The sequence below is a fragment of the Mauremys reevesii genome, linkage group 4, assembly GCF_016161935.1.
Source record: "Mauremys reevesii isolate NIE-2019 linkage group 4, ASM1616193v1, whole genome shotgun sequence".
NCBI lineage: Eukaryota > Metazoa > Chordata > Testudines > Geoemydidae > Mauremys > Mauremys reevesii.
The window spans coordinates 118,703,907-118,766,399 of record NC_052626.1 but is presented as its reverse complement, the minus strand read 5'-3'; the positions used below and the strand labels follow the sequence as shown (position 1 = coordinate 118,766,399).

The 62,493-nt window shown below is 48.1% G+C and overlaps 2 protein-coding genes and 1 pseudogene across 2 annotated transcripts; all 3 read right to left on the bottom strand.

Annotated features, from left to right (window-relative positions):
* Positions 1-3,285: 3,285 nt before the first annotated feature.
* LOC120403767 (pepsin A-like) lies at positions 3,286-17,806 on the bottom strand. The gene is made up of 9 exons (XM_039535377.1): positions 17,751-17,806; positions 13,759-13,915; positions 13,125-13,242; positions 8,231-8,349; positions 7,266-7,465; positions 5,319-5,435; positions 4,668-4,809; positions 4,442-4,534; positions 3,286-3,435 (listed from the first exon to the last, which is right to left on the bottom strand). The coding sequence occupies exons 1-9, from the start codon at positions 17,804-17,806 to the stop codon at positions 3,286-3,288; spliced, it is 1,152 nt and encodes a 383-aa protein (XP_039391311.1).
* Positions 17,807-28,024: 10,218 nt separating this feature from the next.
* LOC120404436 (pepsin A-like) lies at positions 28,025-35,943 on the bottom strand. The gene is made up of 9 exons (XM_039536984.1): positions 35,888-35,943; positions 33,642-33,798; positions 32,994-33,111; positions 31,543-31,661; positions 31,040-31,239; positions 30,108-30,224; positions 29,401-29,542; positions 29,176-29,268; positions 28,025-28,196 (listed from the first exon to the last, which is right to left on the bottom strand). The coding sequence occupies exons 1-9, from the start codon at positions 35,941-35,943 to the stop codon at positions 28,059-28,061; spliced, it is 1,140 nt and encodes a 379-aa protein (XP_039392918.1). The 3' UTR covers positions 28,025-28,058.
* Positions 35,944-49,031: 13,088 nt separating this feature from the next.
* Positions 49,032-56,681, bottom strand: LOC120404872 (annotated as a pseudogene).
* Positions 56,682-62,493: the final 5,812 nt, after the last annotated feature.

Below are 62,493 nucleotides of genomic sequence, written 5' to 3'. Positions count from 1 at the left end.
ATATAAACTGGACACTAGGAAGTTTAGACTTGAAATTAGATGAAGGTTTCTAACCATTAGAGGAGTGAAGTTCTGGAACAGCCTTCCAAAGGGAGTAGTGGAGGCAAAAGACATATCTGGCTTTAAGACTAAGCTTGATAAGTTTATGGAGGGGATGGTATGATGGGATAGCCTAATTTTGGCAATTAATTTGGCAATTGATCTTTGATTATCAGCAGGTAAGTATGCCCAGTGGTCTGTGATGGCATGTTAGATGGGGTGGGATCTGAGTTACTACAGAGAATTCTTTCCTGGGTGCTGGCTGGTCAGTCTTGCCCACATGCTCAGGGTTCAGCTGACCGCCATATTTGGGGTCGGGAAGGAATTTTCCTCCAGGGAAGATTGGCAGAGGCCCTGGAGGTTTTTTTGCCTTCCTCTACAGCATGGGGCATGGGTCACTTGCTGGAGGATTCTCTGCAGCTTGAGGTCTTCAAACCACAATTTGAGGACTTCAATAACTCAGACATAGGTTAGGGGTTTATTACAGGAGTGGGTGGGTGAGATTCTGTGGCCTGCATTGTGCAGGAGGTTAGACTAGATTATCATAATGGTCCCTTCTGACCTTAAAGTCTATGAGTCTATGAGTCTATTTAAGTGGTTCCAAGTAATAACAGACAGAACAACGTAAGTCACCAAGCAAAATAAAGCAAAAACGTGCAAGTCTAAGCCTAATACATTAAGAAACTGATTACAGGTAAAATCTCACCCTTAGAGATGTTCCAAAAAGCTTCTTTCACAGACTGGACTCCTTCCTAATCTGGGCCCAATCCTTTCCACTGGTACAATGTTCGTTAGTTCCAATAGCCATCTTAGGTGGAAACTAGGGGTTTTCTCATGACTGGAAGCCTCCTTTTTCTGTTCTGTTTATAGCTTTGGCAGAAGGCGGGAATCTTGTCTGTCTGGGTCCCCACCCCTCCTTCTAAATGGAAAAGCCCCAGGTTTAAGATGGATACCAGTACCAGGTGACATGGTCACATGTCTTGTGAGACCCTAAACCTTCATTCCTCCTGGCCTGACTCACAGGAAGGCTTGCAAGTAAACAGACTCATTTACAACCAATTGTCCTAGTTGATGGGAGCCATCATGATTCCAAACCACCATTAATGGCCCGCACGTTGCATAATTACAATGGGAGCTCAGAGTTATATTTCATATTTCTAGTTTCAAATACAATGATACATTTATACAAATAGGATGAACATACTCAGTAGATTATAAGCTTTATAATGATACCTTACAAGAGACCTTGTGCGACAAGCATATTCCAGTTACATTATATTCACACTCATAAGCATATTTTCATAAAAGATTATGGAGTGAAACATCACATCAAGCATTCCAGGAATACTGTGATTCATACAAATATGTCAACTGGGAAAGGTGCATTTTCTCTGCAAAGATCAAGGGGCCATCTGAGACCACTGACCATCATATAACACAAGGTCATGTGAACTTGGACAAATACCAGATGGACTAATCATAGACAGACTTATTTTTGGCATAGCCAATAACCAGGTCAGAGAAATGTTGTTGCAAGAAATGGACTTGACTTTGCAAAGAACAGCCTGATCCAAAGCCCACTGGAGACAATGGGAGTCTTTACTGGGCACTGGTTCAGACCTTAATTGGTCTGTCAGTCAGTGACAGTGAATCAGAGCAGGTGATACCAGAGAAATTCCCCAGACTACATTTTTTATTCGTGACCTACATTTTTGAATAAGCAAAAGTCACTCCACCATCGGAAGCTGTAGACCACATATGATTGGAAGCTTAGGGTCACATAATATGTCTCAGCAGCCAGTAACTCTGAAGTAAACAAGTGTCAGTGAGCATCAATGAATGTATAGTTAAAAAAAATAATGAATGAAGTTGTAAAGTTTAAAAAAAAGCATATAGAAAGTTCAGACAGGACAATATAAAATGATGACACAGCTGAGACAGATAGAACAGAGAAGATCAATTGGAAGAACCAGCTGTAAGAGAGAAAAGTTGGGAGGAGAGTGGAGAAAAGCAACCAGGCAAAAAAGTTGAAGCAGCCAAAGCAGCCACAGTGGCAGAGACAACACAGTTAAATCACCATAAGCCTGTTAGATTGTATAACATGGCATAAGCTAGTATAGTGACAGAGTAACGGTATTAGTATGTGGATGTATGAGTATGTTAATTGTGGTTTACATATGTAAAATTTAAAGTACATTTGAAGAACTACTGTCAGTGATCTATTGCAGACTGGCCATCTGCAATAGAGCGCATCACTTAGAATAATTTAAACTGCATGCTCTTGTGGTTTAAGTTATCTTTAACTTGCAGTAGGGGATTCATGTCTGATTTTTAATTTTAGATCATATTGCAATAGGGATTACTAGTTACATTAATCGGGTTTTGGGATAGAATACTGCCTGTGTCACTCATTTTATTGAAAGCTTGTATCCATGTCCTTTAAGTGTTACCTTAACTATCCCGGAAACCTTTACCTCAGGAAGAACAGATTAAGGGGGCGATAGGCTATTCTAGGAGTGCCCCAAAATCCAATTTTTGGGGTAAAACAGGGACTGCACAGCACCAACGGCTGGGCAACAGGGCAGCTCCCAGCCAGCGCCAAGGTGCTAGATGGCAGGATAGGCACATCCAATGAGTGGGTGTGAATCATTGCAGCCAATGAGCATCCTCTGGGCCCCTCGGATGGAGCACTACAGAGCAGATAACTCAGTAGGAAACTGCAGGGGAGGACAGAGCTCAGGTTATTAGGCTACAGAGCAAGACCTCACCACCCTCCAGGCCCATCTGGGGATAGATGGGGCCTGCTGTGATAAGCAATTAACAGTCCTGCCCTCCTTAAGGCATCAGGATTTGATTGCATGGCTCACACCCAGAAAGCCATTTCACAAGTTACTGTTGGAAGTAAACAAATCAAACAGATGAGGAGTGAGATGTGTTGGCACAGAAGGAGATGGGGAGGGGCAAGGCTGGAATAGCAATAGGGGCTCCCCGTCAGGAATGAGGGGTGCTGGCAGAAGGTACATCTCCCTCTTCACAGTGGTGGAATCTGAGTCATTCACTCCATCAAATAGAAACAATTCACTCGAATGCTCTTATATTCCTTTATTCTACTGTGGGTAAGATTACAGGACAGAGGGTGAGTGTGGGGTGGGGTTACTAGATCGATACGCGGAGTTGGGGCCCTAGAGAAACAGAGACTTTCCAGGGTCAGTGTTCCATGGCAGTGTCCCAGGGATGGAGCTGTGTTCATGCCACAGAGGCCAGGGCCACCTGGTTGTTGGCCCTGTCGAAGACAACGTAGTACTGGCTGATGAAGACATCTCCGAGGATCCAGAGCTCTCCAGAGGAGGTGGAGAGGTCGATGCTTTCAAAGCCAGAGCTACAAGAGCCAGACTCCTGCACCAGGGAAAATAGGACATAATTATTGGGTAGGAACTTCAATGATCCCTTGAGTTATCATCCTGTAGAGCTTGCACATGCCTGTGCCTGTGCCTGTACCTGTACCATCTTCATCTGGGCTTTCAAAGCTCCCAAGTTAAGGAGCATTAGGCTGGATCAGGGCTTTGATGGGAGACCTCTATGGGCCACAAGGAGTGGCACTGGTGACTTGGTCCCCAGTGTTTGGAGCTATTTAGATACTTTTTTTTTTTTTAATCCCAGTGGCCTACCTTTGTGGATATGAGCCTCAGAACAGCCCCAGTGCCTCAGCCTGAGCCTAAGAGGTGCAAACTTTCAACTGGGAAGCGAAGCAAGGTCCTGACCACTTCTGTTCATGACACATCCCTTGGGGAGGCAAAGCGTGCTCTCTCCAGGCCAGATTCCAAAGGGAGCAATTACATTCTGCCACCAGAAATCCTGCTGTGATTATAAGTGGATTTGGGCTTCCCCACTGCCTGCTACCAGCTGGTGTTGCTGTGTGCTGTTAAAGCAGCTTTCCTGTTCCTCCCCAGATGGGAGCAAACTTTTATCATGGGGGAGGAAAACTCCTTCCTGATGCTCAGATGCCCAGGCCCTGGAGCGCGAGGCAGTGATCTCTCTTGATCTAACCTCCTAGCTTGGGTAGTTGCTCATTTAATTCTCTCCTAGCCCAGTAAGGCCCCTGCCCCGGTGATCTCCTACAGTGGCCAGCTCTACCGGCTGCCTTGCTTCTCTTGCGGTATGTCACTTTCACTGTGGGCCTGCCTTGATTTTGACCTTCCCTCCCCTTGGATTCCTTTGGGGGAAGAGCTCTCTGCCTCCCCACTCTAATACTGGGGACAGAGTCTTAGCTGTGTCTCAGTGATGCTCCTGCAGGCTCATGCCAGCTGTGCAGGTGGCAGTTGCCAGCACACTCAGTGCAATGGCCTCAGGCACAAGCCCTGGCTAAGAGGCCCCAAGGTGGCTTTCTGAGCAGGACACTCACATCAAGAATGTAGGCACTGGGGGGCACAGGGAACTCGATGCCGTTGATGGTGAAGACGATGTTGGGCAGGCTGCTCATGGCACTGCAGCTGATCTGCAGGGAGGAAGGTCAACACATGGAGGAAAGGTTAGGCGTGTCTTGACCACTAGGGTCTCCAATGAGAGCGATGGAGCATCACATCCATGTGTAGGAGACACCTCTAGAAGTGTCGGTCCCCGATCCCTGCCCTTACCGTGCCATCGCTGGCGCCGATGTAGGACTCGATGTTGGAGATGCCAGTAGAGGGCCCAGCCAGCAGAGAAGTACCAGTGTCAATGATAGCCTGGCAGCCACTAGAGCAAGCTATGGTCTCTCCGTTCATGGTGATGCTGGAAGAGAGAGAGTCAGGGGGACCCTCTCTAGAAACACTCCCGATCTCATTCCCACTCAGCCCACAAGCCAGCAGTGAGAGGCCTGCAGGGTGGAGCTGCCTCACCGCCCCCTTCCTATGACTGCCAAGAACTTTCCCCTGATGTTTCAGCCTCAACCTTCATTGGCTATTGCCCATCGCTCCTCATCCTACAACCTTCTGGGATTGTGACCGATCTAGCCTGGGGGTCACAAACAGATGTCAAGGCATTGTGACCACCAAGCCCTTTCCTTTATTGCTAAGCCGAGCTGGCCAGATGAGGGTTCCTGGTGTGGACAAGATGGAGAACCACTGATCTCACCTCCTCGCGGGTGAGCCTCTTTCCTATAACTCCAAGGAAGGCATGATTCTGACTCCCGTGTCTCTCATCTTGTCTAGACTCTGTAATTTGAGCTTCCCCCACGTCTCCTTTTGCTTGTCTCCTCAAGGTGGCACAATGAAGGGGAAGGGCCAAGGGGTGGGTGATACCTGTCCATGGTGATTTCCCAGTAAGTCTCAGCAGAGAGAGGGATCCAGTTCAGGCTCCCAGAGTAGTAAGATGAGTCGATGCCGCCAAACATCACGAAGCTCCCACTCTGCTCATCACTGGAGAAGGGAGAGAGGAGAGTCAAGGAAGATCCATGAATGGTCGGCTAAGGAGACAATAGCAAATGCTCCAGCTGTTAGAGAAGGAGCACAGCTGGGGAGTGCTGGGGTAGAGTCAGAGCTGGGCACATCAGCATCTAGTAGCAAAGTAAGGACAGGATGGTTGGAAGAGAGCTGTGTCTCACCCCCTACTTCAATATCACTTTCCCCGGTCTCTTGCTAGATCTCAAAAGCTAATCATGATTGGACCTGCCCTAAAACTGGATAGGAGACCTTCAAGGAAAGGCCCAGGTGTTTGAGGCAGTAGTGTCAGTCACTCAGGAGGTGCTGCTCTTCCCTCTGAGTCAGTATCGAGCAGATGGTTCCATCTGGTGCTAGAAGATGCTAAGTGAGGGAACCATGTGGGTGACACGTTTGGGGGAACTTTTCCCCCATTGAGTCAGTGTAATACAGATGGCCTACTTCGGCACTGGGCAGTGCTTGATGTGGCCCTGATGTTTTAATGTAATCATTAGAGATAGTAGTATTCATTTCTGATCCCCAAAACTTACATCACCAGCACAGAATGTGTGAAGTTGCACTCCATATGATTTTATGAAAATATGCTAATGAGTGTGAATATAATGTAACTGAAATATGCTTGTCACACAAGGTCTCTCATAAGGTATCATTACAAAGCTTATAATCTACTGAGTATGTTCATCCTATTTGTATAAATGTATCATTCTTGTATCTGAAACTAGAAATATGAAATATAACTCTGAGCTCCCATTGCAATTATGCAACGTGTGGGCCATTAATGGTGGTTTGGAATCTTGATGGCTCCCATCAGCTAAGACAATCAGTTGTAAATGAGTCTGTTTACTTGCAAGCCTTCCTGTGAGTCAGGCCAGGAAAAATGAAGGCTTGGAGTCTCACAGGACATGTGACCATGTCACCTGGTACTGGAATCCATCTTAAACCTGGGGCTTTTCCATTTAGAAGGAGACGTAGGGACTCAGAGAGACAAAAGATTCCCGCCTTGTGCCAAAGCTATAAAAGGGGGTGGAACAGAACAAAGGAGGCTTCTAGTAATGAGAAATGCCTAGTTTCCTCCTAAGATGGCTGTTGGAACTAACAAAGATTGTACCAGTGGAAAAGATTGGGCCCAGACTAGGAAGGAGTCTAGTCTGTGAAAGAAGCTTTTTGGAACATCTCTGAGGGTGAGATTTTACCTGTAATCAGTTTCTTAATGTATTAGGCGTAGATTTGCATGTTTTTGCTTTATTTTGCTTGATGACTTACTTTGTTCTGTTATTACTTGGAACCACTTAAATCCTACTTTTTATACTTAATAAAATCACTCTTGTTTATTAGTAAACCCAGAGTAAGTGATCAATACCTGGGGGAGCAAACAGCTGTGCATATCTCTCTATCAGTGTTATTAGAGGGCAGACAATGTATGAGTTTACTCTGTATAAGCTTTGTACAGAGTAAAATGGATTTATTTTGGGTTTGGATCCCATTGGGAACTGAGTGTCTGGGTGTCTAGAAGATAGGTGACCTGCTGAATAGTTTTTGGTTAAAGTCTGCAGCTTCAGGAGCGTTGACCAGACCTGGGTCTGTGTTGCAGCAGGCTAGCATGTCTTGGGGTTCTATACTCCCAAGTTGGCAGGGAAAACAGGCTCAGCACTTCAGGTGACAGTCCCAAGGAGGTGTCTGTGACCAAACCTGTCACAGCTGCTTTTGGGGAATTCTGATGCAAACATTGCAGGGATCACTCAGTGTGAGAGGCGCTATAGGAATGTGAATCTCACTGCAACAGGTGGGCTGTTTCCAGCCCTGACTTACGAGCTCAGGTAGACAGAGAAGAGGTCCTGTGACACCAAACCCTCATTCATCATGTTGTCGAAGACGGGGGTAGCTCCAGAAGAGGCGATGCTTGGGAAGGCCAGACCCAGGATCCCATCAAATTCAGAGTACTCAAAGGCTGTGCCGGGCTCCGTTTCACTCAGGCCAAAGATCTGTTTGGTGTCCACAATGCCTCCAACCTTGGCGGAGGGATGGGGACAATCAGACACACCCTGCACCCTGGGAGAAGCTGCTAAGTCCTACCAGAGGGAATTTCGTGGGTGGGGAGTTCTCAGAGGCTGAAATCTCTTCTCCCCCCATTTGGGAACAGCCTATGAATGACTGGATTACATGCATAGGCGCTAATGGGTCTGACTTTGATTTCATTCTTTGTGGAGTCATTCAGCTGAAGTGGGCAGAATTACCAGCATGAGATCAGAATGAGGCCCCAGCATTGAGAATAGTTTCAATGGGTATTATATGTATTAACAATCCTAGGATTTAGCAGTTGTTCCTATTCTGGATGCCACACTTACTCCACACTTCATGCCAAATGCAGAGGGAAAACTGAGATCCTCCTGCTCTAAAAGCCTCCCTGCCATACAAAGGAGAAACTCCTATAGTCACTGACTCTATAGGACCTATGGCACACAGCAGAGCAGCTCTATTCCATACAGTAGGGAGCAGAGGTGCTGTACACCCTTCCCTCTTCAATATGAGTCAACCTATGAGATGCACTCTGCATGTAAGTGGGTAAAACAGAATCTAAATGAACATGATACAAAAATGCAGATGATCTCTGGCTTGCTCTGTGTTTCCCACCTCTTTCTCTGGTTTTATCTGCTCTCTTCTCTACCCTTTCTCTATCTCCCTCTCCCGGTTCACTCCACGTGGAATTCCTCTTTAGATTCCCAGATGCGTCTTGTCCTTATAACTCCTGATCTTGATCCTTTCTTGTGATTTACCTGGACGGTGTCGTAGGCCAGGAAGCCGGTCATGCTGCCACTGCCATACTGGATGGAGAGACTCTCATTAATGGCCTCATAGGTGGAGGAGTCTGATGGGTTGAATTGGTTGTGGTTTGCTGCAAGTACAGAAGAGTCAGATGGTCACAGAATGACACTTGTAACTCTCCCCAAGTGTTGTGTGGAGAGCCTGGGTGCCTAAACAGGCTATGAATTCCTTAGTGGGGGCAGGGTGCCTAAGAGTCAAGCATTGCAGCACTCAGCATTGCCACACCTAAGAGCCTTTGTGGATCTAGCTTCTGGTCTGACTAGGGCCTGTTTCCCCTCTAACACCATGCAGTACACAGAGGGACAATGGAGGGAGATCTACTGCTCATGGGTGCCGACTTATATGGGCTCCTGGGGCTTTAGCCCCAGGAATATTTACAGTCAGGGGCTCTGCTCCACCAATAGTTGGAGCTAGGTTTCGCCCCTTTTAAATCCCAGCCGCGGCTGGGAGTCAGAGGGCTCTGCGCTGCCCGCAGCCGCGGGGAGCCCAGAGCCTTTTAAATCCCAGCCGCGGCCAGGAATCAGAGGGCTCTGGGCTGCCTGCAAGCGCGGGGAGCCGAGAGCCCTTTAAATCCCAGCCGCGGCCGGGAGTCAGAGGGCTCTGGGCCCCCTGCAAGCGCGGGGAGCCCAGAGCCTTTTAAATACCAGCCGCGGCTGGGAGTCAGAGGGCTGTGCGCTGCCTGCAGCCGCGGGGAGCCCAGAGCCTTTTAAATCCCAGCCGCGGCCAGGAATCAGAGGGCTCTGGGCTGCCTGCAAGCGCGGGGAGCCGAGAGCCCTTTAAATCCCAGCTGCAGCCGGGAGTCAGAGGGCTCTGGGCCCCCTGCAAGCGCGGGGAGCCCAGAGCCTTTTAAATCCCAGCCGCGGCCGGGAGTCAGAGGGCTCTGGGCCGCCTGCAAGCGCGGGGAGCCCAGAGTCTTTTAAATCCCAGCCGTGGCCGGGAGTCAGAGGGCTCTGGGCCGCCTGCAAGAGCGGGGAGCCCAGAGCCTTTTAAATCTCAGCTGCGGCCGGGAGTCAGAGGGCTCTGCACTGCCCCAGGGGCAGGGAGCCCAGAGCCCTTTGAATCCCAGCCGGGGAGGCGGCTGGGATTTAAAGGGCTCAGGGCTCCCTGCAGCTGCCAGCAGCCCAGTGCCCTTTGAATCCCAGCCCCTGGCCGCTGATTGCCCCCTCCCCAGACCCTTGCCCCAACTGCCCCCCAGGACTCCCACCCCCTATCTAAACACCACTGGTCCTTGTCCCCCGATTACCCCCTCCCGAGACCCCTGCCCCTAACTGCCCCTTGGGACCCCAGCCCCTATCTAAGCCTCCCTTCTCCTTGTCCCCAACTGCCCCCTCCTGAGACCCCACCCAACTTCCCCACAGAACCCCTCTACCTGTCCCCTGATAAACCTCCTGGACTCCCATGCCTATCCAATTGCTGCCTGTCCCCTGACTGCCCCTCCGAACCTCTGCCCCATTCAACCCCCCCTGCTCCTTGTCCCTTGACTGCCCCCCGTAACTCCCTACCCCTCCTCCAACCCCCAAACCGCTTACTGTGCCACTCAGACCAGCGTATCTGGCTCCATGCAGCTCCAGACAGTTGCTGCCATGCTCCCCCATGGAGCCCACAGCCCTCTCCCACCCCCAGCACCTGCCTTCCAGATTTGAACACCTCAAAATTCAGGTGTGCTCAAGCTCGGTTTGGGCAGCTTTTACTTCATTTCTCCCAAATCAGTTTCCCCTGCAAGGTGCCAACTGAAGGTGTTGGAGAACAGAGAGATCGGGTGGCCTCCTAATGCCTGGAAAAGAGACAAAGGCCGGAGGAGGGAGTGTCAGTGCCTGTGCGGACTTCTGGGAAGTGCATGGTGTGGAAGGGAATGCTGTGATGCTTTGGAACAACTCCATACAAAGCCAGTCAGGACTCTGGGGGAGCCTCCTCTCTCAGAGTAGACTGTCTCCAGGGCAAGAAGCTTACACCTTTCTGGGTCTGACCTCGGCGCATTCAGCATGCCCTTCCACATCATGCACTTTCCACAGCGAGTCTGCCCAGGCTGGTCCTGGGGCAACCAGAGGTCCCTGCACCCCAACTCTGCAGTCAGATGTGACTCTCAGCCAGACAGTAAAACAGAAGGTTTATTAGATGACGGGAACACAGTTTAAACAGAGCTTGTAGGTACAGAAAACAGAACCCCTCTGTCAGGTCCATCTTGGGGGGTGGGGAGCCCAGAACCAAGTTCTGGGTCTCTCCCCATTTCCCCAGCCAGCTCCAAACTGACACTCCCTCCTCTGGCCTCTGTCTCTCTTCCGGACAAGGAGGCCACCTGATCTTTGTCCCCAACACCTTCAGTTGGCATCTTGCAGGGGAAACTGAGGCACCCATACACTATTCAGAGAAAATATTAAGGACATTCCCACTTCATCACAACAGGTGCAACAAAATATAATACTGTATATTGAAGTAGGCAAGTGCTGCTTCTGACTTTCCACTTTTAATTGACCTTTGTAATCTTGAGGCACTGGTGCATTGTAGCTTCATTTTATATCGGCTTACAGGGTGGGAGCCAGGGCCGGCTCCAGACCCCAGCGCGCCAAGCAGGCGCGTGGGGCGGCATTGTCCTGGCAGGGCGGCATTTGGCTCCGGCGGACCTTCCGCAGTCATGCCTGCGGGAGGTCCACAGGAGCCCCGGGAGGAGCGGACCTGCCGCAGGCATGACTGCGGCGGGTGCGCTGGTCCCGCGGCTCGGACGGAGCTCCCGCAGGCATGCCTGCGGATGCTCCACCTGAGCTGCGGGACCACAGGACCGTCCGCAGGCACTTCTGCCCCGGCCGCGGGACCGGGGAAGGGCGGCGCAAGCGGCGCGGCGGCGGCGGAATTTCTAGAGCCGCCCCTGGCGGGAGCAGGGGGGCACCACCATTTGGGGCCCCACCAAAAATTATACAAACCTGCCGCCTATGCTACTGCTCTCTGGCTTCTGAGGTGGATAAAAATAGATGATTAAAAAAAATCCTATTTAAAATTAACCTTGACATTAGGACAACATATGTTAAGGTCTAAACTTACTAAAATTCACTAAAATCATTTAAATTACATACAAAGGTTACTATTAAGCAGTGCATGTTTTCTGCCTTTAAAGAAAGTCAATGGAACTGGTGGAATTTAAACGCTCTCATAATCTGGAAACAGAATTTCTTCAAGCGCTAAACAAGCTTTTGACAGCAGTAGCCTCTTCTGCAAGTGCAGAGAGAATACTTTCTTAATATCTGCTTATTAACTAGTTCAGTTCACGGACTAGTTCATTCCAACTTAAGAAATTAATTAGAAATTGAAAAGTGGGAACACTTGTTTTCCTCTTCCAATCTCTGAGTAAAAACTAGGTGCGAGAGGATGAGATCTACAAGTTCTAAAATCTTGAACAACATGCTGATCAGAATCAGTTCAATTCACTAGCTACAGATAACACTTCCTTTTTTTCATAAATCCGTTATTTTTAAATGCAAAACATGTTTTGATAATTTTTTCTTTCTTATGCATCCAGCCTATTCAAAGGAGTTTTAACTTATTTTTTTAAAAGGCTGGATTTTGCATTTTAAAGTGAATTCCAATTTCCATCCAAATTGAGTTTGACACAAATCAAAAAGTAATTACATAGTAAATAAGAAATGCATCCCTCACCATTCTCTAACATAATCAAACGTACAAATTATTTTTCTGTATAATTGTATATTAAGCTATATAATTGCATAAATAAATGTGTACTGACATAGTGTATCTAGGGTTGCCAACCCTCCTGTTTCACTGGGAGTCTCCCGGAATCAGGCCCTATCTCCCAGAGGCTACTGAAGTCAATCCAGGAGATTTTAGTCTGCTAAAAGTCCAGTGGCGCCGCAGGGCTAAGGCAGGCTCCCTGACTTCCCTGGCCCTATGCTGCTCCCAGAAGCAGCCAACACGCCCCTGCGGCCCCTGATGGGAGGGCAGGGGGTCTCTGTGTGCTCCCCCAACCTCCAGTGCCAACTCCACAGCTCCCATTGGCCAGGAACTCCAGCCAATGGGAGCTGTGGGGTTGGTGCCTGCAGGCAAGGGCAGCGCGCGGAGCCCTCCTCCCCGGGGCCAGGCTGGCCACTTCCAGAAGTGGCGTGGGGCCAGAGCAGGCAGGGAGCCTGCCTTAGCCCTGCTGTGCCACCAACCCGGAGCCACTCGAGGTAAGCGCCTCCCAGACGAAGCCTGCACCTTTCACCCCAATCCCCTGCCCCAGTCCTGAGCCCCATCCCACCACCAAACTCCCTCCCAGAGCCCGCACTCCACACCTCCGCCTCCACCCCGATCCCTAGCCCTGAGCCCCCTCCCTCACCCAAACTCCATCCTGAAGCCTGTATCCTGTACCCCAACTCCTTCCCAGAGGCCACACCCCTCACCCCCTACTGCATCCCAACCCCCTGGCCCAGCCGGTGAAAATGAGTGAGGGCTGGGGAGAGTGAGCGACGGAGGGAGGTTGGATGGAGTGAGTGGGGTGAGTCCTCGAAGAAGGGATGGGACTGGGGAGGGGCCTTTGGGAAGGGGAAGGGGTGGGGCAAGGGTGTTTGGGTTTGTGTGATTAGACAGTTGGCAACCCTAAGTGTATCCCCTGATTAGCTAAAGAAAGTACCAAATATAATGTAAAGGCTATATTTGTTGCAAATCAACATGTTTGTAGTGGTAACAAACCGGTGAGAATCAACTTCCTTTAGAAAAATAACTAAAAAGTACAAATGCAAAGCAAGATTAAAATCAATTATTTCAATTAAGGTTCCTCCTTGCTAATGTAAATCTCTTTGATTTCAATCAACTCGCCCAGCTGGAATGCCAAGACAAGAGGTGTTACAGGTGACTTACTGCAGGCTGCGCTGGAGCAGTACACGGAGGGCACCCACAGGTTGGAGGAGCCGGTGTCAAAGAGGACGGAGAACTCCTGGGCTGGGGTGCCGATGGAGATGGTTCCATAATACTCGATCTGCCAAAGCAGGACAAAGAACGATGTAAAGACAGGGAACCATTGCCATCCAAGGGCTAGATCTGTAGCCGGTGTAAACCCTTATAGCTACACAAGCTGATTTACACCAGCTGAAGGTCTGGGCTATGGTGCCCTCACTAAAGGCTCAGCCTGACCTGGTGTTTCTCTGCCATCACTTTGCGAAGCATGGCTCCTAGCACCTACTCGCATCTGAGGCCCAGAGTCATTTAGCCCTCATCCCCATAAATATGAGGGTGTGGGGGTGGTGAGTAGCGGGGAGCCAGCAGACCCTGGGAGTGCTGTTCCCAGTGCTCTTCTTAATCCCATCCAATCAGGGCTGGGTGGCCCAGCACAGGTTCTTGGCAGCAGCAAGATGGAAGCTTGGTTGGAAGCACATGGGTAAGGGAGTGGGGTTGGGGCATTTTTGGGAGGAGGAGAGATCAGCTGTTGGCAGAGGAGTGGGAAGCTTTGATGAGGAGAGGGAGGCTACAAGACCTGCTTTCCTGCCATACTCACGTCCATGTAATTTGATAGGGGCTCACTGGCAGCCTCATTGGCCAGGCCAGGGAAATACTTGGAGGCCAGGTTGCGAGGGTGTTTCTTCAGGAAATCCTCCAGCAAGCCATGTTCCTTAAGGTTCTGCCTCAGGGATTTCCCCTTCTTCAGGGAGACCCTAATCAACAAACAGGGCCGGCTTTAGCAAGTGCGGGGCCCAATTCGAACTGTTTCAATGGGGCCCCGGCAGGGATGACTATATATATAAAAAAAAATGTAAAAAACACATGGGGCTTGTACTCACCGGACAGTGCTCGGAGTCTTCGGCGGCGGGTCCTTCATTCGCTCCAGGTCTTCGGTGGCACTGAAGGACCCGCCGCCAAAGTGCCGCTGAAGACCCAGAGCAAGCCAAGGATCCACTGCCAAAGTGTCGCCGAAGACCCGGAGCGCTGCCAGGTGAGTAAAAATTTAAAAGGTGCCTCTAGCCAAGGAAGAGATTCTCACTGGGTGCGGGGCCCTCTTAGGCGCGGGGCCCAATTTGGGGGAATTGGTGGAATTGGCCTAAAGCCGGCCCTGTCAACAAAGGTGGGGAGAGAGAACAATCAATAACAAATAAGCAGGAGGCAAACCTTGTGGTCAGGGAATACAGTGCAATCCAGCTTTTACATTGCACTGAGGCCCCTTAGTACACCTAGGATTATCAAAGGAGTGTAAAGGAGTTGGGGTCCCAGTGCACTGCAAGTCAATGGGAGTTGGGCACATCATTCCCATAGGACCCTTGGAAAATCCCAGCCCACGTGTACTAGAGATGACAGAGAGATGACCCAGCGGAAATAGACAAGATGGACAAAGAAAGTATTATCAGCTGCCTTGACTCCGTTGACCATGCTGTTCTGCTTGAAAGCACATTCTCCCTTGGCTTCCATGTCTCTCTACTCTCATGGTTCTCCCTGCTATATCTGTAATCACTCTTTGATGCCTTCAGTAGATCCACCCTTCAACTTTCTGTGGGGATCCTTCATCCCTTTCTGTTATCCTTCTACCCCTTATCTCTGTGCAATCTTATCCACAAACATAAATTCCACTACTGTATCTATACCAATAACTCACAAATCTACTGCCCTCCGCTAGACCTGTCTCTTCATGTCCAGACTGAAATCTTGGCCTTGTAGGCCAGGCTTGATGGGAGTAATTGAATACGGGGGAGGCCTCATTTTTTGGGAGACAGGATTAGGGAGATTAATAGATCAGCCAACTGAACACAGAATGTCTGTGCTAACCAGGACAGATAAGTGGGTGGTAAGCCAAGAGACAGAATGGCTGAACTAGCCAATATAAGGCAGGGAACATCAAGGGAATCATTTACAAAGGACAGGGTAACAATGGACAAGATAAGCTGGGAACATAAAGATGAGTAAATCGCACATGGCGTGGATAGAGCATGCTGTACAGGGATTGGTTCCTACAAAGTAACCAAGCCAATCCCAAAATGTGTGATACAACATATAGTAAATGCAATGAATGTGATGTATAAATGTATGTAAAGGAAACAGGGTTATTTGTGTAACTTTGGATCTGTGATGCACCCTGCATCCACCCCCTGCAGTTGAGTCTGATCAGCCCAGCGTAGCTTTACTGTATGCCAACTAAAGAAACCTGAGTGAGGAAATCTGGAGTCAAACTGAGTGCTTGGGAAGTCAAGTGGGAAGGGGTCTCAGAAGAAATTCCAACAGGCCTGTCTCCCTGACATTTCCCCATGGATGTCTCACTGTGAGCTCCACCTCAACATGACTAAAATAGAGCTCCTAATCATCCTCCTCCCATCAAGCCCTCCCCCGCTATCTCTTTCCTTGATCACTGTCGGCAACCACACCATCCTGCCTCTCACGCAGGCCATAACCTGGTGTCATCTTCAACATGGACTTTCCTCTAGCTCCTCACATCCGGGCTATGTCTAAATCTTGCCAAATCTTCTTGTATAAGCTCTCTGAGACGCAGCCTTCCCTTCACACAGCTATAGCTCTCATCCCAGCTCTCCTCATTTCATGTCTCAGTTGCTGCAACATTCTTTTCCCTGGCCTTGACAAATGCCATCTTGCCCTACTCATGTGCACTCAGAATGCTGCTGCAAAGATAATTTTCCTAGTGTATCACTTTGACCGTGTGTGATGGCGTGTCCTCCCAATACTCCCCCTGAAGGGGTTAAGGTAGGCCAGAGGGGCCAATGAACCTATTAGGCAGCAAGCTGGGGAAATTAAAGCTGAGAGAAAAGCCCTAATTAGGGTACATCTACACTACCCGCCAGATAGGCAGGTAGTGATCGATCTATCGGGGATCGATTTATCACGTGTAGTGTAGACGCAATAAATCAATCCCCTATCACTCTCCCATCGACTGCTGAACACCAGCTCAGCGAGAGGCAGAAACAAAGTTGACGGGGGAGCGGCAGCCGTCAATCCTGTGCCGCAAGGATGCGAAGTAAGTGATTCTAAGACGATCTAAGATACATCGACTTCAGCTACTCTATTCTCGTAGCTGAAGTTGCGTATCTTAGATCAATTTCCCCCCCCCCCCCACCCCGCCCCAGTGTAGACCATGCCTCAGAAGAAGCTCACCTGTGACAGGCAGGGCTTCCATAAAGCAGGGGGGCAGACAGCAGAAGGGGGCTGCAGGGAAATAGGCTGCAGTCACTCCCTGGGAGAGGGAGGCGTGTTTTGAGACTACAGAGGCAGGTAGCCTCCCCGGGAGGAGGAAGTTGGGAGGCTGGCCAACGCAGAGAAGGGAGGAAGCCAGATTGGTAGGAAAGGCTTAGGGAAAGTGGCAGCAAAGATCTTGGCTGCTGAGGGCCCTGAGCTGGAACCCAGATTAGAGGATGGGTCCGGGTTCCCCTAACAGCCACTGGGGAAGTGGCACCAGCTGTGCAGGGAATGGGAGGACTGAGCCTAAGAAGGGACTGTGAAGGGGAAGCCACACAGCGATCTGGACAAAGGGCCAAGTCACGCAGAGGCAGCAGCAGCAGTTCCTGGAGTGACAGAGGGTCTGCAGATCAAGAGGAAGCAACAAAGAGATGGAGTGCAACTGCAGAAAGGGGTGCTGGCCCCACAGAACTAATCCCCAGAGAGGCCAGGAAGAGTTACTATCCAGCAGTGAGTAGAGCATCCTGTGACACCTTGAAAGTCCTCTCTTTGCATCTCTCTGTCTCATCAGACATAAGCTGCTTGTCCTTACTTTCAAGCCCTTCACACTCAATCAACCCCACCCTACCTCTCATCCCTCATTTGCTATCAAGCCATTGATACTCACCTCCCATTGGCCCATGATGCCAACCTCCACTGCCCACTTGGGAAATTTCCAATCAAGCACCTTCATGCTTCCACCTGCCCTCTACAGTTGGAAGGTCCTCCCCATAAACATCTGCAAAGCTACCTCACTGTCCTCCTTTAAATCTCTCCTCTGTCATGATGCCTATAAAAAAAACCAACACTAATAAAAGTTTGGCTGCTGGTGTGCAGAGACCACTGTCCCTCATGTACTTGTACTCCCCCATTGGTCTGTCTGTATCCATCTGTTGTCTCTTATCTCATACTAAGGTTGTTATCTACTTAGGGAAGGGACAGTCTTCCAGTGCCTAGCACAATGGAGTTCTGGTCCATGACTTGTGGGTCCTAGATGCTGTGATAATACAAATAATAAACACTAATGTTATCACAGAGAACTGATCCCCAGAGAGAGACTCCATCACTTGCCCATGGTCACTGACGGAGTCTGTATTAGAGCCAGGAATTAACCCAGATCTCTCAAGTGCCACTCCAGTGCCTTAACCACAAGACCTTCCTTCCTCATTCCTCTGCTACAACACAAAGCTAAGGGGCTATTCCCAGCTGCTGCCTATACATGAATGAAGAGTAGAGAAGAGAATGAGAGAGGTGCAGACACTCCCCTTGATAATCACACATTGCTCTGTAGTAAGCCAAGTTCAGCAGCCCAAAGTGGTGTGTTCCCCCAATACTCACTTGGTCACCCGGCACTGAGAGAGCGCCACCAAACTCAGGAGCAGAAGCCACTTCATGATGTTTTCTGACACGCAAGCCAGTGGTGATGAGTGGTGAATGTAGAGAATTGCCTGGGTGCTGCTTCTTATAAACACACATCCCAGAGCTTTCCTTATCGCATTAATAGCCCTGATAAGGAATGTAAACCTTCCCGATAAGATCTTCCAAAATGTCCTTAAATGAAATTTTGGAGAACACTCAAAGTCCATAGATTTCAACCTTCACTTGGCTCTGACCTGAAAATGGGGCATCGTCTAGAGGGAAAGTGTGAGAGTTCAGGGACGTCTAAGCTTTGAAAAGCAATGCCCGGGGGTTGCTTTAAAGAATGGGACAGGAGGCACAGAAGAACTGGAATGGGATACGGAGAGATTCACTGATTGGTTCTTCATTCCAGTCTAGCCCCGTGCTGGGAGAGCAGGTACCTCAATGGGATTGGAGCCTTCCACATCTTGGGCACCACTTGCAATACAGCCACAGAATCACAGAAGTGTATGACTGGAAGGGAACTCAACAGGTCATTTAGTCCAGTCCCCTGCACTCGAGGCAGCCATGTGAGAGAGGGTACCTCAATGGGACTGGACCCTTCCTCGCCTTGAGCACTAGTTACAGTACAGCCATGTAATGAGTAACAGGTTTCTTTATAGTAACTGGTATATGGAGCTTTACACCTCTAGGTAGTTTGGTCTGAATCTGAGCCCAGGTCAGCACAAAGATTTAAAGTCTGTGGACTGGGAAATAGGGTGTGGGGCACAGTCTAAGCAACTGTCTGACTCAGGAATTCGATATGGAGCCTTTCTCCTCTAAGGTGCTGGTTCTCGCTCACCCAAAGTTTTTGTTGCCTGACAGCGCTTGGGTGAAATATGTTGGTGGTCTCCATCCATCTCCTAGAGGGACAGTTGAGGGTAGGGAAGGATGGGGTGTGATTACTTATTTGGGAGTGAGAGGATAGCGCAATGGCGGATGAGTGTGACATGACTACCTTCAATGTGTCTGAGGGCAAATTGTAAGTTGTGCTTTGGAATGGCAGGGCTAAGGTATTGGTGGGCTATGGAGACCACTGTTGAAGGGCATGAAGGAAGCAGATGTCACGGAGGGTGAGGTCACCATGCCTTAGACTTTAGGGGGAGAGAAAAGGAGAAGATCCTGGATGGCCCCCAAACTGGAGTCTGATTTCCTGGCCCTGGAACAGATGATAGGTTCAAGTCCAAATGGCCTGAATGAGTAGGGTGGCCTGACATTGCAGCCATCCTGTTCCAGGCAGGAGAATATCCACAGGTGTTGGATCCATGCCATACGCCAGGAGCAGCTGCTCTACCTGAAATAACAGTAAGAATCCCATCAGATTAGACAACAACGTTTACTTTCCATTTAGCACTGCCAGGCTCCTGATAAGCAAACACATCATGAGCCACATTCCTCCACCCACTAATCAGGGCCTAATAATCATAAACCTGCTGCAAACCCATATGGTGGAATTCCTGGCTTGAAATGAAGATCCTTTTAATAAGCATCACAACCAAGGTGACTGGCCTTGGTCTGACAAGTTCAGGAACAGAAGAGGGAGCTGTTTGCTTCTCATTGTGCCTCAGTCCAATGTGGCCAATCTGGCCACAAGCTGGGAAACCAGCTGGCTTAGGAGCATCAGGATTAGCATACAGACCCTTCCACTTCTAGGCCTCTAGGTCTAGTCTGAGCCCAAGTCAAGTGATGGATGTTTGGAGTCCCTATGTCTGATGAGTGGAAGGGGGGTAGGTCTCAGTCCCAGATCCTGGTGGGACAGGTGCCCACATTGCCAGATAAATTAATCATAAGGGGCACTAATTGGGCCTCTTTATCTCAGTAGATAAGACAGAGATCAAATGGGTCACAGAAACCAATCACCCTTCATTTCCCCACCTTTCAAGGTAACCCTTCCTGTAAGGGCTGAAGCAGATTGAGGGACCTGGGGATACTGGAGTTTTGTGTCCTGGACCTTTCCCCAGTGCTGAATTCCCTGTGAGAGTTCTATCCCTCATGCCTCTTCCCTTCAACTCACTGTCTGGGTGAAGCTGTGTGTACCATATCGCTTCCAGCTGGTGGCCCTGTTAAGGCTGACGGTGTAGAGATCATGGAGATTCTATTCCACTGACTCAATGCCCTGATCTAAATATTTGATGAATATGCATGAGCTCACTGACAGAAACAGCAGAAAATGTCTCGATTACAAGAATTTAAACCTGACAAAGCTCCAGCGTGGAACAAGTTTTAGGAACACAAGAATTGCCATGCTCCTGGCTGGCTCTGGTTTGGTGCCCAGGTAGCTCTGAGAGCTTTGAGAGCCTCTGTTTGCTCCTTCTCCTGGTCTGGGTGGTCTTCAGGAAACTCTCTGGCCCTCTTCACTCAGTCACTGAGTTCCACCTGCCTCTGCTTCACAGGGCATGGGCTTCTGCAGCACCCCCGCCCCCCCTCCAGACTTTCTGTGTCTGGGAAGTGAATGCTCTAAAAGGTACAATTCCCAATGTCCAGCCACAATGTAATACCAACTACATTTAACGAAACAACATTTACATAGCTTGGTCCTCCAAACACTTATAACCATCCTACTAACGAACCTTGCTAATAATGTTCAGTTAATCTCTCAGGTGCCCTGTGCTGGTCTCCCTGCCAGATCAGCACTATTGTTGTCAGAAGGCTGTGAGTCCATTTTGTTCCAGAGATTACATGTTTTGGGGCTTGGTTGTCTTGACCTGTTACCGAACTGAGACTGTCTTGGGCCAAATGTCTGACCCAGCGACCCTCCTCCCTCTCTTCTGAAAGTTGGAGAGGTGTCACCTATTCCTCATCAATATGAGTCCAGTATGGGTTGACATCAGTATAGGGTGACAGCCTCATACAACTGCAGGGCAGTCTTAAGTTACATGACTAGATAATAGTGAGTGCAGGGGACTGGACTAGATGACCTTCCAGTCCTGTGATTGTCCTATTCTATGACAGCACCACTGTTGGTAACCATTGATTTCCATCAGAAATGTGGGGTGCATCATGTTCTCCACATGGTGGAAGCCCCCGGGATCCCAAATCATCTGATTTTTTCTGACTAGCTTTCTCTTTTGCTTTTTATTCTTCCTCAAATCCCCAGTTCCTGGGACAGCAGCATCTATCATCACAGGTGTTCTAGTTCTCATTATTCTGTAAAACAACATGTCTGCAGGTGACACACCACGTTTCATTGGTACCATCCTGTAACTGAACTGTGTTAAGCATGGGACAGTATGATTCCTTTCAGTAGCCGCTTTATTTTAACACCATTTTCCACCAATACAAGCCATTTGCTCTTTTTGCTGAAATCTGACTTTGAAGCCTTTCTGCCTCAGGTCTCTTATTGAGGTGTTTTGGATTCTCTACCATGCCCACAGTATCAGAATGTTACCCTTCTGCTAGTTGGAGTGGGCAGCAAGAAGGGCCGGGTTCAATATGTAGAGGTTCCTTTTCAACAATAGAACACAGAGCCGTCTCGAGCCCCCACACAGTAACCTGGGAAAATAACACGCCACCCCCTGGAAACCTATAAGAGGCAATACTTCCCCACCTGCAAGCACAGAGTCTGAGTGTAGAGAGATTTTTTAATAAAACTAACATAGCATTAATTTGGGAAAACAGCAGAAGCAGGATTCATAAACATAAAAGCATGAACAAAACACTCACCTTGGAATACGCTGAGCAGTGTCTTTTGATTCAGGTTCTTCAATCCAACACCAAGGTTCTTATAATGGGCCCCCCTTCATACCCCACTCACAGTTGTTGTCCTTGGTCAGTGAACACCCAGCATTCATAGGTGCATCTGAGTAAATTCACCGCCCATTGTGGTGAGGGGAGTAAAAGCCACCTTCCTTGCTATGGTGCCTGGGCATTCGCTCCGCGCACCAGCCACCCTCACCGGCTGCCCTCAACAGCCGCCTGCTCACTGCTGTGCCGTCCACCTCCTCAGACTTACAAGTTCAGCTCTTCATCCTCAGATCTGTCACAAATGATTGCAGGCTGCAAGGAATTCTGCAATGGGAATAATACAATTGGTTATATCAGCCAACTTTCTGTAGAAGAGGCTAAATTATAGAAAGCACAGAGAGCTGCAGGTCAGGATTGAGGGACATCAGAAGAGCTGTGTATGTGTATGAGGGCTGTGTATGAGGGCTAGAACAGCAGGCTGCCCTGTGGCTCAGGAGTGAGGTGCTTCGGGAGCCTTCTGTGTGTGTTTCATATCCCAGGGCTATAATAAACAGGTCAAGATTGAGAGGCATTGGCAGAGCTGCATGGAGCCCCAAGACTGGAAAAGCAGTGGGTGCTATAGGGCAGGATTAATCCCTACTGCTTCAGGGTTCTCAAGGTGCCTGTGTTGTCTCTCTGGTGTCAGACGTCTCAAAGCAAACCTCCCTCCTCTAAATTTGAGATTTATTTCACCTTGTTGTTGAAAAATCTGGAGCGGGGAATGGAAAATACCTGCCTGTGAGACTAAAACCAGATGCCAGGACCTCACTGTGAGGCATCAGGGGATAAGCTGATTTTCAGGACCAGTTCTGCTCAGATAAACTTGTATGAGCTGGTAAGATTTCATACACAATGTGGCAAAGTTAGGCCTGCCCAGTTTCAGGCCCCTTTCTTAGGGTTGTCACTGGCCTAAGGTGACTTGACTCCCAGGCACATGGAAACCTCATCCTTCCCCTGGTGTTTGCTTGTCCCCACAGGGTTAGGAACGGATAGTGCTAAATGAAAGTTAAATGCTATTTTTCAGTCTCATGAGATTCTTATTGTGATTTCATGCAGAGCAGCTGCTCCTGGCATGTGGGCACATGGCCAGGTGCCCAAGTCCATGGATGGCCTCCTGCCAGGAATAGGAAGACTGCAGTGTCAGGGCTAAGCAGTGAGGCCTCCTCACACATCCCAGCCATGGAGACTTGAACCCATGATCTGCTCCTGGTGCAGGTAATCACTCGCCAGTGTGGGGGCCATCCAGGATCTCCTTTTCTCTCCCCCTAAATCCTATGTCATGTTGAACTTACCCTCTACCCAAGGAGGGTTGGACATCTCTTCCCTCTTCTCCTCCACTGGTGGCCTCCATAGCCCACCAATGCCTTAGTCCTGTCATTCCCAACCACAACTTGACATTTGCCCTAGACCTATTGAGATCATGTTTCATTCATCTACCCACACCCAAACCAAGTCTTCACACCTAATCCTTCCCTACCCTGACATACGCCCCTAGGAAACAGTGGAGAATTCCAGCATATTTCACCTACAAATATCACCCAAGAGCTGTCAGGTGACAAAGCCTTTCACTACAGAACTGGTTGAGCTGGAACCAGCTCCATACAAGTAACAGGCTCTGGAGCCCACTCCCCTGAGTCAGCCAGTCACTCAGATTCATGCTGCACGTCCTATTTCCAGTCCACTAACTGCAGCTCCCTGTGCAGACCTTGGCTCAGAATCATACCAATGAGTTAGAGATGTAACGCTCCAAATCCCAGTTCCCATAGAGACACCAGTTCCCCACAACATGGCAGTATTGTAACTGGGGCCCAAGGTGTGGAAAGCTCCATTTCCATTGTTGTGGAAAAATTGACCACGCCTTTGATTTTGGGTCAGACACACTGAGGCACTTTTATTATAGTACAAGCATGCATGCAGGGAGAGGGTTAAAACTCCCCTCTGCCTGTTACAAATTTTACCGAGCTTATAAAGTTTAAAACCGCAAATTAGCATTTACTTAAAATACCCTTATTTGGGAGTATCAGTTGTGACATTTGCAAGCTACTTCAGTTTTTTTCATACATGGTGTTTCCTTTTATTGTTTCTGGGCAGTTTTCGTTGATAGTCTGCCTGCCTGTAAGACCCCTCCTTTGCGGTTGCATTGGATAAGGCTCAGCATTCTAGCTGAGCTTCCCTCAGTTCCCCTTTCTCTGGTTTCTTCATCACCCCCCCCCTCATGCCCCTGATATAGACAGACAAGAATTGCAGAAGTTAACCTTTGTTCTATATAGCAATTGGGTTTTGCTAACAGACCTGGGCCTGAAAGGCAGGGGTTAGGATGCAGTTTGCTTCTGACCCTATGGGTGGGGGTCTGGATCTTAATTGTTAATAATGCCTTATTGTTTACCAAATTGCCCAATACAACTACTTCCAATAGAGTTGCACAGCAAGCCCCCTCCCAACTACATGTGCGCCCACCTACGTGCGGCTACATTGTACAAGACTCTTTATTAATTTTCCATTGCTAATATGCTGTTATACTAGGCCATGTTTCACAATTATCAGTAGGCGTTGGTTCCCCTTTCTCCTGTTGGCCTTTCGATTATGCCATACCAGCTATCCTATGTCTTAATATCAAGCTGACCTATAATGGCCTAATGTTAATTATGCTCAGCTAATTCAACATGGGGCAAGCGGGACACAGTCTGGGGCAAGTGGGACCCCTTAAAATCCCTAACACCATGGTGGTACCCTCTCTCCCAACAGGGGTCCAGCCAGATAGGAACCAATGACCGAGAGGTAAATGTCTTCGTATCCAATTACAGTTCTTCAGTGCTGCGACCATATTGTTCTTTAGAACAACCCAGAGACATTTCTTTTCAAACGTAGCCAGGAAACATCCTCTAACTCTCACCTGTTCCTCGTGAAGGGCATCCCCATTTTCAGGTCACAGCCACGTGAAGATGGAAATCTATGAACTTGGAATGTTCTCCAATCTACTCACAGAAGTCGACGTTTCTGCGGTTGGTTTAGAGCTGTACCTACACAGCCTCTTCTCCACACAAGCCCAGGAGAACCAGTATCTCCTGTTTACTCCTGGCCGGAGATTTTCTGGAGCATGAAGCTGGCATGGTGAGCTGGGCAGTTGCAGTCAACCATAGAGCTCTACTAGGAATGTTTGTAAGCCGGACCGTCAGGAAAAGGAATTTAAAAAATCCGGAGGGCTTGAAAGGGGTTAGGGAGGCCTTCCATTCTATGTGACCCCTAGGCAGTGAAATTTACAATGGTGTGGGACAGCTGCTGGAGGACAGTTAGGGTTGACATAAGTAACACAGTGTCTACAATCACATTGTGTCGCTCTAAGAACATTGACTGTGGTGCTACACTGCTTGGGGTGGTGGTGTCAGCATAACAGGGCACTTACATTGGTGGAAGACAAATTCAAGTGTAGCCACATGCACAACTAGGTCAACATCAGCTGCCGGGCTTCGACCTAACTCTGTGCTATGGGCCAGGCCTCTGACAGTAAAAGCAACTATTTTGAAAAAATGTGTCAGTCTGACTTAAAGGAGAAGGACTCAGGACTTATCTATGCTGGGAAGTTCATTTGTGTTAAGAGAAGGTGTGAATTAAAAGCGGAATTGCTGTTCCTGATTAACTCTCTGTGTGGATGCTCTTATTCTGCAATGAGTGTCTTATTCAGAATTGGCTGTTCATTTGAGTACAGTATAAAATGTCTCTAGCCCTTCTCTTAGATTTTCCAGTCCCTAACTGACCTTTATGTGTCCTTGTTAACATATTTTTCTATAATATGTTACTGGGCCACCACCCTGGTGCCTTTAAACAAAAGACCATCCAGCACCGAGATCTACCCCTGAATTGGTGGTATGGCTGGAAACACAGTCGTAACCACCTCGTGCTGATAGCCTTAATCACGTTCTGCAGCAACTCATCTTGCGCACTTGCTCTAAGCAATCACAGTCCTCATACCATGGAGACGAGACATGATTTTTTAAAAATCAGATTGACATATACAATATCAAACTCTGGACTTTGTTCCACTGCACTCTGATCCAATGCTCTCAAGAGCATGTCCACAGCCATGAAATCTCTCTCAGGTTTGTATTCGATTTGCAAATCATACAATTGTCAATGTGAAAATTCTCTGTGTTCTCACGGTGGGTATCTGCCAAACCCCTTTTGGCAATTGGTGGTTTATAGTCAGTTTCAGCTCACACTGCTCTCTTATATATATAACAATGAGAAATTCTTTACTAACAGGGATTAAAGTCAAAGTCGCCTCCTCTGTTTGAGCATATTGACACTCAGGTTTTGTTAGCGCTTGCTACACAAGCTACTACTCTCCACTTCATCAGCTGCTGTAAGAGAACTAAACCACTGAAAGATGGTAGTTGATTTTTGCCCCCTTAATCGGGTGACACACCGATGGCCCCCATAGTGGCTACGTAGCAGAAGATAATAGATAAAAGATAATAGCCTCCAGGATAGGAGGGGACCAGTGGTTTTCAGTTTTGAATTTGGCCAATGCTTTCTTTGCTATCCCTTTACATCAAGACAGATATTACAAATTTGGTTTTACCTTTCAAGGAAATCAGTTGTGTTTTGCCAGGGTCCCCATGGGCTGGAGCAAAGCCCCTATTATTTCTCATGCCCATGTAGTTAAAATGTAAAATAAAATGCCTAAGAAAACTAGTGTAATTTCTTATGTAAATAATATCCTAATTTGCACTCAAACAACAAAAAATGTAAAGTATTAAATAGGGTGTTACAAAAAATTCAGGAAGCTGGGTTCATCAAAAACAAAACGCAAAAAGCCCAGTTGTGTTCCCAACAAGTAAATTATCTTGAAGTGACTTGGGATAGGAAGGGTGCTCCCCTAATCAACAAAAAGAAGAGCTGAGTTTTAAATTACCAGCTCCCACAGATGTCACAGCTCCTAAATCCTTTTTGGGAATGGTTAATTTTTCCCAAAATGTAATTAAGGGGTTTTCAAAACAGGCAGCCCCGCTGCATAAGTTGTTAAAGAAGTGGGTGAAATGAAACAGGGGCCCTTTGAGGCAGGAAGCCAGGATCCAGTTAATGCAGGCCTTAGTCCAGGCTCCAGTTTTAGCATATTCCCAGGTGGGAGAGCCATTTGTGCTACAACTGACAACTACAAAAATGGAATGGGGAGCGGTACTAAGTCAGAACCACGGAACAGGTCTCCATCCTATGGCTTATTCCCTTAAATAAAGTAGAAAGAGGGCTTACTCCTAATAAAAAAGGAACCTTAGGGCAACCAAAAAAGGCATATCCCCTATATCAGCAGCAACAACAAAAAAACCCTAAATAAATAGCTTTAATCACCCTTCAAAGCAGGACCCCAGTCTAGTAGAGATCATGGCAAAAAAAACAACAGAAAATGGACAGTGTGGCAGCATACATCCAAATTAATCCTAGCCAGTAAAACAAAACAAACAAAAGTAGTTTGGGTGGCACCCACAGCATTAAAAACAGAACTAATTTCCCTAGACCTTGAGAAAGGGCATTTGAGAGAAAAAAAAATCTTTAGCTAAATTGCAAGCACCTGGTTGGTGCCAAATATAAACAGCAATATGAAATAATTTGTAAATAACTGTCTGTCCTGTACAGCCAATAATGTTAATTTGAATATAATCAAAAAGCCTCTAAAACACCAGAGAATAGAGGGGCCTTGGGCTCGTTTACAATTTAATTACATGGGCCCTTTAGCAAGAAAAGCCAGGGGTAGTCAGTATTGTTTAGTAATTGTTAATCTGTTTACAAAATGGAGTAAACCAATCCTCACCCAAAACAGCACAGCCCAAACAACAGCCCATGTGCTGATTGAGCCAGTAATAACCAGGTGGGTTATTCCAAAAAAAATTGATTTGGACCAAGGACCCCATTTCATCAAGAATATAACTAACAGGCTTTATCAAGCCATTCAAATTAAGCAGAAATTGCATATAGCAGGACACTGCCAAGTTCAGGCCAGTTAGAACGGGCTAATCGCACTCTTAAAACAGCTTTTAAAATAATAGTAAAACTGCAGAGTAAAGATTGGGATCAGCGACTACCATTTATTCTTATGGTCATAATGGACTCTGTGGTCTCTCATGGAGTTATCCCATTCAAGGCAACCCCTGGAAAAGACATGTGCCTTTCAGAACAATGGTGGGTAGATGGGGCACTGCTAATAAACTGCAACCCCGGATACTTACAGACCAGTGGATGCAACAGCTGTTAAAAGTTGTTCCTAGTACTCATAGGCAGGTAGCTGTGGCCCTAACAGCCAATGTTCAAAAAATGAATAAAAGATGGGTCCAATCCTAAACCTCATCAAAAAGAAACAATTCACTCAAATGCTCTTATATTCCTTTATTCTACTGGGGGTAAGATTACAGGATATCGGGTGAGTGTGGGGTGGGGGGGTCACTAGATCGATACGCGGTGTTGGGACTCTAGAGGAACGGAGACTCTCCGGGGTCAGTGTTCCATGCGAGTGTCCCAGGGATGGCGCTGTGTTCATGCCACAGAGGCCAGGGCCACCTGGTTGTTGGCCCTGTCGAAGACAACGTAGTACTGGCGGATGAAGACGTCTCCGAGGATCCAGAGCCCTCCGACGTCGATGCTTTCAAAGCCGGAGGTACAAGAGCCTGACTCCTGCACAGGGGAAAAGGGGACATGGTAATTATTGGGCTGGAACTTCAGTAAATTATCATCCTGTAGGGCTAGCTGGTGTCTGTTACCATCTTGGGCTGGGATCTCAGAGCTCTCAAACCAAGTAGCATTGGGCTTGGTAGGGCTTAAATAGGAGACCTCTATGGGCTGCAGGGAGTGACACTGGTGAGTTGGGCCCCAATTTTTGGTGCTACTTAGATGCCTAACTTCCAGTGAGCTAACGTTGTGGATCTGGGTCTCAGAACAGGCTCAGTGCCTAAGCCTGAGCCTAAGGGGTGCAGTCTGACAACTGGGAAGAGAAGCAAGGTCCTGACCACTTCTGTTCATGACACATCGCTTGGGGAGGCAAAGTGTGCTCTCTCCAGGCTCCTGGCCAGATTCCAAAGGGAGCGATTACATTCTGCCACCAGATATCCTGTTGTGATTATAAGTGGATTTGGGTTTTCCCACTTCCTGCTACCAGCTGGTGTTGCTGTGTGCTGTTAAGGCAGCTTGCCTGTTCCTCCCCAGATGGGAGCAAACTTTTATCACGGGGGAGGAAAACTCCTTCCTGATGCCCAGATGCCCAGGCCCTGGACCGCGAGGCAGTGATCTCTCTTGATCTCACCTCCTAGCTCGGGTAGCTGCTCATATAATTCTCTCCTCACCCAGAAAAGCTCCCGCCCTGGTGATTTCCTGCGGTGGTGAGTTCTACAGGCTGCCTCGCTGCTCTTCCGGTATGTCACTTTCACTGTGGGCCTGCCTTAATCTCAAACATGCCTCCCCCGGACCCGTTTGGGGGAAGAGCTCTCTGCCGCTCCACTCTCATACTGGGGACAGACTCTGAGCTGCGTCTCAGTGATGCTCCTGCAGGCTCATGCCGGCTGTGCAAGGGAATGTTGCCAGCACACTCAGTGCAATGGCTTCAGGCACAAGTCCTCGCTAAGAGGCCCCAAGGCGGCTTTCTGAACAGGACACTCACATCAATGATGTAGGCACTGGCGGGCACAGGGAACTCGATGCCGTTGATGGTGAAGACGATGTTGGGCAGGCTGCTCATGGCACTGCAGCTGATCTGCAGGGAGGAAGGCAACACATGGAGAAAAGGTTAGACATGTCTTGGGCAGTAGGTTCCCCAATGAGAGAGATGGAGCATCACATCTGTGTGTAGCAGACACGTCTAGAAGTGTCTATCCCTGATACCTGCCCTTACCGTGCCATCGCTGGCACCAATGTAGGAGTTGATGTTGGAGATGCCAGTAGAGGGCCCAGCCAGCAGAGAAGTGCCAGTGTCAATGATAGCCTGGCAGCCACCAGAGCAAGCGATGGTCTCTCCGTTCATGGTGACACTGCAAGAGAGAGAGAGTCAGGGGAACATCCCCAGGAACACTTCCAATCTCATTCCCACTCAGCCCACGAGCCAGCAGTGAGATGCCTGTAGGGTGTCTTGCTGACTGCCAGAAACTTTCCCCTGATGTTTCAGCCTTCACCTCTCCTTCCATGGCTGTTGCCCATCACTCCTCATCCTACAACCTTCTGGGACTGGGACCGATCTACCCTGGGGGTCACAAACAGCCGTCAAGGGATCATGACCACCCTGCCCTTTACTTTATTGCTAAACAGAGGAGAGAGGGGTCCTGGCAAAGGGGATGCGGGGGGTGGGGAGGTTGCTGCCCTTACCCTGCCCCCCCTACTAGTGGCAGACACAGGTCATCGCTGGGTCCTGGTATGGGTGAGATGGAGATCCACTCATCTAACTGCCTCACTGGTGAGCCCCTTTCCTATAACTCCTCCTTGTCTCTCATCTTGTCTAGACTCTAAGCTGAGCTTCCCCCGTCTCCCACATGCATCTCCTTTTGCCTGTCTTTTCAAAGTAACATTTTCAAAGGGGAAAGGCCAAGGGGTGGGTGATACCTGTCCATGGTGATTTCCCAGTAAGTCTCAGAGTAGAGAGGGATCCAGTTCAGGCTCCCAGAGTAGTAAGATGAGTCGATGCCGCCGAACATCACAAAGCTCCCTGTCTGTTCATTGCTGGAGAAGGGAGAGAGGAGAGTCAAGGAGGATGTATGAATGGTCGGCTCAGGAGACAATAGCAAATGCTCCAGCTGTTAGAGAAGGAGCACAGCTGGGGAGTGCTGGGGTAGAGTCAGAGCTGGGCACATCAGCATCTAGTAGCAGAGATAGGATAGGATGGTTGGATGAGAGGCGCACCTCACCCCCTGCTTTGATATCACTTTGGGCTTTCTCTTCCTAGATCTCAAAAGCTAAGCACATTTGAGCCTGGCCAATCTGTGGATGGGAGACCACCAAGCAAAGGCCCAGGTGTTTGAGGCAGTGGTGTCAGTCACTCAGTAGGTGCTCCTCTTCCCTCAGAGTCAGTACTGAGCAGATGGTTCAGCCTGGTGCTAGAAGGTGATGAGCCAGGGTATCATCTGGGTGACATGTTAGGGGGAACTCTTCTCCCAGGAGTCAGTTTAATACCAATGCCCTAGTGTTTATTTCTGCTCCCACTAGTATAGAACAGTGGCCATGTTCAACCCCAGAGGTGGCGGCTTTGGGGGAATTCTGATGCAAAGGTTGCAGGGATCACTCATTATGAGAGGTGCTATAGGAACATGAATCTCATGGGGAGGGATTGCTCAGTGGTTTGAGCATTGGCCTACTAAACCCAGGGTTGTGACTTCAATCCTTGAGGGGGCCATTTAGGGAAAGGGGTACAAATCTGTCTGGGGATTGGTTCTGCTTTGAGCAGGGGGTTGGACTAGATGACGTCCTCAGGTCCCTTCCAACCCTGATAGTCTATGAATCTCACTGCAGCAGATGGGCTGTTTCCAGCCCTGACTTACGAGCTCAGGTAGACGGAGAAGAGGTCCTGGGAAACCAAACCCTCATTCATCATGTTGTCAAAGACGGGGGTGGCTCCAGAAGAGGCGATACTGGGGAAGGCCAGACCCAGGATCCCGTCAAAGGGGGCGTAGTAAAAGGTGGAGCCGGGCTCAGTTTCACTCAGACCAAAGATCTGGTTGGTGTCCACAATGCCTCCAACCTTGGGAGAGAGATGGGGACAATCAGACACACCCTGCACCCTGGGAGAAACTGCCAAGTCTACCACAGGGTCCTGATGGCCTGGGAAGTTCTCAGAGGCTGGCGTGCCCTGCACTGTGGTCTCTCCCCCATATGAGAATATTCTGTGAATGGTCTCCTTGCCTCTTTTCTTCTCTTTTTCTATCCTCCCTCTCCCAGTTCACACACATACTCTGCTTTAGCTTCCCAGATGTGTCCTGTCCTTCTAACTCCTAATCTTTCACCATGTCTGCTCCAGGGGCTTTGATCCTTTCTTGTGATTTACCCGGACGGTGTCATAGCCCAGGATTCCAGTCATGCTGCCGGTGCCATACTGGATGGAGAGGCTCTGGCTGGTGGCCTCGTAGGTGGAGGAGTCTGATGGAGTGAATTTGTTGTGGTTTGCTGCAAGTACAGAAGAGTCAGATGGTCACAGACTGACACTTGTAACTCTCCCCATGTGTTGTGTGGAGAGCCTGGGTGACTAGTGCGACAGTGAATTCCTTGGTGGGACCAGGGTGCCTAAGAGTCACACACTGCAGTGCTCAGCATTGCCACACCTGAGTGCCTTTGTGGATCTAGCTTCTTGTCTTACTAGGGCCTGTTCCACTTCTGACACTGTGTAGTATGTGGAGGGACAATGGAGGGAGACCTGCTGCTCTCTGGCTTTCTGAGTGAATAAAAATTGATGATAAAAAGGAAATCAGATTTTCTAAAATGTCAGTATATTTTTCTTTTTTAAAATAAACCTATTTAAAGTTAACTTTGAAATTCTGACAACATATGGTAAGGCCTAAAGTTACTAAAATCTACTAAAATCATTTAAATTCAATACAAAGGTTATTATTAAGCAGTGGCTTTAAAGAAAGTCAACAGAACAGGAAGATTTCACTGACTCTGCACCTGGAACCAGAGTTTCCTTTTGGTTTAGTACTAAACGAGCTTTTTAGATAGCAGTAGCCTCTTCTGCAGGTGCAGAGAGAATTCTTTCTTCAAGTCAGTTTATTAACTGGTTCAGTTCATGGACTAGTTCATTCCAACTTAAGAAACTGACTGGGAATTGAAAAAGTGGGAACACTGGTTTTCCTCTTCCAATCTTGGACTAAAAGCTAGGTTAGAGAGGATGAGCTCTACAAGTTTTAAAATCTTGAAGAACATGCTGGTCAGAAACAAGAGTTCAGTTCACTGACTACAGATAGCACTTCCTTTGTTTCATAAATCAATTAGTTTGAAATGCAAAATGTTTGGAAAAAATTTCTTTCTTGTATATACAGCCCACTGAAAGGTGTTTTAACTAATTTCTTTTAAAAGTTGGATTTTGAATTTTAAAGTGAATTCCAATTTCCATCCAAATTGAGTCTGATACAAACCAAAAATTAATCATTATGCAGTTAATAAGAAACGCCTCCTTCACCATTTTCTAAAATAACTAAGAAATGAACAAAGTAAGAATTTGAATAAGTGTATCTAAAGCTATGTTAATTGCTTAAATATATGTGTATTGACATAGAGTTAGCCCCTGATTTCCTAAAGGAAGTACCAAATAGAATGTAAATCTATAGTTGCAAGTCAACCTGTTTATAGTGGTAACAAACCAGTGAGAATCAACTTCCTTTAGAAAAATAATTAAAATCAATTATTTCACTTAAGGTTCCTCCTTGCTAATGTAAATCTCTATGATTTCAGTCAACCCGCCCAGTTGGAATGTCAAGGCAAGAGACGTTGCAGGTGACTTACAGCAGGCTGTGCTGGAGCAGTACACGGAGGGCACCCACAGGTTGGAGGAACCGGTGTCGAAAATGACAGTGAAATCCTGAGCGGGCGTACCAATTGAGATGGTTCCATAATAATCAACCTGTCAAAGCAGGACAAAAAACAATGGAAAAAGAGGAAACCCTTGCCATCCAAGGGCTAGAGCATTACCTGGGGTAAACCGGCGTAGCTCCACCAGCTGAGGGTCTGGGCTACAGTGTTCTTGCTAAAGACTCAGCCTGAGCTGGTGTTTCTCTGCCATCACTTTGCCCAGCATGGCTCCTAGCAACTCCTGGCGTCCAATAGCCACAGGCCATCAAATGCACACAATCATTAAGCCTCAGACTCCTGAATCTCAGCGTGTGGAAGAGCACGATTGGAAGAAGGCAGCCAGCAGACCCTGGGAGTGCTATTCCCAAAGCTCTTCTTAATGCCATCCAATGACAGTTGGGGGCTGGGTGGCCCAGCACAGGTTCTTGGCTGAAGCAAGATGGGAGCTTGGTTGGAAGCACATGGGTGGGGGAGCGGGGTTGAGGCCCTTTTGGGAGGAGGAGAGATCAGCTGTTGGCAGAGGAGTGGGATGCTTTGATGAGGAGAGGAAGGCTACAAGACCTGCTCTCCTGCCATACTCACGTCCATGTAGTTTGTTAGGGGCTCGCTGGCAGCCTCGTTGGCCAGGCCGGGGAAGTACTTGGAGGCCAGGTTGCGAGGGTGTTTCTTCAGGAAATCCTCCAGCAAGCCATGGTCCTTAAGGTTCTGCCTCAGGGATTTCCCCTTCTTCAGGGGGACCCTAATCAACAAGGGTAGGGAGAGATACTGCTCAATAACAAATAAACAATAGACAAGCCTTTTGTTCAGAGCCTACAGTGCAATCCAGCTTTTACATTGCACTGAAACCGCTTATTACACTAGGATTATCAAAACAGTGTAAAGGAGTTGGGTGCCCAGTGCACTGCAAGTCAATGAGAGTTGGGCACATAATTCCTGTAGGACTCTTGGAAAATCCCAGCCTATATGTACTAGAAGAGAGACGGCTCAACGTTCTGGGTGCTGTACTGTCTGTCCCTGCCCTGTAGAGGTTACTGTTGAAATAGACAAGATGGACAAAGGAAGTATTAGCTGCCACCTTGACTCGGTCAACCATGCCATTCTGTTTGAAATCACGTTCTCGCTTGGCTTCCACGTCTCTCCTTTCATGGTTCTCCTCGTACATCTGTAATCACTCCTTTGATGCCTTCAGAGGATCGGCTCTCCAACATTCTGTGGGAGTCCCACAGGACTCTGTCCTTGGGCCCCTTCTATTCTCCTTCTACCCCTTATCTCTGTGTAATCTCATCCACAAACACAAATTCCACTACAACCTCTATACTGATGACTCCCAGATCTGCCTCCCTCTTCCAGACCTGTCTCCTTCTGTCCAAACGGAAATCTTGACCTTCTAGGCCTGGCTTGATGGGAGTAATTGAACGCGGGGGAGGCCTCTTTTTAGGAGGCAGGATTAGTAAGGTACTGTGAATAGATCAGCAGGCTGAACGCAGAATGTCTGTGCTAACCAGGACAGGTAAGTGCTTGGTAAGCCAAGAGAGAGAATGGCTGAACTAGCCAAGATAAGGCAGAGAACATCAAGGGAATCATTTACAAAGGACAGAATAACAGTGGACGAGATAAGACGGGAATATAAAGATGAGTAAGTCACACATGGCGTGGATAGAGGATGCTGTACAGTGATTGGTTCCTACAAAGAAAGCCAATCCCAAAACATGTGAAACAACTTTTCTCTAGCTCCTCACATCCAGGCTATGTCGAAATCTTGCAAAATCTTCTTGCATAAACTCCATGAGATGCAGTCTTTCCTATCCCTTCACACAGCTATAGCTCTCGTCCCAGCTCTCCTCCTTTCACGTCTCAATTGCTGCAACGTTCGTCTCCCTGTCCTTGACAAATGCCATTTTGCCCCATTCATATCCATTCAGAACATTGCTGCAAAGATAATCTTCCTAACAAGTCACTTTGAACATGGCACTCCTCTCTTTGGGTCCCTCCACTGGCTCCCCCTGCTCTATGATATCAGACCTAAGCTGCTTGTCTTCACTTCCAAGGCCCTTCAACTCAATCCCACCCTCCCTTTCATTGGCTATCAAGCTATTGATGCCCATCTCCCATTGGCCCATGATGCCAGCTTCTACAGCCAACTTGGTAAATTTCCAATCAAGCACCTTCATGCTTTCTCCCACCTGCCCCCTATGGTTGGGAGGTCCTCCCCATAAACATCTGCAAAGCTACCTCACTGTCCTCCTTCAAATCCCTCCTTAGAAACTCTCCTTTGTCGTCGTGCCTATAAAAAAACCGTAACAACAATTTGGTTGCTGGTGTGCAGAGACCACTGTCCATCAAGCTGACTGATTGTTTAGTTGTAGTCCCCTCTCTGTCTGCATATCTCTGTTGTCTCTTATGTCTAACTGAAGTAGTTATCTACTTAGGGAAGGGACAGTCTTCCAGTGCCTAGCGCAATGGAGTTCTGGTCCATGACTTATGGGTCCTAGATGTTACAAATAATAAACCCTAATATTATCACAGAGAACTGATCCCCGGAGAGAGACTCCATCACTTGCCCATGGTCACAGAGGGAGTCTGTGGTAGAGCCAGGCATTAACCCAGATCTCTCAAGTGCCACCCCAGTGCCTTAACCACAAGACCTTCCTTCCTCATTCCTCAGCTACAACACAAAGCTAAGGGGCTCTTCCCAGCTGCTGCCTATGCATGAATGAAGAGTAGAGAAGAGAATGAGAGAGGTGCAGACACTCCCCTTGATAATCACACATTGCTCTATAGTAAGCCAAGTTCAGCAGCCCAAAGTGGTGTGTTCCCCCAGTACTCACTTGGTCACCCGGCACTGAGAGAGCGCCACCAAACTCAGGAGCAGAAGCCACTTCATGATGTTTTCTGACACGCAAGCCAGTGGTGATGAGTGGTGAATGTAGAGAATTGCCTGGGTGCTGCTTCTTATAAACACACATCCCAGAGCTTTCCTTATCGCATTAATAGCCCTGATAAGGAAAGTAAACCTTCCCGATAAGATCTTCCAAAATGTCCTTAAATGACATTTTGGAGAACACTCAAAGTCCATAGCTTTCCACCTTCACTTGGCTGTGACCTGAAAATGGGGCATCGTCTAGAGGGAAGGTGTGAGAGTTCAGGGACGTCTAAGCTTTGAAGAGCAATGCCCGGGGACTGCTTTAAAGAATGGGACAGGAGGCACAGAAGAACTGGAATGGGATACGGAGAGATTCACTAATTGGTTCATCATTCCAGTCTAGCCCCGTGCTGGGAGAGCAGGTACCTCAATGGGATTGGAGCCTTCCACATCTTGGGCACCACTTGCAATACAGCCACAGAATCACAGAAGTGTATGACTGGAAGGGAACTCAACAGGTCATTTAGTCCAGTCCCCTGCACTCGAGGCAGCCATGCAGTGGGGAATTAGAGCTTTACACCTCTAGGTCATTGGTAAGGATACAATTCTGTCACAGAGTTCACAGATTCCATGACTTCTTCCAGTGCAGGGCTGGAGCAGCTATCAGCCCCAGGCCATCAGAGCAGCAGCCTCAGGGCTAAGCAGTGAATGGAGTTGGCTCAGCCCCCTTGGGGCTGGAGCAGCTGCAGTCAGCCCCTGCCACAGGAGCAGCAGCAGGGCTGGAGGTGCTGCTGGAGGTCAGCCCCTGGCAGCACTCTCACTGTTAAAAACAATCCCACTCGCCACCCAAGTGCCTACCCTCCCCGCCCCCGGCAGGGCTCAGAGTCATACCAATGACTAAGGCTTTGTCTATACTGGCAAGTGAAAGGCAAAACTTTTGGCATTTGTTAGAGGGCTTTCCCTTCCCCACCTTCCCTGGTTCTTGTAACGCAGATGGAAAGCAGAAGACCAGAAGTTCAAAGTGCAGGCAATGCAATGTTTATTGCGGATAGTTCTAAGCAAACATATTTGGAAGTCCTTCATACCAGTCGGGCTTATCTCTATATGCTCCCCTATTCCCTCTCCCCCAGTCTCCCATTCCCCTATTACCATTATCGTTCCCCTTCCCACTCCCCCTCCTTCTTCTTAGCAGGCCCAAATATACCTGCAATGCACGCCCCTAGTCACACCCCTTACGACTTATGGTCATGTTCCGTTCTGGAGAGTCGTGAGTGGGGGTCTTCATCCCACCCCTTTGGAACCCCATGGGAGGGGTAAGGAGTGAGGTTATGCTCCGGTCAGGGGCAGGCATTTCTCTGGTCTTTTAGTGTTTTACGTCCTTGCTTTGAGATAAGGAGTTGAGGCAGTTGTCAAATGTCCGCTCATATATTGTACTCCCACCATGCCCTGTAACACTTTTAGCTCCATCCTTTATCTGTCGCATTGTACTAAAAGACTGGTTGTGGGAAATGCAACACACAGCATCTTTGTCCTTTGTTCTTCACACATATTAGTAAGGATGTAAGAGTATTAAACATCAAACCCAAAACTCTGTCTCGGGCTAACAAACAGGCTTATAAGCTAACAGCATTCTGAGGTGTTAAAAAAACACACACACACCCCCGAAAGACAAAAGTTTTGCCGATGACAAGTGCTGGTGTGAACAGTGCTTTGTATGCAGCAGCGCTGTCCTTCCAACAATACTAACGCCACTTGTTGCAGTTGAAGTTTTCTGTTAGCAGGAGACGTCTCTTCTGCCACCAAACAATGGCTACACTGTGCACCTTTTAGTGGCACGACTGGAGCGACACGGCCATGTCTCTAAAAGCTGCGCAGTGTAGACGTAGCCTAAGGTTAAGAGTCTCTCATGGGCATTTTTAGTAAAAGGTCATGGGCTTCTGTGAATTTTTGTTTATTGCCCATGGAGGCCTGTTGAAGGGCAAGAAGCAGATGTCCAGCCCTCCTTGGGAACAGGGTAAAGTCACCATGACTTAGACCTTCGGGGGAGAAAAAAGGAGAAAATCCTGGATGGCCCCAAACCTGGAGACTGACTGGCCCAGGAGCAAATTATGGATTCAAGTTCAAATGGTTTGGATGTGGGAGAGGTCTCACTTCTTAGCCCTGGTACTTCAGCCATCCTGTTCCTCTCAGGAGACTATCCACTGGACCAGGAGCATCCATACTGCCTGAAAAAGAATAAGAATCCCATCAGATTTCACAATATTTACTTTCCATTTAGCGCTACCAGATTCCTGACAAGCAAACACATCATGAGCCACATTCCCCCACCCACTAACTACGGCTTAATAATCATAAACATGAATGGGGACTTCCTGGCTTGAAATAAAGACCCTTTTAAGAAGCATCGCGACCAAGGGGACTGGCCATCTGGCAAGTTCAAGAATGGAAGATGGAGCCATTTGCTTCTCATTGTGCCAATCTGGCCACAAGCTGGGGAACGACTGGCTCAGAACCATTAGGATTAGCATACAGAGCCTTCCACTTCTAGGCCTCTAGGTATAGTGTGAGCCCAAGACAAGGAATGGATGTTTGGTGACCCCATGTCAGATGATTGGGAAGGAGGTGGGTCTCAGTCCCAGACTCTGGTGGGACAGGTGCCCACATTGCCAGATAAATTAATCATAAGGGGCACTAATTGGGCCCCTTTATTTCAGTATACAAGTCAGAGATCAAATGGGTCACAGAAACCAATCCTCTCTTTTCTCCCACCTTTAGAGGTAAGCCTTCCAGGTCAGGGCTGGAACAGTTATTGGACTTGAGGACAGAGGTCTTTGCTGTCCTGAGACCTTCAATTCACAATAAGAGATCTATCCCTGATGCCCCTTCCCTTCAGCTCCCTGTCTGGGTGAAGCTGTGTGTACCATAGTGCCTCCCACTGGTGGCCCTGTTAAGGCGGAAGGTCTAGAAATTATGGAGATTCCACTCCACTGACTCAATGCCCTGATCTAAATATTTGATGAATATGCATGAGCTCACTGACAGAAACAGCAGAAAACTTCTCGATTACAAGAATTTAAACCTGACAAAGCTCCAGTGTGGAACAAGTTTTAGGAACACAAGAATTGCCATGCTCCTGGCTGGCTCTGGTTTGGTGCCCACGTAGTCCTTCTCCTGGTCTGGGTGGAGGCCTGTGTGATCTTCAGGAAACACTCTGGCCCGAGGGGCTTGAAAGAGCCCCTCCTCACTTAGTCACTGAGTTCCACCTGCCTCTGCTTCACAGGGCCTGGGCTTCTGCAGCGCCCCTCCCCCAGACTTCCTGTGTCTGGGAAGCTGAATGCCCGGAAAGATACAATTCCCAATGTCCAGCCTCAACGTAATAACAACACCACTTAACAAACCACGTTTATAGAATTCGCTCCTCCAAACACTTATAACCATCCTACTAACTTGCTAATAAAGTTCAGTTAATCTCAGGTGCCCTGTGCTGGTCTCCCTGACAGATCAGCACTATTGTTGTCAGAAGGCTGTGAGTCCATTTTGTTCCAGAGGTGGCATGTCCTGCAGCTCGGCTGTCTTGATCTGTTACCTAACTGAGAACATCTCAGGCCAAACGTCTGATTTTACAACCCTCCTTCCTGTATTCTGGATGTGGAGACGGTGTCACCTATCCTTCATCAGTCTGAGGCCATCTAGGGTGACAGCCTGAAACAACTGCAGGGCAGTCTCCTTAATACCACCACTGTTGGAGACCATTGATTTCCATCACAGATGCGTGCTGCATCATATTCACAATTTGGTGGAAGATCCCGGGATCCCAAATCATCTGGCTTTTTTTTTATTTGTTTTCTCTGTCTCTCTTTATTCTTCTGCAAATCCCCAGTCCCTCGGATGGCAGTTTTGATCATTGCAGTCTACCCAGTTCTCAGTACTCTGTTAAACCACAAGTCTGCAGGTGACATACCACGTTTCATTGGTACCAACCTATAACAGAACTGTCCTAAGCCTGGCTCAGAGTGCAACTCCAGAGCCTTTTTCAGTAGCCGCTTTATTATTTTAACACCATTTCCCATCAACCCACTGGTTTGGAGATAATGGAGATTTAGCAGTTACATGTCTAAACCCAAACTTCACTGCAAACTGCTCAAACCCATGCCCACTAAACTGCTGCCCATCGTCAGACTTTACTCTGTCAGGTATAACATGGCTAGCAAAAATAGACATGCACAATCACCTGTTCAGCTATAGTACCTTCCAGTAAGGCTATCTCAGGAAAGTGAGAATAGTCTAGAAGGAAGACATTGTTTTTTTCCAGCCAATGTAAACAAATCTCTGCCTATTTTGCTCCAGGGGGCCAATTATTCCTGTGCCACCAACATTGGCTCTTTTGCTAGACTTGGCCTGTACTTTTGGCATATACGACAAGCCTTGATGGCTTCCTCAATCTTGCTGTTCATTTGAGGCCAGTGTAAAACATTTCCAGCACTTCTCTTAGATTTCTCTATTCCTAAAACTCCTTCATTTCTCCTTCATAACACATTTTACTGTAGCATCTTATGAAGCCCCATCCTGATTCCTTTAAACATAGTCCCATCTGATACGGACAGCTCCCGCTGAACTCGATAATAGGGACTGGAAATATGCTGTCCAGGCCACTCTGTGCATTACTTGCTACAGGATCTCACCCTGAGCCATACCTCCAGCAATCATACTGCACATTTTGTGTGACACTGGAAAGCTGTTGTTGTTTAAAACAAAAAGATTCTTGAAAGCTCTTGCAAAGTGTTGGACTCCATTGCATTTCATGCATCTTTTTCCCACATGCCGGGCATTATCTTGGAGCTGTACACACTGTGGCAACCAGCACAAGCCACGTGCTCTTTTTGCAGAACTCTGACTTGAAAGTCTCCATGCCTTTCTGCCTCAGGTCTCTTTTCTTGCAGTATTTTAAATTCTCTACCATGTCCACAGTCTCAGAGCACTGCCCACCCTCCACAAACTTCCCTCTGGACTACGTGACTTCCATTGCTTGACAAATTCTCACAGATTTGTCAACAGTTAATTATGGCTCTTCCAGTAGCCTCTGAGATTTTTGTTCCGGATCCCAGTCACAATCTGGACTCTTATCAGGGACTCAGTTTTAGCCTCCCCAAACTTAAAAGTTCAGCTCTTCATCCTCAAATCAGTCACAAATTCTTGCAGGCTGCAAGGAATTCTGCAATGGGAATAGCACAATTGGTTATGATCAGCCAACTGTCTGTAGAAGAGACTATATTATAGACTAGCAGGGGGAGCTGCAGGTCAGGACTGAGGGGCATCAGAAGAGCTGTGGATGTGTCAGGCCTGAGGGTTGGAACCGCAAGGTGGCCTATGGCTCAGGACTGAGGCGCTTTAGCAGCCCTGGGTGTGTATTTCATATCCCAGGGCTATAATAATGAGGTCAAGACTGAGAGGCCCTGGCAGAACTGGATGGAGACCCAAGACTGGAAAAGCAGGGGGTGCTATACGACAGGATTTATCCCTACTGCTTCAGGGTGTTACAAGGTGCCTGTATTGTCTCCCCGGTGTCAGATGTCTCAAAGCAAACCTCCCTTCTCTAAATCTGAGATCTAGTTCACCTCTTTGTTGAAAAACCTGGAGCAGGGAATGGAAAATACCTGCCCATTTGCGAGACTAACACCAGATGCCAGGACCTCACTGTGGGGCATCAGGGGACACCGGATAAGCTGATTTTCAGGACCAGTTCCGCTCAGATAAACTTGTTCAAACTGATAAGTTTTCATACACAATGTGGCAAACTTAGGCCTGCCCAGTTCCAGGCCCCTTTCTTAGGGTTGTCACTGGCCTAAGGTGACTTGACTCCCAGTCACGTTGAAACCTCATCCTTCCCCTGGTGTTTGCTTGTCCCCACAGGGTTAGGAACGGATAGTGCTAAATGGAAAGTTAAATGCTATTTTTTAATCTCATGAGATTCTCATTGTGCTTTCTGGCAGAGCGGCTGCTCCTGGCATGTGGGCACATGGCCTGGTGCCTAAGTCCATGGATGGCCTCCTGCCAGGAATAGGAAGGCTGCAGTGTCAGGGCTAAGCAGTGAGGCCTCCCCACACATCCCAGCCATGGAGACTTGAACCCATGATCTGCTCCCGGTGCAGGTAATCACTCGCCAGTTTGGGCGCCATCCAGAGTATGTTCCTATGTCATGGTGAACTTACCCTCTACCCAAGGAGGGTTGGACATCTCTTCCCTCTTCTCCTCCACTGGTGGCCTCCATAGCCCACCAATGCCTTAGCCCTGTCATTCCCAACCACAACTTGCCATTTGCCCTAGACCTATTGGAGAATTCCAGCATATTTCACCTACAAATATCACCCAAGAGCTGTCAGGTGACAAAGCCTTTCACTACAGAACTGGTTGAGCTGGAACCAGCACCATACAAGTAACAGGCTCTGGAGCCCACTCCCCTGAGTCAGCCAGTCGCTCAGATTCATGCTGCACGTCCTATTTCCAGTCCACTAACTGCAGCTCCCTGTGCTGACCTGGGCTCAGAATCATACCAATGAGTTAGAGATGTAATGCTCCAAATCCCAGTTCCCATAGAGACACCAGTTCCCCACAACATGGCAGTATTGTAACTGGGGCCCAAGGTGTGGAAAGCTCCATTTCCATGGTGGTACCCACTCTCCCAACAGGGGTCCAGCCAGATAGGAACCAATGACCGAGAGGTAAATGTCTTCGTATCCAATTCCAATTCTTCAGTGCTGCACCCGTATTGTTCTTTAGAACAACCCAGAGGCATTTCTTTTCAAACTTAGCCAGGAAACGTCCTCTAACTCTCACCTGTTCCTTGTGAAGGGCATCCCCATTTTCAGGTCACGGCCACGTGAAGATGGAAATCTATGAACTTGGAATGTTCTCCAATCTCCTCATAGAAGTCAATGTTTCTGCGGTTGGTTTAGAGCTGTACCTGCACAGCCTCTTCTCCACACAAGCCCAGGAGAACCAGTATCTCCTGTTTCCTCCTGGCCGGAGATTTTCTGGAGCATGAAGCTGGCATGGTGAGCTGGGCAGTTGCAGTCAACCATAGAGCTCTACTAGGAATGTTTGCAAAGCCGGACCGTCAGGAAAAGGAATTTCAAAAATCCGCAGGGCTTGAGGGAGGCCTTCCGTTCTATGTGACCCCTAGGCAGTGAAATTTACAATGGTGTGGGACAGCTGTTAGGGTTGACATAAGTCACACAATGTCTACAGTCACATTGTGTCGCCCTAGGAACATTGACTGTGGCGCTACGCTGCTTGGGGAGGTGGTGTCAGCATAGCAGGGCACTTACATTGGTGGGAGACAAATTTAAGTGTAGCTACGTGCACAACTAGGTCAACATCAGCTGCCGGGCTTCGGCCTAACTCTGTGCTATGGGCCAGGCCTCTTACAGTAAAAGCAACTATTTTGGAAAAATGTGTCAGTCTGACTTAAAGGAAAAGGACTCAGGACTTATCTATGCTGGGAAGTTCATTTGTGTTAAGAGAAGGTGTGTATTTAAAGCGGAATTGCTGTTCCTGATTAACTCTCTGTGTGGATGTTGTTATTCTGGAATGAGTGCCTTATTCTGAATTAGCTGCTTATTTGAGTACAGTATAAATGTCTCTAGCCCTTCTCTTGGATTTTCCTGTCCCTAACTGACCATTATGTATCCTTGTTAAGATATTTTTCTACAATATGTTACTGGGCCACCACCCTGATGCCTTTAAACAAAAGACCATCCAGCACCGAGAGCTACCCCTGAATTGGTGGTATAGCTGGAAACACAGTCGTGGCCACCTCGTGCTGATAGCCTTAATCACGTTCTGCAGCAACTCATCCTGTGCACCTAAGCAATCACAGTCCTCATACCATGGAGACGAGACACGGATTTTTTAGACTATCGCGTCTAATCTGGACGCGATAGTTCGAACTCCCCGCGCGCTCCGGTCGACTCCGGTACTCCACCACTGCAAACGGCGGTGGCGGAGTCGACCTTGGAGCCACGGACTTCGATCAGGCGGCGTCTGGATGGGTAAGTAGTTCGAACTAGGGTACTTCGAGTTCAGCTACGCTATTCACGTAGCTGAACTTGCGTACCCTAGTTCGATCCCCGCCCTTAGTGTAGACCTGCCCTTATATATATAACATTGAGAAATTCTTTACTAACAGGGATTAAAGTCAAAGTCGCCTCCTCTGTTTGAGAATATTGACACTCAGGTTTTGTTAGCGTTTGCTACACAAGCTACTGCTCTCCACTTCACCAGTTGCTGTAAGAGAACTAAACCACTGAAAGATACAGTTTCCCTCATCTACAGGATGCTGCCCTCCCTGCTACTTGCCCTGGTCGTGGAGGCAGTTCCTGCCATCAGCTAGGGGATGTTCTGCGTGGACTCAGTGAGTTATTATTTGCACTGGAGTAGTGCCAGAGGCTGCAATCAAAATCCCATTGTGCAAGGCACTGTACGTTACATGTAGTGAGAGGCAGCATCTGCTCTGAAGAGCTTCCAAGCTGAACAGACAAAGGGAGGATCATTAGTCCCATTGTACAGGTGGAGAACTACAGAACAAAGAAGGAAAGTGACTTGCCCAAGATCCCACAGGGCATTTGTGGCACAGGCAGGAATTGAACCTAGGCATCCTGAGCCTCAGGCTAATGCCGTAAACATAGGCCATAATGGGAGGAGCCGTTAGATTGTGCGTCTTACACTGCAGCTTGTTGTTACGCCGCTAGGTGTAGAAGGCCTCATAAACTGAGTCAAGCCATCAGCTTTTGAATCAAACGTTACTATTCCCAGTGTGACAAAGCTGTCAGAACAGCTGTGAATCAGACCCTTCCACTTCCTCCATGCAGGGGCGGCTCTAGGTATTTTGCCGCCCCAAGCACTGCAGGCAGGCTGCCTTCGGCGGCAGCCTGCGGGAGGTCCGCCGAAGCCGCAGGACCAGTGGTCCCTCCGCAGGCATGCCGCCGAAGGCAACCTGCCTGCCACCCTCACAGCAACCGGCAGAGCGCCCCCCCGGCTTACCGCCCTAGGCACGCACTTGGTGTGCTAGTGCCTGCAGCCGCCCCTGCCTCCATGTCACAGTCATAAAGACTCAGCCGTACAGTTGCAGAGGATTAAAATTAAAATTGAATTAAGCTAATTGCAATTATATTGTGTGCGTTTAGCTATTATAACTTAATGAAATAAATACACTATATAGTTAAGGGTTAATTAAAATAATTTTAAATATGGTTTTTGTATTTTGTGTATTGTATTTTGTAGTTTGCATGTGTGGAGGCTGGTAGGGGCGGTGTGCTGGGAGAGAAGCTGAGCCCTGATTAGGGGGCGGGGCTTCTCTGCTTAGGGCTCCTATAAAGGTAGCCAGCCAGTCAGGCAGTGGCATAGACAGCTGCAGCGGCACAGGAGCCAGCAAACAGGAGTTTACAGGAGGAGTTTGCGGGGGAGACTTAGAGACCTAGGCAGAGGAACTGACAGCCTAGTGAAGGGAGTGGGTGGTGGTCTGCCGGTGTTCTGGTGCCTGTTGGGGTTTTGTTTTGGTTTGTGTTTCCTGGACTAACAGGATTTAGGTGGGAAGGCTATGACCGATACAGAGGCAGCAGTGAAAGACACAATGAGGATGACTGGATGTGGAAGCTGCAGCATGTACATGATCCTGGAGGGGGTTCCTGAAAAGAGTTTCGTCTGCATGAAGTGCCGCCTGATAAAGCTGGTGGAAGAAAAGATCCGAGGACTGGAGATGCAGGTGGAAACTCTGGTAGAGTGTAGAAGGGGGTTCGAGCGGATGATGGAGCAAAGACATGAGGAGGTTGAAGGGATAAGCTCAGACTTGCAGATGGAAACAGGACCAAAGAATTCTGAGGGGAGACTGCTGGGTGAGGAAAGTGGACGGTGGAAGCATGTGACTAAGAGAACCAGGCAGAGGAAAAGACAGGCCAGTGAAGGAGAAATAGAGCTCAGGGACAGGTTTGCAGAGTTGGAAAATGAAGAAGGGGCACAGCAGGTGGTCGCTGAAGGTGAGAGGGCAAGGAAGAAAAGAGCAGCTAGTCCTACAGGAAGAGGGGAAGAGTCAATGGAGACAACACCAACTATGAGCCCCAGGAGGATACAGGATGGGTTGCGGAGGATTGCAAGGGACAATAGAAATCGAGAGGACTTGCAGCCAGAGGGAACAGGGGATAGACCGGAGAACCACACGATCACCAGGAAAAGGCAGGTCTACGTGATTGGGGACTCCTTACTGAGAAGAATAGACAGGCCTATAACTAGAGCTGATCCGGAGAACAGAAGGGTGTGCTGTCTGCCGGCTGCTAAGTTACGGGATGTGGACCTGAGGCTGAAAAGGATTCTAACAGGAGAGGGAAAGAATCCGCTGATTGTCCTTCATGTGGGAACAAATGATACGGCTACATTCTCGCTGGAACGTATCAAGGCAGACTATGCCAGACTGGGGAAGACCCTTAAGGAAGTCGAGGCTCAGGTGATCTTCAGTGGGATTCTGCCTGTTCCTAGAGAAGGGCAACAAAGGTGTGACAAGATTACGGAGATCAACAGATGGCTCAGGCAGTGGCGCTATAAGGAGGGCTTTGGGATGTACGGCCACTGGGAAGCATTCATGGACAGAGGATTGTTCTCTCGGGATGGACTTCACCTGAGTAAGGAGGGAAATAGACTTTTAGGATGGAGGCTGACACAACTGATTAAGAGAGCTTTAAACTAGGAATTTGGGGGAGATGGTTGCGAGATGTCCAGGTAATCTCCACTCTGGAATTCAGCATTGAGAGGGAAGAAAACAAATTTAAGAGAGGATACAGCCGTGGGCAGGAGAATGGACATGAGGAGGAACGGTAGTATAGATACCAGTCAAATTGGTGATACTGGTGGTAGAATGTCTGTGCCTAACCAGGTAAAGAATGTCAGTGAACCCAAACGACAAAAATTAAGATGTCTGTACACTAATGGGAGGAGCCTAGGTAACAAAATGGAGAAACTAGAGCTATTGGTGCAGGAAGTGAAACCGGATATTACAGAGATATCAGAAAAATGGTGGAATAGTAATCGTGACTGGAGTACAGGTATTGAAGGCTATGTGCTGTTTAGGAAAGACAGAAATAAAGGCAAAGGTGGTGGAGTAGCATTGTATGTCAATGATGAGGTAGACTGTAAAGAAATAAGAAGTGATAGAATGGATAAGACAGAGTCTGTCTGGGCAAAAATCACACTGGGAAAGAAAGCTACTCGAGCCTCCCCTGAGATAGTGCTTGGTGTGTGCTACAGAGCGCCGGGATCTAATCTGGATATGGATAGAGACCTCTTTAATGTTTTTAATGAAGTAAACACTAATGGGAATTGTGTGATCAGGGGAGACTTTAACTTCCCAGATATAGACTGGAGGACAAGTGCTAGTAATAATAATAGGGCTCAGATTTTTCTGGATGTGATAGCTGATGGATTTCTTCACCAAGTAGTTGAAGAACCAACAAGAGGGGATGCCATTTTAGATTTGGTTTTGGTGAGTAGTGAGGACCTCATAGAAGAAATGGTTGTAGATTTTCAAAAAGGGCAGCCCCGCTGCATAAGTTGTTAAAGAAGGGTGTGAAATGAAACAGGGGCCCTTTGAGGCAGGAAGCCAGGATCCAGTTAATGCAGGCCTTAGTCCAGGGTCCAGTTTTAGCATATTCCCAGGTGGGACAGCCATTTGTGCTACAACTGGCAACTACAAAAATGGAATGGGGAGCGGTACTAAGTCAGCACCATGGAACAGGGCTCCATCCTATGGCTTATGCCCTTAAATAAAGTAGAAAGAGGGCTTACTCCTAATAAGAAAGGAACCTTAGGGCAACCAAAAAAGGCATAGCCCCTATATCTGCATCAACAAAAAAAACCCCTAAATAAATAGATTTAGTCACCCTTCAAAGCAGGACCCCAGTCTAGCAGAGATCATGGCAAAAAACATACAGAAAATGGACAGTGTGGCAGCATACATCCAAATTAATCCTAGCCCCAAAACAAAACAAACAAAAGTAGTTTGGGTGGTACCCGCAGCATTAAAAACAGAACTAATTTCCCTAGCCCATGAGAAGGGGCATTTGAGAGTAAAAAAAATCTTTAGCTAAATTGTAAGCACCTGCCTGGTGCCAAATATAAGCAGCAATATGAAATAGTTTGTAAATAACTGTCTGTCCTGTACAGCCAATACTGTTAATTCGAAAAGAATCAAAAAGCCTCTAAAACACCAGAGAATAGAGGGGCCTTGGGCTCGTTTACAATTTAATTACATGGGCCCTTTAGCAAGAAAAGCCAGGGGTAGTCAGTATTGTTTAGTAATTGTTAATCTGTTTACAAAATGGAGTAAACCAATCCTCACCCAAAACAGCACAGCCCAAACAACAGCCCATGTGCTGATTGAGCCGGTAATAACCAGGTGGGTTATTCCAAAAAAAATTGATTTGAGCCAAAGACCTCATTTCATCAAGAATATAACTAACAGGCTTTGTCAAGCCATTCAAATTAAGCAGAAATTGCATATAGCAAGTTGCATATATGCCAAGTTGCATATATGCCAAGTTCAGGCCAGTTAGAACGAGCTAATCGCACTCTTAAAACAGATTTCAAAAAAAAATAGTAAACCAGCAGAGTAAGGATTGGGATCAGCGACTACCATTTATTCTTATGGTCATAATGGACTCTGTGGTCTCTCATGGAGTTATCCCATTCAAGGCAACCCCTGGAAAAGACATGTGCCTTTCAGAACAATGGCGGGTAGATGGGGTACTGCTAATAAACTGCAACCCCGGATACTTACAGACCAGTGGATGCAACAGCTGTTAAAAGTTGTTCCTAGTACTCATAGGCAGGTAGCTGTGGCCCTAACAGCCAATGTTCAAAAAATGAATAAAAGATGGGTCCAATCCTAAACTTCATCAAAGAGAAACAATTCACTCAAATGCTCTTATATTCCTTTATTCTACTGGGGGTAAGATTACAGGATATCGGGTGAGTGTGGGGTCGGGGGTCACTAGATCGATACGCGGTGTTGGGACTCTAGAGGAACGGAGACTCTCCGGGGTCAGTGTTCCATGCGGGTGTCCCAGGGATGGCGCTGTGTTCATGCCACAGAGGCCAGGGCCACCTGGTTGTTGGCCCTGTCGAAGACAACGTAGTACTGGCGGATGAAGACGTCTCCGAGGATCCAGAGCCCTCCGACGTCGATGCTTTCAAAGCCGGAGGTACAAGAGCCTGACTCCTGCACAGGGGAAAAGGGGACATGGTAATTATTGGGCTGGAACTTCAGTAAATTATCATCCTGTAGGGCTAGCTGGTGTCTGTTACCATCTTGGGCTGGGATCTCAGAGCTCTCAAACCAAGTAGCATTAGGCTGGGTAGGACTTCGATGGGAGACCTCTATGGGCTGCAGGGAGTGACATTGGTGAGTTGGGCCCCAATTTTTGGTGCTTTTGGATGCCTAACTCCCAGTGAGCTAACTTTGTGGATCCGGGTCTCAGAACAGCCCCAGTGCCTAAGCCTGAGCCTAAGGGGTGCAGTCTGTCAACTGGGAAGAGCAGCAAGGTCCTGACCACTTCTGTTCATGACACATCGCTTGGGGAGGCAAAGTGTGCTCTCTCCAGGCTCCTGGCCAGATTCCAAAGGGAGCGATTACATTCTGCCATCAGATATCCTGCTGTGATTATAAGTGTATTTGGGCTTCCCCACTGCCTGCTACCAGCTGGTGTTGCTGTGTGCTGTTAAAGCACATTGCCTGTTCCTCCCCAGATGGGAGCAAACTTTTATAACAGGGGAGGAAAACTCCTTCCTGATGCCCGGATGCCCAGGCCCTGGAGCGCGAGGCAGTGATCTCTCTTGATCTCACCTCCTAGCTGGGGTACTGCTCATATAATTCTCTCCTAGCCCAGTAAGGCCGCTGCCCCGGTGATCCCCTGTGGTGGCGAGTTCTACAGGCTGCCTCACTGCTCTCCCAGTATGTCACTTTCACTGTGGGCCTGCCTTAATCTCAAACATGCCTCCCCTGGACCTCTTTGGGGGAAGAGCTCTCTGCCGCCCCACTCTCATTCTGGGGACAGACTCTGAGCTGCGTCTCAGTGATGCTCCTGCAGGCTCATGCCGGCTGTGCAAGGGAATGTTGCCAGCACACTCAGTGCAATGGCTTCAGGCACAAGCCCTGGCTAAGAGGCCCCGAGGCGGCTTTCTGAGCAGGACACTCACATCAATGATGTAGGCACTGGCGGGCACAGGGAACTCGATGCCGTTGATGGTGAAGACGATGTTGGGCAGGCTGCTCATGGCACTGCAGCTGATCTGCAGGGAGGAAGGCAACACACGGAGAAAAGGTTAGACATGTCTTGGGCAGTAGGTTCCCCAATAAGAGAGAGGGAGCATCACATCTGTGTGTAGCAGACACCTCTAGAAGTGTCCTTTCCTGATCCTTGCCCTTACCGTGCCATCGCTGGCACCAATGTAGGAGTTGATGCTGGAGATGCCAGTAGAGGGCCCAGCCAGCAGAGAAGTGCCAGTGTCAATGATAGCCTGGCAGCCACCAGAGCAAGCGATGGTCTCTCCATTCATGGTGACACTGCAAGAGAGAGAGTCAGGGGAACATCCCCAGGAACACTTCCAATCTCATTCCCACTCAGCCCACGAGCCAGCAGTGAGATGCCTGTAGGGTGAGTCTTGCTGACTGCCAGAAACTTTCCCCTGATGTTTCAGCCTTCACCTCTCCTTCCTTGGCTATTGCCCATCACTCCTCATCCTACAACCTTCTGGGACTGGGACCGATCTACCCTGGGGGTCACAAACAGCCGTCAAGGGATCATGACCACCCTGCCCTTTACTTTATTGCTAAACAGAGGAGAGAGGGGTCCTGGCAAAGGGGACGTGGGGGGTGGGGAGGTTGCTGCCCTTACCCTGCCCCCCTACTAGTGGCAGACACAGGTCATCGCTGGGTCCTGGTATGGGCAAGATGGAGATCCAGTCATCTAACTGCCTCACTGGTGAGCCCCTTTCCTATAACTCCGCCTTGTCTCTCATCTTGTCTAGACTCTAAGCTGAGCTTCCCCCGTCTCCCACATGCATCTCCTTTTGCCTGTCTTTTCAAAGTAACATTTTCAAAGGGGAAAGGCCAAGGGGTGGGTGACACCTGTCCATGGTGATTTCCCAGTAAGTCTCAGAGTAGAGAGGGATCCAGTTCAAGCTCCCAGAGTAGTAAGATGAGTCGATGCCGCCGAACATCACAAAGCTCCCACTCTGCTCATTGCTGGAGAAGGGAGAGAGGAGAGTCAAGGAGGATGTATGAATGGTCGGCTCAGGAGACAATAGCAAATGCTCCAGCTGTTAGAGAAGGAGCACAGCTGGGGAGTGCTGGGGTAGAGTCAGAGCTGGGCACATCAGCATCTAGTAGCAGAGATAGGATAGGATGGTTGGATGAGAGGCGCACCTCACCCCCTGCTTTGATATCACTTTGGGCTTTCTCTTCCTAGATCTCAAAAGCTAAGCACATTTGAGCCTGGCCAATCTGTGGATGGGAGACCACCAAGCAAAGGCCCAGGTGTTTGAGGCAGTGGTGTCAGTCACTCAGTAGGTGCTCCTCTTCCCTCAGAGTCAGTACTGAGCAGATGGTTCAGCCTGGTGCTAGAAGGTGATGAGCCAGGGTATCATCTGGGTGACATGTTAGGGGGAACTCTTCTCCCAGGAGTCAGGTTAATACCAATGCCCTAGTGTTTATTTCTGCTCCCACTAGCATAGAACAGTGGCCATGTTCAACCCCAGAGGTGGCTGCTTTGGGGGAATTCTGATGCAAAGGTTGCAGGGATCACTCATAGTGAGAGGCGCTATAGGAACGTGAATCTCACTGCAGCAGATGGGCTGTTTCCAGCCCTGACTTATGAGCTCAGGTAGACAGAGAAGAGGTCCTGGGAAACCAAACCCTCATTCATCATGTTGTCAAAGATGGGGGTGGCTCCAGAAGAGGCGATACTGGGGAAGGCCAGACCCAGGATCCCGTCAAAGGGGGCGTAGTAAAAGGTGGAGCCGGGCTCAGTTTCACTCAGACCAAAGATCTGGTTGGTGTCCACAATGCCTCCAACCTTGGGAGAGAGATGGGGACAATCAGACACACCCTGCACCCTGGGAGAAACTGCCAAGTCTACCACAGGGTCCTGATGGCCTGGGAAGTTCTCAGAGGCTGGCGTGCCATGCACTGTGGTCTCTCCCCCATATGAGAATATTCTGTGAATGGTCTCCTTGCCTCTTTTCTTCTCTTTTTCTATCCCCCCTCTCCCAGTTCACACCCATACTCTGCTTTAGCTTCCCAGATGTGTCCTGTCCTTCTAACTCCTAATCTTTCACCATGTCTGCTCCAGGGGCTTTGATCCTTTCTTGTGATTTACCCGGACGGTGTCATAGCCCAGGATTCCAGTCATGCTGCCGGTGCCATACTGGATGGAGAGGCTCTGGCTGGTGGCCTCGTAGGTGGAGGAGTCTGATGGATTGAATTTGTTGTGGTTTGCTGCAAGTACAGAAGAGTCAGATGGTCACAGACTGACACTTGTAACTCTCCCCATGTGTTGTATGGAGAGCCTGGGTGACTAGTGCGACAGTGAATTCCTTGGTCGGACCAGGGTGCCTAAGAGTCACACACTGCAGTGCTCAGCATTGCCACACCTGAGTGCCTTTGTGGATCTAGCTTCTTGTCTTACTAGGGCCTGTTCCACTTCTGACACTGTGTAGTATGTGGAGGGACAATGGAGGGAGACCTGCTGCTCTCTGGCTTTCTGAGTGAATAAAAATTGATGATAAAAAGGAAATCAGATTTTCTAAAATGTCAGTATATTTTTCTTTTTTAAAATAAACCTATTTAAAGTTAACTTTGAAATTCTGACAACATATGGTAAGGCCTAAAGTTACTAAAATCTACTAAAATCATTTAAATTCAATACAAAGGTTATTATTAAGCAGTGGCTTTAAAGAAAGTCAACAGAACAGGAAGATTTCACCTGGAACCAGAGTTTCCTTTTGGTTTAGTACTAAACGAGCTTTTTAGATAGCAGTAGCCTCTTCTGCAGGTGCAGAGAGAATTCTTTCTTCAAGTCAGTTTATTAACTGGTTCAGTTCATGGACTAGTTCATTCCAACTTAAGAAACTGACTGGGAATTGAAAAAGTGGGAACACTGGTTTTCCTCTTCCAATCTTGGAATAAAAGCTAGGTTAGAGAGGATGAGCTCTACAAGTTTTAAAATCTTAAAGAACACGCTGGTCAGAAACAAGAGTTCAGTTCACTGACTACAGATAGCACTTCCTTTGTTTCATAAATCAATTAGTTTGAAATGCAAAATGTTTGGAAAAAAATTTCTTTCTTGTATATACAGCCCACTGAAAGGTGTTTTAACTAATTTCTTTTAAAAGCTGGATTTTGAATTTTAAAGTGAATTCCAATTTCCATCCAAATTGAGTCTGATACAAACCAAAAATTAATCATGCAGTTAATAAGAAACGCCTCCTTCACTATTTTCTAAAATAACTAAGAAATGAACAAAGTAAGAATTTGAATAAGTGTATCTAAAGCTATGTTAATTGCTTAAATATATGTGTATTGACATAGAGTTAGCCCCTGATTTCCTAAAGGAAGTACCAAATAGAATGTAAATCTATAGTTGCAAGTCAACCTGTTTATAGTGGTAACAAACCAGTGAGAATCAACTTCCTTTAGAAAAATAATTAAAATCAATTATTTCACTTAAGGTTCCCCCTTGCTAATGTAAATCTCTATAATTTCAGTCAACCCGCCCAGTTGGAATGTCAAGGCAAGAGACGTTGCAGGTGACTTACAGCAGGCTGTGCTGGAGCAGTACACGGAGGGCACCCACAGGTTGGAGGAACCGGTGTCGAAAATGACAGTGAAATCCTGAGCGGGCGTACCAATTGAGATGGTTCCATAATAATCAACCTGTCAAAGCAGGACAAAAAACAATGGAAAAAGAGGAAACCCTTGCCATCCAAGGGCTAGAGCATTACCTGGAGTAAACCGGCGTAGCTCCACCAGCTGAGGGTCTGGGCTACAGTGTCCTTGCTAAAGACTCAGCCTGAGCTGGTGTTTCTCTGCCATCACTTTGCCCAGCATGGCTCCTAGCAACTCCTGGCGTCCAATAGCCACAGGCCATCAAATGCACACAATCATTAAGCCTCAGACTCCTGAATCTCAGCGTGTGGAAGAGCACGATTGGAAGAAGGCAGCCAGCAGACCCTGGGAGTGCTATTTCCAAAGCTCTTCTTAATGCCATCCAATGACAGTTGGGGGCTGGGTGGCCCAGCACAGGTTCTTGGCTGAAGCAAGATGGGAGCTTGGTTGGAAGCACATGGGTGGGGGAGTGGGGTTGAGGCCCTTTTGGGAGGAGGAGAGATCAGCTGTTGGCAGAGGAGTGGGAAGCTTTGATGAGGAGAGGAAGGCTACAAGACCTGCTCTCCTGCCATACTCACGTCCATGTAGTTTGTTAGGGGCTCGCTGGCAGCCTCGTTGGCCAGGCTGGGGAAATACTTGGAGGCCGGGTTACGAGGGTGTTTCTTCAGGAAATCCTCCAGCAAGCCATGGTCCTTAAGGTTCTGCCTCAGGGATTTCCCCTTCTTCAGGGGGACCCTAATCAACAAGGGTAGGGAGAGAGACCGTTCTATTACAAATAAACAATAGACAAGCCTTTTGTTCAGAGCCTACAGTGCAATCCAGCTTTTACATTGCACTGAAACCGCTTATTACACTAGGATTATCAAAACAGTGTAAAGGAGTTGGGTGCCCAATGCACTGCAAGTCAATGAGAGTTGGGCACATAATTCCCAGCCTATATGTACTAGAAGAGAGACGGCTCAACGTTCTGGGTGCTGTACTGTCTGTCCCTGCCCTGTAGAGGTTACTGTTGAAATAGACAAGATGGACAAAGGAAGTATTAGCCGCCACCTTGACTCCGTCAACCGTGCGATTCTGCTTGAAATCACGTTCTCGCTTGGCTTCCACGTCTCTCCTTTCATGGTTCTCCTCGTACATCTGTAATCACTCCTTTGATGCCTTCAGAGCGTCGGCCCTCCAACATTCTGTGGGAGTCCCACAGAATTCTCCTTCTACCCCTTATATCTGTGTTCATCCACAAACACAAATTCCACTACAACCTCTATACTGATGACTCCCAGATCTGCCTCCCTCCTCCAGACCTGTCTCCTTCTGTCCAAACTGAAATCTTGACCTTCTAGGCCTGGCTTGATGGGAGTAATTGAACATGGGGGAGGCCTCTTTTTAGGAGGCAGGATTAGTAAGGTACTGTGAATAGATCAGCAGGCTGAACGCAGAATGTCTGTGCTAACCAGGACAGGTAAGTGCTTGGTAAGCCAAGAGAGAGAATGGTTGAACTAGCCAAGATAAGGCAGAGAACATCAAGGGAATCATTTACAAAGAACAGAATAACAGTGGATGAGATAAGACGGGAATATAAAGATGAGTAAGTCACACATGGCGTGGATAGAGGATGCTGTACAGGGATTGGTTCCTACAAAGAAAGCCAATCCCAAAACACGTGAAACAACTTTTCTCTAGCTCCTCACATCCAGGCTATGTCGAAATCTTGCAAAATCTTCTTGCATAAACTCCATGAGATGCAGTCTTTCCTATCCCTTCACACAGTTATAGCTCTCGTCCCAGCTCTCCTCCTTTCACGTCTCAATTGCTGCAAAGTTTGTCTCCCTGTCCTTGACAAATGCCATTTTGCCCCATTCATGTCCATTCAGAACATTGCTGCAAAGATAATCTTCCTAACAAGTCACTTTGAACATGGCACTCCTCTCTTTGGGTCCCTCCACTGGCTCCCCCTGCTCTATGATATCAGACATAAGCTGCTTGTCTTCACTTCCAAGGCCCTTCGACTCAATCCCACCCTACCTCTCATTGGCTATCAAGCTATTGATGCCCATCTCCCATTGGCCCATGATGCCAGCTTCTACAGCCAACTTGGTAAATTTCCAATCAAGCACCTTCATGCTTTCTCCCACCTGCCCCCTATGGTTGGGAGGTCCTCCCCATAAACATCTGCAAAGCTACCTCACTGTCCTCCTTCAAATCCCTCCTTAGAAACTCTCCTTTGTCGTCGTGCCTATAAAAAAACCGTAACAACAATTTGGTTGCTGGTGTGCAGAGACCACTGTCCATCAAGCTGACTGATTGTTTACTTGTAGTCCCCTCTCTGTCTGCATATCTCTGTTGTCTCTTATGTCTTACTGAAGTAGTTATCTACTTAGGGAAGGGACAGTCTTCCAGTGCCTAGCGCAATGGAGTTCTGGTCCATGACTTATGGGTCCTAGATGTTACAAATAATAAACACTAATATTATCACAGAGAACTGATCCCCGGAGAGAGACTCCATCACTTGCCCATGGTCACAGAGGGAGTCTGTGGTAGAGCCAGGCATTAACCCAGATCTCTCAAGTGCCACTCCAGTGCCTTAACCGCAATACCTTCCTTCCTCATTCCTCTGCTACAACACAAAGCTAAGGGGCTCTTCCCAGCTGCTGCCTATGCATGAATGAAGAGTAGAGAAGAGAATGAGAGAGGTGCAGACACTCCCCTTGATAATCACACATTGCTCTATAGTAAGCCAAGTTCAGCAGCCCAAAGTGGTGTGTTCCCCCAGTACTCACTTGGTCACCCGGCACTGAGAGAGCGCCACCAAACTCAGGAGCAAAACCCACTTCATGATGTTTTCTGACACGCAAGCCAGTGGTGATGAGTGGTGAATGTAGAGAATTGCCTGGGTGCTGCTTCTTATAAACACACATCCCAGAGCTTTCCTTATCGCATTAATAGCCCTGATAAGGAATGTAAACCTTCCCGATAAGATCTTCCAAAATGTCCTTAAAAGAAATTTTGGAGAACACTCAAAGTCCATAGATTTCAACCTTCACTTGGCTCTGACCTGAAAATGGGGCATCGTCTAGAGGGAAAGTGTGAGAGTTCAGGGACGTCTAAGCTTTGAAAAGCAATGCCCAGGGGTTGCTTTAAAGAATGGGACAGGAGGCACAGAAGAACTAGAATGGGATACGGAGAGATTCACTGATTGGTTCATCATTCCAGTCTAGCCCCGTGCTGGGAGAGCAGGTACCTCAATGGGATTGGAGCCTTCCACATCTTGGGCACCACTTGCAATACAGCCACAGAATCACAGAAGTGTATGACTGGAAGGGAACTCAACAGGCCATTTAGTCCAGTCCCCTGCACTCGAGGCAGCCATGCAGTGGGGAATTAGAGCTTTACACCTCTAGGTCATTGGTAAGGATACAATTCTGTCACAGAGTTCACAGATTCCATGACTTCTTCCAGTGCAGGGCTGGAGCAGCTATCAGCCCCAGGCCATCAGAGCAGCAGCCTCAGGGCTAAGCAGTGAATGGAGTTGGCTCAGCCCCCTTGGGGCTGGAGCAGCTGCAGTCAGCCCCTGCCACAGGAGCAGCAGCAGGGCTGGAGGTGCTGCTGGAGGTCAGCCCCTGGCAGCACTCTCACTGTTAAAAACAACCCCACTCCCCACCGAAGTGCCTACCCTTCCCGCCCCCGGCAGGGCTCAGAGTCATACCAATGACTAAGGCTTTGTCTATACTGGCAAGTGAAAGGCAAAACTTTTGGCATTTGTTAGAGGGCTTTCCCTTCCCCACCTTCCCTGGTTCTTGTAACGCAGATGGAAAGCAGAAGACCAGAAGTTCAAAGTGCAGGCAATGCAATGTTTATTGCGGATAGTTCCAAGCAAACATATTCGGAAGTCCTTCATACCAGTCGGGCTTATCTCTATATGCTCCCCTATTCCCTCTCCCCCAGTCTCCCATTCCCCTATTACCATTATCGTTCCCCTTCCCACTCCCCCTCCTTCTTCTTAGCAGGCCCAAATATACCTGCAATGCACGCCCCTAGTCACACCCCTTACGACTTATGGTCATGTTCCGTTCTGGAGAGTCGTGAGTGGGGGTCTTCATCCCACCCCTTTGGAACCCCATGGGACGGGTAAGGAGTGAGGTTATGCTCCAGTCAGGGGCAGGCATTTCTCTGGTCTTTTAGTGTTTTACGTCCTTGCTTTGAGATAAGGAGTTGAGGCAGTTGTCAAATGTCCGCTCATATATTGTACTCCCACCATGCCCTGTAACACTTTTAGCTCCATCCTTTATCTGTCGCATTGTACTAAAAGACTGGTTGTGGGAAATGCAACACACAGCATCTTTGTCCTTTGTTCTTCACACATATTAGTAAGGATGTAAGAGTATTAAACATCAAACCCAAAACTCTGTCTCGGGCTAACAAACAGGCTTATAAGCTAACAGCATTCTGAGGTGTTAAAAAAACACACACACCCCCGAAAGACAAAAGTTTTGCCAATGACAAGTGCTGGTGTGAACAGTGCTTTGTATGCAGCAGCGCTGTCCTGCCAACAATACTAACGCCACTTGTTGCAGTTGAAGTTTTCTTTTAGCAGGAGACGTCTCTTCTGCCACCAAACAATGGCTACACTGTGCACCTTTTAGTGGCACGACTGGAGCGACACGGCCATGTCTCTAAAAGCTGCGCAGTGTAGATGTAGCCTAAGGTTAAGAGTCTCTCATGGGTATTTTTAGTAAAAGGTCATGGGCTTCTGTGAATTTTTGTTTATTGCCCATGGAGGCCCCTGTTGAAGGGCAAGAAGCAGATGTCCAGCCCTCCTTGGGAACAGGGTAAGGTCACCATGACTTAGACCTTCGGGGGAGAAAAAAGGAGAAAATCCTGGATGGCCCCAAACCTGGAGACTGACTGGCCCAGGAGCAAATTATGGATTCAAGTTCAAATGGTTTGGATGTGGGAGAGGTCTCACTTCTTAGCCCTGGTACTTCAGCCATCCTGTTCCTCTCAGGAGACTATCCACTGGACCGGGAGCATCCATGCTGCCTGAAAAAGAATAAGAATCCCATCAGATTTCACAATACTTACTTTCCATTTAGCGCTACCAGATTCCTGACAAGCAAACACATCATGAGCCACATTCCCCCACCCACTAACTACGGCTTAATAATCATAAACATGAATGGGGACTTCCTGGCTTGAAATAAAGACCCTTTTAAGAAGCATTGTGACCAAGGGGACTGGCCATCTGGCAAGTTCAAGAATGGAAGATGGAGCCATTTGCTTCTCATTGTGCCAATCTGGCCACAAGCTGGGGAACGACTGGCTCAGAACCATTAGGATTAGCATACAGAGCCTTCCACTTCTAGGCCTCTAGGTATAGTGTGAGCCCAAGACAAGGAATGGATGTTTGGTGACCCCATGTCAGATGATTGGGAAGGAGGTGGGTCTCAGTCCCAGACTCTGGTGGGACAGGTGCCCACATTGCCAGATAAATTAATCATAAGGGGCACTAATTGGGCCCCTTTATTTCAGTATACAAGTCAGAGATCAAATGGGTCACAGAAACCAATCCTCTCTTTTCTCCCACCTTTAGAGGTAAGCCTTCCAGGTCAGGGCTGGAACAGCTATTGGACTTGAGGACAGAGGTCTTTGCTGTCCTGAGACCTTCAATTCACAATAAGAGATCTATCCCTGATGCCCCTTCCCTTCAGCTCCCTGTCTGGGTGAAGCTGTGTGTACCATAGTGCCTCCCACTGGTGGCCCTGTTAAGGCGGAAGGTCTAGAAATTATGGAGATTCCACTCCACTGACTCAATGCCCTGATCTAAATATTTGATGAATATGCATGAGCTCACTGACAGAAACAGCAGAAAACGTCTCGATTACAAGAATTTAAACCTTACAAAGCTCTAGTGTGGAACAAGTTTTAGGAACACAAGAATTGCCATGCTCCTGGCTGGCTCTGGTTTGGTGCCCACGTAGTCCTTCTCCTGGTCTGGGTGGAGGCCTGTGTGATCTTCAGGAAACACTCTGGCCCAAGGGGCTTGAAAGAGCCCCTCCTCACTCAGTCACTGAGTTCCACCTGCCTCTGCTTCACAGGGCCTGGGCTTCTGCAGCGCCCCTCCCCCAGACTTCCTGTGTCTGGGAAGCTGAATGCCCGGAAAGATACAATTCCCAATGTCCAGCCTCAACATAATAACAACACCACTTAACAAACCACGTTTATAGAATTCGCTCCTCCAAACACTTATAACCATCCTACTAACTTGCTAATAAAGTTCATTTAATCTCAGGTGCCCTGTGCTGGTCTCCCTGACAGATCAGCACTATTGTTGTCAGAAGGCTGTGAGTCCATTTTGTTCCAGAGGTGGCATGTCCTGCAGCTCGGCTGTCTTGATCTGTTACCTAACTGAGAACATCTCAGGCCAAACGTCTGATTTTACAACCCTCCTCCCTGTATTCTGGATGTGGAGACGGTGTCACCTATCCTTCATCAGTCTGAGGCCATCTAGGGTGACAGCCTGAAACAACTGCAGGGCAGTCTCCTTAATACCACCACTGTTGGAGACCATTGATTTCCATCACAGATGCGTGCTGCATCATATTCACAATTTGGTGGAAGATCCCGGGATCCCAAATCATCTGGCTTTTTTTTTATTTGTTTTCTCTGTCTCTCTTTATTCTTCTGCAAATCCCCAGTCCCTCGGATGGCAGTTTCGATCATTGCAGTCTACCCAGTTCTCAGTACTCTGTTAAACCACAAGTCTGCAGGTGACATACCACGTTTCATTGGTACCAACCTATAACAGAACTGTCCTAAGCCTGGCTCAGAGTGCAACTCCAGAGCCTTTTTCAGTAGCCGCTTTATTATTTTAACACCATTTCCCATCAACCCACTGGTTTGGAGATAATGGGGATTTAGCAGTTACATGTCTAAACCCAAACTTCACTGCAAACTGCTCAAACCCATGCCCACTAAACTGCTGCCCATCGTCAGACTTTACTCTGTCAGGTATAACATGGCTAGCAAAAATAGACATGCACAATCACATGTTCAGCTATAGTACCTTCCAGTAAGGCTATCTCAGGAAAGTGAGAATAGTCTAGAAGGAAGACATTGTTTTTTTCCAGCCAATGTAAACAAATCTCTGCCTACTTTGCTCCAGGGGGCCAATTATTCCTGTGCCACCAACATTGGCTCTTTTGCTAGACTTGGCCTGTACTTTTGGCATATACGACAAGCCTTGATGGCTTCCTCAATCTTGCTGTTCATTTGAGGCCAGTGTAAAACATTTCCAGCACTTCTCTTAGATTTCTCTATTCCTAAATCTCCTTCATTTCTCCTTCATAACACATTTTACTGTAGCATCTTATGAAGCCCCATCCTGATTCCTTTAAACATAGTCCCATCTGATACGGACAGCTCCCGCTGAACTCGATAATAGGGACTGGAAATATGCTGTCCAGGCCACTCTGTGCATTACTTGCTACAGGATCTCACCCTGAGCCATACCTCCAGCAATCATACTGCACATTTTGTGTGACACTGGAAAGCTGTTGTTGTTTAAAACAAAAAGATTCTTGAAAGCTCTTGCAAAGTGTAGGACTCCATTGCATTTCATGCATCTTGTTCCCACATGCCGGGCATTATCTTGGAGCTGTACACACTGTGGCAACCAGCACAAGCCACGTGCTCTTTTTGCAGAACTCTGACTTGAAAGTCTCCATGCCTTTCTGCCTCAGGTCTCTTTTCTTGCAGTATTTTAAATTCTCTACCATGTCCACAGTCTCAGAGCACTGCCCACCCTCCACAAACTTCCCTCTGGACTACGTGACTTCCATTGCTTGACAAATTCTCACAGATTTGTCAACAGTTAATTATGGCTCTTCCAGTAGCCTCTGAGATTTTTGTTCCGGATCCCAGTCACAATCTGGACTCTTATCAGGGACTCAGTTTTAGCCTCCCCAAACTTAAAAGTTCAGCTCTTCATCCTCAAATCAGTCACAAATTCTTGCAGGCTGCAAGGAATTCTGCAATGGGAATAGCACAATTGGTTATGATCAGCCAACTTTCTGTAGAAGAGACTATATTATAGACTAGCAGGGGGAGCTGCAGGTCAGGACTGAGGGGCATCAGAAGAGCTGTGGATGTGTCAGGCCTGAGGGTTGGAACTGCAAGGTGGCCTATGGCTCAGGACTGAGGCGCTTTAGCAGCCCTGGGTGTGTATTTCATATCCCAGGGCTATAATAATGAGGTCAAGACTGAGAGGCCCTGGCAGAACTGGATGGAGACCCAAGACTGGAAAAGCAGGGGGTGCTATACGACAGGATTTATCCCTACTGCTTCAGGGTGTTACAAGGTGCCTATATTGTCTCCCCGGTGTCAGATGTCTCAAAGCAAACCTCCCTTCTCTAAATCTGAGATCTAGTTCACCTTTTTGTTGAAAAACCTGGAGCAGGGAATGGAAAATACCTGCCCATTTGCGAGACTAACACCAGATGACAGGACCTCACTGTGGGGCATCAGGGGACACCGGATAAGCTGATTTTCAGGACCAGTTCCGCTCAGATAAACTTGTTCAAACTGATAAGTTTTCATACACAATGTGGCAAACTTAGGCCTGCCCAGTTCCAGGCCCCTTTCTTAGGGTT

Excerpts from the sequence above, each read along its gene's own strand:
- LOC120404436 (XM_039536984.1), bottom strand. The coding sequence starts at position 35,943 with ATGAAGTGGCTTCTGCTCCTGAGTTTGGTGGCGCTCTCTCAGTGCCGG. Across the intron at positions 33,112-33,641 it reads CCCTAACAAACTACATGGAC|GTTGATTATTATGGAACCAT; the intron begins GTGAGTATGGCA and ends CTGCTTTGACAG. Across the intron at positions 29,543-30,107 it reads TGGGAAATCACCATGGACAG|TGTCACCATGAACGGAGAGA; the intron begins GTATCACCCACC and ends TCTCTCTTGCAG.
- LOC120403767 (XM_039535377.1), bottom strand. The coding sequence starts at position 17,806 with ATGAAGTGGCTTCTGCTCCTGAGTTTGGTGGCGCTCTCTCAGTGCCGG. Across the intron at positions 13,243-13,758 it reads CCCTATCAAATTACATGGAC|ATCGAGTATTATGGAACCAT; the intron begins GTGAGTATGGCA and ends CTGCTTTGGCAG. Across the intron at positions 3,436-4,441 it reads CCAGTGCCTACATTCTTGAT|GAGTCTGGCTCTTGTAGCTC; the intron begins GTGAGTGTCCTG and ends TCCCTGGTGCAG.